The 72,089-nt window shown below is 38.0% G+C and overlaps 1 protein-coding gene and 1 pseudogene across 1 annotated transcript; both read right to left on the reverse strand.

The window, feature by feature from the left end:
• Nucleotides 1–8,931: 8,931 nt before the first annotated feature.
• Nucleotides 8,932–28,272, reverse strand: LOC110737915 (organic cation/carnitine transporter 1-like). The gene is made up of 5 exons (XM_021918262.1): nucleotides 27,444–28,272; nucleotides 11,461–12,019; nucleotides 10,467–10,473; nucleotides 9,742–10,012; nucleotides 8,932–9,340 (listed from the first exon to the last, which is right to left on the reverse strand). The coding sequence occupies exons 1-5, from the start codon at nucleotides 27,880–27,882 to the stop codon at nucleotides 8,985–8,987; spliced, it is 1,632 nt and encodes a 543-aa protein (XP_021773954.1). The 5' UTR covers nucleotides 27,883–28,272; the 3' UTR covers nucleotides 8,932–8,984.
• Nucleotides 28,273–55,958: 27,686 nt separating this feature from the next.
• Nucleotides 55,959–57,520, reverse strand: LOC110737627 (annotated as a pseudogene).
• Between the last annotated feature and the right edge of the window lie 14,569 nt (nucleotides 57,521–72,089).

Genomic DNA, 72,089 nt, shown 5'->3' on the forward strand with positions numbered 1-72,089 from the left:
TGGCTATCACAATTACCAACGGGTCATCATGGGGGTACACCACCCCCGACAATCTTCGGTTGTGAACAGAATGCTCGGCACCGGAGTCTTTGCCTTATAGCTTGTCCTTTTTCCGGGGAAAGTCCAGATCATGCCGAGGATCTTTTTCGGTTATTTTCTCTTTGCGGCGATCTGAGAGATATTTTTTCAAATAGCCCTTTCGGACCATGTCCTCGGTGTGATGTCCAGAAGATTCATGGAACTCACACCATCGGTCCTTGCCTTTTCGCTGATGCCACGGTGGGAGTAGCCTTGGCTTCTTGAACCTCTCCTCCTCTTTAGTTATGCTAAAGATTTTAGCACGTGGAAGAGCGAGAGGAGTGTAAGAATCATATCTACCCATATAGGGGGTCTTTTCTTTCTTCGACTCAAGTGCCGAGGACGGTTCTAAGGCTTTTGCCTTCCTTTTCCTCGGACCCTGGCCTTCGGACAGTTGTCCTTTTGCCTTCCCAGCATCGGATTGGGATTGGACTTTGTCTTGTTCCATTCTTCGACCCGAATGTATTTATTCGAGGCATCTAGAGCTTCCACCAAGGTCTGCGGTGGATGCATGACAATGAAGTCCAGGAACTTGCCAGCTTGCAGGCCATTCCACAATGGGAAAACGACTAGCCCTTGGTCCAGACTTGTGATTCTGGACGACTCGTTGCTGAAGCGAGTCAGATAGTCTCGGAGGCTCTCGTCCTCCCCTTGCTGCAGACCCATTAGTTCTGCAGTTTTTTTCTCTCGGCGGTTTGCCGTAGAAAACTTGCTCTTGAATTTGTTGAAAAGGTCTTTCCAACCGGTTATTGAGCCCTATTTTACCCCCTTGGTGATCCACGCTTGTGCAACACCTTTGAGAGTGGTTAGGAAGTATTTACACAAAGTAGCCACGGACTTGGGGTTAAGGTACATGTGCCCCTCGTAAGAGGCAATGTGGTCCTTCAGGTCCGAAGTACCGTCATAAGTGATGTGCGCCGGGGTTTTCACCGTTGGCACATAATCTTCCAATATCCAGCTTTAGAAGGGCGAGCTGGTAGGAACCATTACGGCCTTCCCTTTATATCTAGGCGTTGGGACCTCGCTCCTCCCTCTCAGAGAGGTTGAAGTGGTTTTCGTCCTCGGCTAAGACAGTTCGGGGTATGGCTTGGTCCCCTCTGGGTAGGTGAGGCGACTACGCACGCTCATCTCCCTTGAGCCTCAACGTTCGTGAATGTTCAGGCGAGCAGGCTCTTGCCTTGCGGAGGTGGAATTGCTGCTTTTGTAGCTCTTGGAGTCCCGGGTTTTGGAATTGTCAAAGAACTGGGGGTTCCTTTTCCTTTCCCGCTCGGTCCTCCAAGTGTCCACCTCATACTTGTCCCTGAGCTCCTTGAAGGAAGGAGCCCGTCCACTATCCTCTTGGCCAATCGTCCTTCTAAGGTTTCTTGGCGGAAGAGGTGAGTGATCACGGTATAGTGGAAAGTTGCCTGCTTGGGCCTTCATGAAATCCATGAAGACCATGACGGCTCTCGCTACTTCCTCTGTAGAAAGCCCCATTTGGGGAGTTGTTCTCGGTTGAGACTGAAAATGTAAGCTTCATGGAGGAGGACTCTTTGCATTTGATTGATTCGGCCGAGATGAACTTGTCGGCTAGCGAGTATGATGGGATGGTGACTTCTCCGATGCTACCCTTTCCGAGGAAGAGGGAGTTTTTGAAGAAGAAGAAGAAGGTTCCGGTGATGGTGGAATCGGTGGATTCATTCTCACAGTAATTAGATCTCTCCTTGAAGAGGAAGGATCGTTTTTCTTAGTGCTCTTGGCACTCTTACAACTCTTAGTCATTTTGCTTTGCTAAGATTGATTGATTTTCGGCTTAATTTAATGTATCGTCCCCACAGACGGCGCCAAATTGTTTCAGTATTGAAACAATAGAACCTTCGGCAGGCCCTTTTCGAGGGAGAAGACTGATCTCGGTCCAAGTGATGACTAGGCTAAGGATTTCCTGCACAGCAAACACACATAAACTAGCCTCGGGGGTTGTGCCGAGGAAGGTCTCTTCAATGCTAAAGTCAGTACAGTGTATTGAGAGAGAAAGCTATGCAAGAGAATTTAATTGCTTGAGGCTTGTCTTCTGTCTCCCCTATGAATGAAGTAATTGAAGGCTTTTATACCTTGCTCATTGGATGAACTGGGCCCCAAATCAAATGGGCTTTCCATGCTGACTGGGTTTGACCGACTTAGCATGCTTTAGAGGGTTGAACCTTGCTTTTTGGGCTTTTGTAATTAAATCATTTGGACCGGCCCAATTGGATGATTGAATTGGACCCAAACAGGAACCTTTGAAATGCTATATGACAACCTTTGATTAAGTCATCCAAAATAATTATGGCCTCCATCATAATTAGAGTTTTCCTCTCCACATCATATCCTTCTTTCCCATCTGATATATATACAGGACGTGGGTAAGCTTTCATTCATGGATTTTCTTGCCATTAATCTATTCTCTAGTAAGATTATCTACTAGAAAATAATTAAGGTTGTTTTGTGGTAGCACATGACTCTCACGTGAGGTGGTAAAGCCGGAAAGCAGGGTCAACGCATGGAATTTGTTCTAAGGTGCAATCTTGCACAAAATAAAAAAAAAAAAAGAAAAAAAAAAAAGAAAAAAAAAACCATAGAACTTCTCTTGTTAATCTTAGTTTATAGAGTAGTCCTCATGCTATTAGTTAGTTGTTAATCTCCTTGCTCATTTCAAATTCATGGAGTAGTTACATAGCTAGGAGTAGGGTGCAGACTCAACCAATTCATGAACTGCTTAAATTTGGGTCATGTTCAACTTGGGTTGATGATTGATTGTCCATGAGTTTTTTAATTGCATGTGTATTTTGGTGGCTGCTTTTATGCTCGCACTAGTAGAAAATTTGAAATAGGCACCCCCCCTTTAGCACCGGTTCTTGAAAACCGGTGCCAAAAGAAATGGGCGGGATTGGAAAATTCAGAGTTGGCACCGGTTCCAACCAAAACCGGTGCCAAATCATTTAATTAGCACCAGTTCAAACCGGTGCCAACTTTAAAAAAAAAAAAAAACCAAAAAATAAAAACAAAAGAATGCAATAGAGTTGGTACTGGTTTGCCTTAAACTGGTGCCAACTATTGTAATTAGCACTGGTTTAAACCGGTGCCATTTTTTTTTTAAAAAAAAAAACCCCGGTTTATAACGTCTTTCTTCTTCTTCGCTCCTTCGATTTTCAATTCATTCCCACGTTTTTCCCTCTTCTCTTTGCTTCCACCCCTAAGCTAGCTTCACTTACTCCATTGAAGTGGTGTTCGAGCTTTCTCACTTCCATTGAAGTAGTTGCCGCCGCATGCACCACCTTTTCTTCACTTCATATCCATCTCTCCTCCATTGAAGCAGCTTTGAGGTAAGTAACGTACCTAGGTTTCACTTACTCCATTGAATTCCTTACCATTCTTGGGTTTTTTGAGGATTTTCTTTTCAGTTTAATAATTATAAGTTTCTTGTAATCTAGGGTTTGTCAATTAAACGCGCACGGCTCCCCCTCCACATACTTGTATATGGTTATGAAATGTAAGTCCTTAGTGTTAAATGTATGGAGAAAATTATACTGACTATGTCTAGAAGCTGATGGTGATGTTTTTGTTATTTTTCTACTAGTTGGGGTTGCTGCTTGGCTGCTGTTTTGATGCTGATTTCCTGTGCTGGGTGGTTTTGTTAGTTGTTGTAGCTGTCAGGTGATTGGCCTGTTCCCACTTGCTCGCCTGTTCTGCAGGCAACTGTTGCTACCAGCTGCATTGTTTTTGTGATGCTGTGATATTGTGATGCTGTGTTGCTGTGATATGTCAAGGAAACTATAAGCCTGCTTAGATATGTTGTTTGTTGTAGCTTGTAGTTGTTCTTTTTGTGTTTTCCCTTTTGTGGTTGTTGTGGTTTGTTGCCCTAGTCCGTGTAAAGAGTACCCACCCTAGAAGGTGTATTTTTACTTGAGTCCAAGTTAGGTTTTACCCCTTCTTGTTTTATGAACCCGTCCTAGAAGGTGGCCTTTAAACAGTTTGAGGTTGTTTGGGGGTTACAATTTAGCTAATTTTGTAAGTTGTAACTGTTATTCTTTGGTGTTGTTGGATTGATCTTTCGAAAAGATCCTAGCTACTTGTTATTAAATGGGTGAAAATTTGTTCATCTAGACCAAACTTGCCAAATGCCAGTGCGTGGTTGCTTCAATTGCTAGCTTTTGCATAATCTATCCCTATTTTCTCTCATTCCTTAATCATATGCCCCTATTTTTTCTTATTAGCCATTTCTCATACTTACTAACTTATGATTTTTGTTTTATTTTTTCTTTTTGTGTTTTTATAGATTCATATGTGAATTGAAGTTCAAGTTTAGCTTGAAGACTACATATTTAGCTCAAGTGGGAAGTTAGAAAGAATACATCCATTGTATTGGTATGAATTATAAACTTCTCTAAGCTATATATATTTCTTTCTCTTTATTGTTTTAATAAAAAAAATTTCATGCTATTACGACTTGTGTATTATTTAACGACAAATAAATACAACAATATATGAAATGCTTGCATCATCATATGCCTAGATACCCGTTCAAGGCTTTCTCATTAGGAGAAAGTCTTGAATAGTCCTCGGTTGAGACTGTTCTTGAACGTTTACTCTCACTTAGGTGGTGAATGTATGTCTATTTTTTCGATTTTAAGGAACATCTTGGCTTACCATTTCCTCACCATGTTCTGTGGGTACATATGTGGGTAAGTTATTACCTACATCGTGTACTTGGAGAACTGGGGGAAAATGCTGCCGGATTTTCCTTAAAATTGGAAAGTCGACATACATTTACTAGTGAGATTGAACGTTCAAGGATGGGTTAGGTTGGAGTGATAAGGACCCTTTGGAAGCATATATGCATTTTTGTATCTATATGAATGTTATATGCATGGTGTGTGTTTGAATTTGATTTACATATATAATAGATGTAGCAATTATACATTATTCGTAATATGTTGCCATGTTTAGAGACAATTTACTTAATGGAGAAGGATTGTGGCTAGATGTATGGTAGACGTGATACAATTGGAATTCTTTGATGGGGTTCAAGAGTTTTGCGAGTGGGCTTCATCTTATCAGCGCAAAATGGGTGTCAATTGGCACTATTGTCCTTGTGTTAATTGTAATAATGTGAAGGTGGTCAATAGTGTTGATATCATTAGAGATCATGTAGTTTGTCGTGGGTTTAGGCTTAAATACTTATGTGTGGATTTGGCACGATGAAGAAGGAGAGTACTGTGGAGATGTTGATGGGAATGATGTGCATGATGATAGAAGCAATGACATTCGTGTGGACAAGGAATACAGGAATGATGAACATATTATTGATCATGGTGATGAGGATGGAATTGAGGATGATCTAGTGAATGAGGTCGAGGATGAAGGGGTGGATGAGATGATGCGTGGTGTCGAAGGTAACGTGTTTGAGTCATTATCGGAGGCTTCTAAAAAGCCTTTGTATCCTGGGTGCAAGAAATACCCCAAACTATCAGCCGTGCTAACACTTTTTAACCTTAAGTCGAAGCATGGGTGGACGGACAGTAGTTTTACTTCTTTGTTGACCGCGTTAAGTAAATGTTGCCCTACGGGAATGAAATTCCTAAGTCTTACTATTACGCAAAGAAATATTATGAGTAAGTATGATTTCACTTGACAAGAAGTGTAGGAAATAGGCATCATAGTAGTCAAATAGGCCTTACTTAGGCCATTTTGGTTGAAAATGCGTCCTGAAACCCTTAAATTGCTAATTTCTCGTAATTACAAGCCTTTCCCACCCATAAGTTAGTGATCATGACATGTTATGAGTACGTATGAGTTCACTTGACAAGAAATGTAGGAAATAGGCATCATAGTGGTCAAATAGGCCTTACTTAGGCCATTTTGGTTGAAAATGCGTCCTGAAACCCTTAAATTGCTATTTTCTCGTAATTTCAAGCCTTAACCACCTATAAATAAGTGATAATGACATCTTATGAGTAAGTATGAGTAAACTCGACAAGAAATGTAGGAAATAGGCATCATAGTAGTCAAATAGGCCTTACTTGGGCCATTTTGGTTGAAAATGCGTCCTGAAACCCTTAAATTGCTATTTTCTCGTAATTTCAAGCCTTAACCACCTATAAATTAGCGATAATGACATGTTATGAGTAACTATGAGTTCACTTGACAAGAAGTGTAGGAAATAGGCATCATAATAGTCAAATAGGCCTTACTTGGGCCATTTTGGTTGAAAATGCGTCATGAAACCCTTAAATTGCTATTTTCTCGTAATTTCAAGCCTCAAACACCTATAAATAAGTGATAATGACATCTTATGAGTATGTATGAGTTCACTTGACAAGAAATGTAGGAAATAGGCATCATAGTAGTCAAATAGGCCTTACTTGGGCCATTTTGGTTGAAAATGCATCCTAAAACCTTTAAATTGCTCTTTCTTGTAATTTCAAGCCTTATCCACCTATAAATAAGTGATAATGACATGTTATGAGTAATTATGAGTTCACTTGACAAGAAATGTAGGAAATAGGCATCATAGTGGTCAAATAGGCCTTACTTAGGCCATTTTGGTTGAAAATGCGTCCTGAAAATTGTTATTTTCTCGTAATTTCAAGCCTTAACCACCTATAAATAAGTTGTAATGACATGTTATGAGTAAGTATGAGTTCACTTGACAAGAAGTGTAGGAAATAGGCATCATAGTAGTCAAATAGGTCACACTTGGGCCATTTTGGTTGAAAATGCGTCCTGAAACTCTTAAATTGCTATTTTCTCGTAATTTTAAGCCTTAACCACCTATAAATAAGTGATAATGACATGTTATGAGTAAGTATGAGTTCATTTGACAAGAAATGTAGGAAATAGGCATCATAGTAGTCAAATAGGCCTTACTTGGGCCATTTTGGTTGAAAATGCGTCCTGAAACCCTTAAATTGCTATTTTCTCGTAATTTCAAGCCTTAACCACCTATAAATAAATGATAATGCCATGTTATGAGTAAGTATGAGTTCACTTGACAAGAAGTGTAGGAAATAGGCATCATAGTAGTCAAATAGGTCACACTTGGGCCATTTTGGTTGAAAATGCGTCCTGAAACTCTTAAATTGCTATTTTCTCGTAATTTTAAGCCTTAACCACCTATAAATAAGTGATAATGACATGTTATGAGTAAGTATGAGTTCATTTGACAAGAAATGTAGGAAATAGGCATCATAGTAGTCAAATAGGCCTTACTTGGGCCATTTTGGTTGAAAATGCGTCCTGAAACCCTTAAATTGCTATTTTCTCGTAATTTCAAGCCTTAACCACCTATAAATAAATGATAATGCCATGTTATGAGTAAGTATGAGTTCACTTGACAAGATGTGTAGGAAATAGGCATCATAGTAGTCAAATAGGCCTTACTTGTAAATGTATTTTTACATGCACATATAACCTATGTAATTCACTCCTAACTTACGTTTTGTTTATTCCAAGTTTTGCAAGGGACAAACGGGACGTCCGAAACTTAATGAAGTTCGAGACTTATTGGCGTCCTTCATCACATTTAATTTGTAAATATTATTTCTGTTTGAACTTGTGTACTACGCACATTACTGATTAATGTTGTTTGTAATTATGACACTTTTTCCTAATTAGTATTATATTTTGGGATTGTTATCAATATTTATGTATTTTTATTTTTTCAATTATTATTATTAATATTATAATAATAATAATAATAATTATTATTAATATTATAATAATATAATTATTATTATTAATATTATAATAATAATAATAATTATTATTATTATTAATATTATAATAATAATAATTATTATTAATTATTGTTATCATAATATCCTAATGGTAGAATTAATGCAGGATGTACATGATCTCATTATTATTATATTTATTAGTATTAATATTATTATATATTATTGCCGGAAAAAAAAAAAACAAAAGCAGTTAAAGGCACCGGTTCACCGATGCCAATAGTATTGAAAATAAAAAAAAAATTTCGCGCCATAGTAGTTGACACCGGTTAACTGGTGCCAAGTAAAGCATTTAGCACCGGTTAACCGGTGCTTAATCATGTAGTTAGCACCGGTTAACCGGTGCTAAATGCCTTAGTTGGCACCGGTTTTGAACCGGTGCCAAATATTCATGGATTTGACATCCCTCAAATCCCCAACGGTTCAAAACCGGTGCAAAAAGGGGGTTTGAACCGTTGCCTTTTTACCTATTTCGTCTAGTGTTGTGTATTTGCCCCAATACTTGTATTGAGAGATGGAGTTTGGTTGTGAGCCTTTTCTTGTGCTATTAAATTAAATTTCTAACTTGGTAATAATGGTTTCGTTATTTCAATGATGTGGTTGCATTAGTTGTGGGAATATGCAGGTGATCCCAAGTACTTGTGCTCAATGCTTTCTCAAAAGATCGAAAGACAATTGAGTTAGAAACTCACTTCTTATTGTTGAAACTTTGTTGGCCTACCTAGTTCATTGAGTTTTGTTTAGAAATTTTTAGTGTTGTGGCTTTGAGAGAAGGCAATATCGAGTTCCTGTTTAATCACCTATAGTATGTTCGTGTTTCACCCAATTTGTTGATTAATTGGCTTGGTAGGTGTCGAATCCCACCTCCCCTCTTTCCCTTCGTAATCTCTTTAGTCAAATAGTTAATATATAAACTCTTCATTCAACTGGCCTAGCTTATTACAATTAGCACTTATCGGTGATTCCCTTTAGTCCTTGTGGAAGACTGACCCTTACTTATGATAAGGTTAGTGGTTAATTAGGTAGTTTGACTCAAGGATGTTTGCCCAACGACAAAATATCCCTTCCGTAAGCAAGATCATAATATACTTTGATACATATCTCTCGCACACTATCAAAAGGCATTAATTACTACAACACCACATTAGGTTTATCTCATGGTGAACTTATTTCATGACTACCTAACTTCTCTTCCTTTTCTTGTTGCTCCAAAGTGTCAAAAAGTGGAGTATTTTTAGTTTCTGGAAGCCACAAGCTCACTAATCCACTTAGAATAGATAATCCTCCGATCACCATAAATGAAAATGTAGTGCTTAATCGCCCAAGAACCACCAACAAAGGCGCCACCGCATCCCCTAGAACCAACGCTTGACGCATCAATGAAACAGCAAAGTTCCTCACATTTGTTGGAAATAGCTCAATGCAGTACACAAATGTAATATCGAAAGCAACCGATGCAGCCATGAATCCAAATCCTTCAATCCCTAGTTGTATCCAATTCCCTATAGTGCCTCCATTGCCTGCCAAAATTACAAAAACATTTAGTGATTTTGACCATACATCAATATACGCGTCTCCATATATTATAAGACTACCTCTTAGAAATTTGTTATCAAATTGGCACGTATGTCAATCAAAAATTTTCTTGCATGTTTTATGAAAAATATAAACCAATGAAAAAAAAAATTTATATTACATGTGTATGCAGTACTTTTCAATTCAAGGTATATTTAAGTAAATTGTTACTCCGTAGCAAGTTAACATGCATATCAGTATAGTTTCATTTAGAAATATATATTTTATTGTTGTTAAAAGTAAGATTTAATTTCAGTAGAATCTCTACATAACAAAAACTTATTAAACAATTATTGAGAGAATTGATGTACTAATTATCTATAAAAGAAAAATATACAAGTATATATATTATGTTGAACATGATATAATAAAATCATACCATTGGTGAAGATGATGCAAAGTAAACATGAACTCCCTGCAAGAATACACGAAAGTGAAAGCAGCAGGCGGCGATTCATGAAAACAAGAAGGAAGCTCCCTATAAAGACAGCAGGAATTTCCAACAATGCATTTATGGCAACACTCAAATACTTGGAAAAATTCAAGTTTTCGACGTTCAATTGAACTGCATAATACACATATCCAACCCCGAATCCTACTATCATTGCCTTCATGAAGGTTCAATGGGCACTCAAGAGGGGGGGGGGGGTGAATTGAGTGTTAAGTAATCGTTAGCGATTTTTGCTTCTTTTCGGATTATGTGTAAGGAACCAGTTGTGCTGGTTCCCTTATGCAGCGGAATAAAACAAAGCAATAAAGAACACAACAAATTTAACGAGGTTCAGCCAACTCAGGCCTACGTCCTCCTATCCTAAGTCCTTTATTAATCTACTCCGAAAAACAAAGACAAAGAACACTCTACTGTTTCCCTACTCCGGGAACCAGTCTACCCCACACTCTACTCCGAGTGTGCTCTCGACTTACACTCGTAAGCCCAATGTGTTTGAACTCACAAACACTCACCCAGCCTTTAACCCCTTTGTTAAAGACTCAATACAAGAATCAAGAACTCTCCTTTGATCTCACTTCTACGAAGCTAATTAAGAGAAAATGTTTTTGTACTAGAATGCTCTTGTATATGACTTGATGAATGGGATTAGTGCTTAAGTATATGCTCTCAAATAATTGCTCTTTTTAATCTCTGGAGAGGCACGCGAAATATGTGAAATAAGATGAGTTTATATAAGCTTAGATTCCTAAAACCTAGTTTCCTTAAATCACACAATCTTAGAGAATAAGATATATTGTAATTTTAGGAAAGTATTTATCTTATTTGATTTAATCACAAAGATAGAATCAATTAAGATAAATACTCCTAGTTTTTAGGTAACCAAGAATATTTCATCTTATTTCCAGCTGCACAAAATATTTTCAAAATAATCTTTTCGAAAAAATCTTTTTGTAAAATCTTTTTCCAAAACGGCAGCTCGAATATTTCGTACAGTGAACCTGGTTCCCCGACCTGGTTCCCTGAATTGAAACATGTTATGAAACCTGTTCCAACTTTGTACCAGATTTCATATCATACTTCAATATACTTTTAAGCACTTATATAACCCAAACATGCAAGCATACTACGGAGCATATTACATGAAAACCTAGATAACATATTAAAGCATAAATCGTCTTTTCTTCATGTAATCTTCAAGACTTGAATCTTCCTTGAATACTTCTATTATGAGCAAACAATCTTTCTTCGAAATATCTTCGAAAGGCTTCTATGCTCCAAGTCTTGGAATCAACTCAACTACTGCACATGTAACATGGTTAATGCACAATAAAGAGTATGTGACTGCTTTTCCGCATAGCAGTCAAGGAAACGGTTCATACTGGTTCCCCACCAGTACATAGCACATTTATCATCTAACTGTTTCCTGTATATAGATAAGTTAGTTCAATAGATAACTCATATAATCAATAACTTATCTAGGAAAACAGTGTTCTATTTTAGTTGGTTCCCCCAACTGTATTGAACACTTTCAAAGACCTGTTTCCCTTAGCTGTTTGTCATCATTCAAAACTATCCATCAAAACCTAAGGGACTCAACACTTCAACATCCTTATCCTTGCCCATTTACACTCCCACAGGCTTATATTTTTGCTAGGATCATTTTTCGAAAAACACGGGTCTGTTAGTTGAATGTTTGTAGGAAGAGTTCTCCCATTTCGAGTAGCTAACTTTGTCAAAATTGAGTGAGCTTCCGTTTTCCTTCCTCGTATTAGAAGCCAACGAGGTGATTCTAAAATAAAAGGGAGTACGACAATGGAGTATACGAAGACAACGATCGAAAGAACCCGATAGAGAGATCTCCAACAAGATTTTGTGTAGAATGCTATAAGAGGAAGGGAGAGGAACCCTAAAGTGAAGAAGAGAAAACCATATTGACCTACTTGACCACGCCATTTTCGACCAACAACTTCGGTTGCAAGGACTAAACAACATATTCCAATCCCGGACCGAGTTAAGCCATTGATGAAACGAAGAACGGCGTAAGTCCATATGTTTGGTGAGAAAGAGGTAAGGAGTGCAGTAATGGCGGTTAGCAAGCATGCTAGTATTAAGGTCTTCTTTCTTCCTAGGAATGAATCAGCTAAATGTCCGTATATTGCTGAACCTGCATTAGAAATTAATAAATGTAGCATTAGATGAATCATGGTGCCACCAATATAACAAAAATAAGAGAGTAGACAACAAAATTAAGAATTTTTACGTAAATAAACACATGAACATCTTGTATACTACAATGTGATATCAAATGCCTTAGTTCTATATATATATAAAGAGCCAAAGTAAATATATTTTTTTATGTTTAATTTGAAACAAGCCAAAGTTGATAATATCATATATTAAAAAAAATAATAAAATACATTGATATAGAAACTAAAATTCCAGACGAATTTAACATGATTTCACATTGATTACTGATTACTATGACTATTTTAAGTATATATATAATATATTTACCTAAAAGTAAGTATTAGATTTCATTTGTATTGAATTGTCTAAGACAATCAATAAAGAATGGAAGGGGTGTGTGCTTAAATGAAATAATACATGGGTCTTTTAATACAAAATATTATTATTATTATCTTTGATTTGTTTAAAATTTATTTTTTCCCTTGTCACTTAAAAAAAATCATATTTGTCTTTGTTGTATTAAACCACTAATAACACCATGATATAAGAAATTAATCATTTTACAAGAAATATTATAAGAAATCAATCATTTTTGCAAGAAATTTGTGTGATTTAACATGGTGAATGCGTTTAAGTTTAGAGGGAGAGAGTATGGGTTAGAGTGTCTTAATAAGGGGGGTTTCTCGAAGAAAATAAAATTTTTAAAAAAACACACATACACACAAGAATTAAGTGTGAAAAAAAAGTAATTGTTTAACGTACAAAAAGCTACTCCGTATGAACAAGAATAATGTACAAGTAGTACAACTAACAAAAAGGATCTATAGTGGATTAGTGGTTGTTTAGGTCCAATTCGATTTACCTAATTGGGCCGGCCCAAATGATTTAATTACAAAAGCCCAACGCAATGTTCAACTCTCCAAAAGCATGCTAAGTTAACAAGCCCAGTCAGCATGAAAAGCCCATCTGACTTCAAGGGCCCAATTCTCCTCTATTGAACACAGGTATAGAAACCATCAATTGTCTCCTCTTACATTCATTCACAATCACCCTCAAGCAATTAATTCTCTTGCATAGCATTTACTCTCAATTCACTGAACTGACTTTAGCATCGGAGGGGCCTTCCTCGTCAACCACCCCCGAGGCTAGTTTACGTGTGTTTGCTGTGCAGGAAACCCTCGGCCCAATCGTCACTTGGACCGAGACCAGTCTTTTTCCTTGAAAAGGGCCTGCTAAAAGTCCTATTGTTTTCACCCGAAACAATTTGGCGCCGTCTGTGGGGAGATACAAAAATCAAGCCAAAAATCAATCACTCTTAGCAAAAACATGACTAAGTGTGGCAAGAGCACCAAGAGTGCTAAGAAGAATGGTCCCGCCTCTTCAAAGAGGGACAGAGACCTGATTACGGTGAGGGAACATCGACCGATTTCACCATCACCGGAACCAGCTTCTTCTTCTTCAAAAGCTCCCCATTCTCTGGAAAGGGAAGCTTCGAGGGACTCTCCATCCCACCATACTCGCCAACCGTCAAGTTCGTCTAGGCGGAGTAGGTCCAATGCGAAGAGTCCTCCACCGCAAAGTCTGCACTCTTGGTCCCAGCCTAAGGAAACCCTCCTATCGGAGCCCTCTACGGAGGAAGTGGCAAGGGCCGTAGTGGTCTGTATGGAGTTCCTCAAAGCCCAAGAAGGACAACTCCCATTAACGCCCCACGAGTCTTCATCTCTTCGGCCGAGATATCTAAGAAGGAGAATCAGTCAAGTGGAGGAAGAACAAGTTCCATCCTACAAGGAGCTCGGGGAAAAGTGGCAAGAGGACACTTGGAGGACCGAGCAGGAAAGGAAAAAGAATCCTTATTTCTTTCACCGTTTCTAGACCCAGGACTCCATGAGCTTCCGGAGCAGCAATACCACCTCTACGTGGAAAGAGCCTGCTCGCCAAAGTGTCCATGAGCACTTAGGCTTGAGGGAGGTAGACGTGCGTAGCCGTCTCACCTTCCCAGATGGAACCAGGCCGTACCCCGAATTGTCTCGGCCAGGGACGAAAACCACTTCCACCTCTCTAAGAGGGAGAAGCGAGGTCCTTTCAGCCAAACAAAAAGGGAAGGTCGTAATGGTCCCTACAAATTCGCCCTTCCAAAGTTGGATATTGGAAGAGCATGTGCCGACGGTGAAAATAGCGACGCACATAACTTATGACGGTACTTCGGACCCAAAGGATCAGATTGCCTCTTACGAGGGGCACATGTATCTTAACCCCAGGTCCGAGGCTACCTGGTGTAAGTATTTTCCAACTACTCTCAAAGGTGTCGCACAATCGTGGATCCCCAAGGGAGTGAAAGAAGGCTCTATAACCGGTTGGAAAGACCTTTCCAACAAATTCAAGAGCAAGTTTTCTATGGCAAATCGCCGAGAGAAGACAACTGCAGGGCTGATGAGCTTGCAGCAAGCGGAGGATGAAAGCCTCCGAGACTATCTGACTCGCTTCAGCAACGAGTCATCCAAAATTACAAGTCTGGATCAGAACCTTGCTGTATTTGTACTACGAAATGGCTTGCAAGCTGGAAAGTTCCTTACCTTCATGGTCATGCATCCCCCGCAGAGCCTTGGAGGAAGCTTTGGACACCTCGGATAAGTTCATTTGAGCTGAAGAATGGAACAAGACAAAATCCCAGTCCCAATCCGGGGCTGGAAAAGCTAAAGGACTATTGTCCTAAGGCCAGTCATTGAGGAAAGGGAAGGCAAAGGCCTCAGAACTGCCCTCGGCTACTGAGCCAAAGAAAGAAAAGATCGCCCCTTACACGGGGAGATACAATTCTTACACTCCACTTACTCTTCCTCGTGCTAAAATCTATAGCACAACTAAAGACAAGGGGAGATTCAAGAAGCCTAGGCCACTTCCACCGTGGCATCAGCACAAAGGCAAAGATTGATGGTGCGAGTTCCACGAGTCCTCTAGACATCGCATCGAGGATTGACTACCAGATCGAAGATCTGGTTCAAAAGGGCTATCTGAAAAAATCCCTCGCGGATCGCCGCGAGGAGAAAAAAGCCAAGAAAGATTCTCGGCAAGATCTGGACTTTCTGCGGAAGAAAGACAAGCAACAGGACAAGGACAACCTTAACATTCTTGCCATTTCCGGAGGAACTTCTCGGAGTGCACTGAAACACCACTTGAGGGGTTTAACCCATCAAGTAAATCATGCTGAGTTCCGAGTTCCTCAGTCTCTGGTGTCGAATATCCTATTCATAGCCAAAGATTGCGGGGGGTGGTGTACCCTTATGATGACCCATTAGTGATCGTAATGGGCATTGCAAACCGCAACGTCTGGCGATCCCTCGTCGACGACGGTAACGGGGCGAATATCCTCTTTCGGGGAGCATTTGACTAGCTGAGATTGGAAGCCAGGCACCTAACTCTGGTACCCTACCATATATCCGGATTCAACAGCTCTCCATCATATCCCGACGGGAAGATCCTTCTTCTTGTCACCATCGGCAAAGGCCAAGCAGCACGGAGCACCATGGTCGAATTTTTGGTCGTGGATGTCCCGTCTTTGTACAACGTGATCATGGGGAGACCCCTCATTCACGACATTCAAGGAGTCATCTCAACGTACCACCAAATAATGATATACGTTTCGGACGAGGGACACTCCAAAAAAATAAAGGGCAGCCCGAAGGAGGCCCGAAGATGCAACCACCTCAAACCATCCAAGGGTCGCCGCGACGACCGGGATGATGAGGAGGAAAAAGAGCGGGACCATTGCACAAAGAAGCCTAAAGGCTTAAGTGCTTCGGACCAAGGAACCCCAGCAAAAGAAAAATCTTCGAGGGAGAAAAAGGTTGATTCCTCATCTGAGCCGAAGGACTCAGAGTATCAACCAAAGTCGAGGAAGCCTGCTGATATTGACAGCAGGCTTGAGCGAGAAGAGTCCAGCGCCCAAGCCATGGAGCTGGACAATCAAACTAAATTAATAGAGTTGACCGAAGGGAATTCTGAAAGATATGTCACCATTGGACTAGGACTTGATCCAAATGTTCGTGCTAAACTAATCTAACTCCTTCGGGACAACAAAGATGTGTTCGCGTTCTCGGCGGCAAAAATGCCCGGGATTGATCCGAACTTCATCTCTCATAAGCTTAATGTCGACCCGGCATGTCGGCCAATTAAGCAAAAGAAGCGGAATTATTTCGCCCAAAAGAACCAGGACATCGCAGCTGAAGTCAAAAAACTTCTGGATGCACGCAGGCTTTATTGAGCTTTGTTAATATCTAGAATGGTTGGCCAATGTGGTGATGGTTCAGAAGGCAAATGACACTTGGAGAATGTGCGTTGACTTCACAGATATGAATAGGGCTTGTCCGAAGGACTTCTATCCCTTGCCGAGGATCGATCAATTAGTCGACTCGATGAGTTGGCATGCTCTGCTCAGTTTTATGGACGCATTCTCGGGGTACCATCAGATCTTCATGCACCCCGACGACCGCGCAAAAACGGCCTTCGTTACAAGAGCCGGGGTGTACTATAAAATGATGCCCTTCGGATTGAAAAATGCGGGGGCAACTTATCAAAGGCTGGTTAATCAGGTTTTCGCCAAGCAAATGGGTTGTAACATAGAAGCTTATGTTGACGATTCGATCGTTAAAAGCAAAGAAGACACAAACCATGTCATGGACCTGGCCGAAATCTTCGCCACCCTTTGAAAGCATAAAATGAAGCTGAATTCGAAGAAGTGTGTCTTCGGCGTGAAGTCAGGCAAGTTCCTCGGCTTCATGGTCAGCAAAAGGGGGATTGATGCTAATCCTACCAAAGTTCAAGCAGATTTGGATCTATTCGAGCCGAAAACAAAGAGGGACGTTCAGCGTCTCACTGGAAGAATGGCTGCCCTTTCCAGGTTCATCTCTAGAGCCTCGGACAAGGGGTTTCCCTTCTTCAAAGAGCTTAAACTTCCAAAATCAAAAGGGCTCATCTGGGAAGACGAGCAAAAAGAGGCCTTTAAGCACCTCCGCGAGCACCTGGCTCACCTCCCAACACTGGCAAGACTAGTTAAAGGAGAAACCTTGTACTTATATGTGGTGGTCAGTCCAGCCACTATAAGCGCGGTGTTGCTAAGGGAAGAAGAAAACATTCAGCAACCGATCTATTTTGTTAGCCACACTCTGACAGATGCCGAGACACGGTACCCTCTACTTGAAAAAGTTGCGTACGCATTAGTGGTAGCCGCTCGGAATTTGAGGCCCTACTTTGATTCCCATAAAATAGTGGTGTTAACTGATCAGCCGTTGGAAAAAGTCCTCGGCAAGGTAGAAAAGTCTGGTAGACTAGGGAAGTGGGCTTTCGAGCTCACCAAGTTCAGTATCAATATCAGCCGAGGGCAGCTATTAAGGCGCAAGCCTTAGCAGATTTCCTAGTCGAGTGTTCTTATCAGGAGACACTTGACGAGGAAAAGAAAATTTGGACCGTTTTCACAGAAGGATCCTCCACCGTGAATGACTCGGGGGTAGGGGTCGTCATAGTCTCTCTCGAAGGCAAATCCTTTGAATATGCACTAAAATTCTCATTCAAGGCTTGAAACAACGAAGCTGAGTATGAAGCAACAATTGCTGGTTTAGAGCTGTGCATAGCATTGGAGGCCGAGCATGTCCGTTTAAAGACGGACTCTCAGCTTGTCGCAAATCAGATTCGAGGTGAATATGAGGCCAAAGATCCCTCAATGATTGCTTACCTCGCAAAGATCAAAACTTTCATTGTGAAGCTTAGAACTTTTGTAGTCGAGCTGATCCAAAGGGGTTAGAATGCACAAGCCGACGCACTCTCCAAACTTGCAAGTTCAATTATCACTGAGCTGAACCGATCTGTATATGTGGAAGTGCGCCGAGAAAGAAGTGTGGACCGAGAACATGAGGTTTGCTGTGTGGCACACGAGTTGAGCTGGATGGACCCCATCCTAGCTTACAAAATTCGGGGAGTACTCCCCGAGGACGAAAACTTAGCCTCTAAGATAAAATGAATCTGCTCAAGATTCATCGTCCTTAGAGGAGAGCTTCTGAAAAAGTCCTTTCAGCCCCACTATTGAAATGCGTGGGTCCGACATATGCTGATTATGTCCTTCGGGAAATTCATCTTGGTATCTGCGGAAACCACATAGGGGGAAGAGCCTTAGCCCACAAAGCGCTAAGGGCTGGATATTTTTGGCCAACCTTAATCATAGATGCGAAGGAGCTGGTCAGAAAATGTGACAAATGTCAAAAGTTCGCACCAGTCATCCATTGGCCATCGCAAGATCTTCAGCCAATCCTAAATCCCCTCCCATTTGCTCAATGGGGATTGGATATTTTGGGACCATTTCCTAATGCTCCATATCAAAAAAGATGGCTGATAGTTGGAATAGACTATTTCAGCAAATGGATCGAGGCCGAAGCAGCTTCGAACATTACAGAGTAAATAGTCAGGAAATTCATTTGGAAAAACATCATCACTCGCTTCGGAAATCCGAAAGTTTTTGTCTTTGATCATGGAAGGAAATTTGATAATTTGTTGCTGAAGAGGTACACATATCAGTTCGGCATTAAACTGGCATATTCTGCGGTGCGTCATCTGTAAAGTAACAGTCAAGCCGAAGCTGCAAATAAACAGATCCTTAACGCTCTCAAGAAGAGAATTGAAGATCAAAAGTCCAAGTGGATAGAGGAACTTCCAGGAATCCTCTGGTCACTTCGGACAACCAAAAAAGAGGCAACAGGTCATTCACCTTTCGAGCAGGTGTATGGATCCGAAGCTGTCCTTCTAGTGGAAATACGCTCAGAAAGTCTACGAGTGAATCTCTTCTCAGCCAAAGAAAATGAACATCTCTTGAAAGAGTCCCTTGACATCTTAGACAGGATCAGAGATTCAACTCGAGATAAAATGGCCGCATACAAGCAGAGAATCAGCAAATTTTACAACCAAAGAGTTTGTGCAAGACTTCTCAAAATTGCGGGGTTGGATCTTGTTCTTCAAAACGCTGCTGCTGTGCAAAAAGGCCGCATTAATGGGAGACTCTCAGCCACTTGGGAGGGACCCTATGAGATATATGATGAGCTTTAGCCAAGCACGTACCGACTTTTGGCAGTTGGATGGTACCGAGCTGAAAAATCACTGGAATGACGATGTACTTAAAAGATATCACGTGTAAAGCCCCTTGGGGGAAGAACCATCTATGTAAGTACACTTTTTACATTAATGAAAGGCCTTTGAGCCACCATTTGTTCAAGTTCAGAAAAGTTTCTATTTATTTTGTCTTCCATGGTTTTTACAAATTCAAGGTTTTTGTCCGGTGCTATTTGAAGTATTGCCTAATGAGGCATTGTACTTTGGCAAGTCGTAAAGCCTACCAAGACGAGGATAAATGATAAAATCCCGAAGTATTGCCTAATGAGGCCCTGTACTTCGGACGAATTAGTTCCTCTGGGCAAAGAGGTCATAGGCGCATCAGAAACATTGCTTAAAAAATAGGAACTGATAAAGCCCCGAAGTATGACCTAATGAGGCCCTATACTTCGGATGAATCAATTTCGGGTGATGGTTGCATTTCCGAAGTATTGCTTATCGTGTTTCGGATAGTCGTTCCCTCGGATGAATCAGTTAAGGCAAGCTGAAGGCAAAACAGAGGCAAAAGCACATGCGGCGATAATCAGTTAAGCACAGGTTAATTCGCAGGATTCTGTAGACAATGGCTCGAGTTCCTATGCCTCAGCATTGTCGGGATCAACGCATAGAGCCTTGGAAGCCTCAGCGCCAGCTGAAGACGAAGCAGGCTGAGTAGTATCTTGTGCTTTCCTTGCAGCCTCTTCTCCTTCCAAAGCCTCGACTTCAGCTTAGCGAGCCAAGAAAGAAACTTCAGATGGGCTGGCCTTATCCATATGTGCATCATCTGGATCCATAGACCAATCCTCAGCTAAATCCCAGTTAATCCAGGGATCAGCATGAAAAGCCAACCGCCGAGCAACTTTGAAGCCATTCTCAAAGCCCTCTTCATACTGCTCTTGGGTGTGAACCCGAACTTCTAGTAGTTGTTGAGCAGCTTCGAGTTCAGCTCGAATTTCGGCAGCTCCTTCTTTCTGGGCCTTCAGCTCATCCATTAGCCGCTAATTCTCGGCCTCCAACTCAAATTGCTTCAACTTGGCCTCGGTTTCAGCTCGAGCAGTCTAACCCTTGAAATCCTCGACCATTAGGTGCCGAGTCTCAACCTCTCTTCGCACTCGCTGCTTAATTCAGGCCTTGAAGTCAGAGAAGCTTTCAGCCCCGTATTCTTAGATTAGAGCATGGCCCTCGTCCAGCCATGGAAAAACAGTCTGCTCCAAGTCCTGACAGAAAATGCAGAAGTTGAGACTCATGGAATTGATCTCAGCCCTAAGGGCTGAGGCATCTTCTTCGGCATCCAATCTCTTTAGCTCAGAGATTCTGGCTTAGCTCTCAGCCTCTTCAGCCTTGTCAGCCTTTGCTTTCAATTCATCGTTCATCACCACCGCCAGAAAGTGGTTATGAACGACCTGCAAAGATAAGGAAAATAAATTAGCCGAAGTACAAAATTTTTCCCAAGCCGAAGCTTAGTACTTAGAAAAATTTTGTAAAAATTCGAAGGGAGAAGCTGAGTAGAAAGAGCGAGGCATAAGGGGAAGAAAAATTTGAAGAGCTGAATTAAAAAGCTTAAATTATGGTGAAGTTACCTACATCAGCAACGTTTGGTTCTCCAAAAAGGGGTCTGACCCTCTGGCGAGTGGCTTAGATGCCCCTGATGCTGCTCCAGCAATCTAAGCTCTGGCCCTTTCCAACTCTGGCATATTTGGAAGATTGCCAAAGTACTCAGTCATCGAGCTTCGCTTAGATTAAAAAAGATTTCGAGCATGCTCAGGAACAGGCACTAAGGGGGCAGAGCCGAACCCCATTTCCGAGGACTGAAAAGTCTTGAAGGACTCAGCAGCCGAGGTAGAAGGTACATCAACATTTTTGGCCTCTTCAGCCTTCTCTTCTACCACGGTCTCCTTCAGACCGTCTTCGCTCAGATCTTGCACTTCGTCCTCAAGATTAACGAACAGTGCATCAACCTCCCTCCGAATCTCATCAGAGAAAGGTTCGGCTACGTGCCGAGGGGCAGAAGGAGGGGTCTTTGTCAAAATTTCCTCCTTGGCACATATCTCAGAAGGAGGAGTCATCTATTTCTGTTCCTTTGGCTTGTCCTCCTCAAGCCGAGGCTTCTTTATTGGAGGAGGGGCAACCTGGAATTGCCTAAGCAGAACAACTCGCCTCTTCCTCTCAGGGGCCGTCATTTCCTCTTCGGAAGAGAGATTTGCTTCAGCTAACTCTTCTCTATTCTCTTCTTCTTTGTCAGACTGCAACAGAAGAAATGGGGGGCAAAGAGTGGCATAAGCATACAAAAAAAAAATAAAAAAATCCAAGCCGAAGCTTAGTACTTAGACAAATTTTGAGAAAATTTCGAAAGAGAAAAGCTAAGTAGAAGGAGCAAGGCTAAAAGAAAAGAAAAAAAGAGAAGAAATCTAGACAAGTCTCGAGGCCTTACCGAAGTCTTTAGCAGACGTTCGTCTTCGGAATCTTCCTCTTCTTCAACCCCTTCTAATACCCTCGGCCCAGCTGTAGAGGTAGAAGGCTCAACACCGCTTCGGGAGATTGCAGCGGCGACAGTTGCAGCTGCGTCTTCTTCGGCAGAGTAAAGGAAAAAAGGGTCGATTTTCTCGAACCAGGGATTCTGTGTCTGGTACTCGAGGGCACTGATAATCTGAAGCCTCCTTGGATTCAGGAAAAGGGCTCGGTCCATTGAATCGGTTATCTTTGGGGTGTTAGTGATCGGATTCCTTTCCTAGATGATCTCGAGCACTTCATAATCAACGCCTGAGTTTTCTTCGCACAGCTTTGAAAAAGTCAAGAAAGAAAATATTAGCTTGGCCGAAAGAGTTAAACGTCAGAAATCAGAAAGTGATGAAGAATAAAAAGTTTCGGCCCCAGCCGAATCCCTTATCGCCTTGGTATCTTCAGCTGAGGCTGACAACAACAAGAATCTTCTCTTGGAAGATATAGTGGCAGCAGGGCAGCCAGGTGGTTGGCACATTTTCCATTCGGCCAGTAGCCCCAGGCATATGACTTCTGCCAAATAGCTTCATCTGCTTGTGGTCAGCATCGGTGAACTCATTAGGACCGATGCTATGCATTTTAGGGTCTCGCTTCCTTAAATATCGAGGACTGCCGAAGTAATTTGAATGGTCTTCGTCTGAAGGCACTCTAATCCAGATCCATTGCCCTCTCCAATCCTTGTCCGAAGTATCATTCGGATAGGTCAAAAGGAACCCCTTTTCGTCCTCGATTTGCCACCAACCAGGGCCATGCCATTTATTAGACTGGGTATTCGGCATCAATTTATGTGTGCAGCAAAAGCAATGCACGCTCGGCTCCAGCCCGTAGAACAAGCAGACCCATAGATAAGTCATTATCCTTCGGATGCTTACGGGGAGTCAGTTGGGCCAGGGAAATATTGTACCCATTCAGCAACTTCAAGACAAAAGCATGGGCAGGGAACCGAAGCCCATATTGCAATTGCCGAGTATACACCTAGATATATCCGGGTGGAGGACGATGAATTCTGTCCTCAGCAGAGGGCATTCGACACCAATACGTACCTGTCCTCCTCCATTATGCCATAGAACACTTCCAGTTATTCGACAAAGCAATACTTGGCGTCATTCTTAACCCACCAAGAATAGGGCGCAGCAGTCATTACGCCCTCATTCTCCTGGACGTCAGTCCACTCCCTTTCCTCAGGAGTTAACAGCCTAGTAGCCGAAGTCACTCTTCGGCCAGAGGTGCTGGCTCCTTCAGAATCTCTTGAGGGTACGCTAGTAAGGGGCACAACCCTCAACGCAGCTCCCCTTGAGATTACAGCAGGCCCAGTCCTAGCATTAGGGTTCTAGCCGCTAAGAAAGGGCATCATTGCCAAAGGGTGATTCCGCCTCGGAATCAACTGAGGTACTTCCTCCTCCTCTTCCTCAACAATTGGTTCGGATTCAATAGGCCTTTTTCCTCGGTTGTCGGCCATTTTTGAGAAAAGGAAGTGCGAGAAATCGAAAAAAAGAGGGGTACTCGAAAAAGTAAAGAAAACCGAAGAAATTTCAAAGAAAATTACCTTTATCAAGTGCGGAATTTGCCGATCTTAAAGTTGGGTGCAACGAATTTCACTTTAAAGCTTCTGGGAATAAGGAAGAATGGAAATCGGGTTCTCAAGGGTATTTGCGAATTTCTGGGAATTCGTGTTTGCGAAATGTGCCGGAAAAAAGTGGTGAGGGTGGTTTATATAGGCTTGCTGGAATCAAGAATTCCAAGAGCTTTAAACCGCCAAGAACCCCACTAATTCCTCTTAAATCTAACCGTTAAACACATTCCCAAAGTAACTACCCATTAAACCTTCTATCTTGCCCAATTATTCTCCCTAATGACAGTTAAAGCATCATTAACTGTCCAGATTCTCTTTTTAAATTACAATCATTTGTTTCCCTCCATGTTGCAAGTCAAAACCCGACCCGTCATCTTTCCGAATCAGGTCTGGGGGGCAAGTTGTTTGGGTCCAATTCGATTTACCTAATTGGTTTGGCCCAAATGATTTAATTACAAAAGCCCAACGCAAGGTCCAACTCTCCAAAAGCATGCTAAGTCAACAAGCTCAGTAGCAAGGCAAGCTCATCTGACTTCAAGGGACCAATTCTCCTCTATTGAGCACAGGTATAAAAAACATTAATTGTCTCCTCTTACATTCATTCACAATCACCCTCAAGCAATTTATTCTCTTGCATAGCATTTACTCTCAATTCACTGAACTGACTTTAGCATCGGAGGGGCCTTACTCCGCAACCACCCCCGAGGCTAGTTTACGTGTGTTTGTTGTGCAGGAAACCCTCGACCCAATCGTCACTTGGACTGAGACCAGTCTTCTCCTTTGAAAAAGGCCTGCTAAAGGTCCTATTATTTTCATCCGAAACGGTGGTAAAAAATTGTTCAATCTATAGCCAATAAAACAAATGTAGAACTACAAAAGTGTCTCCACTTGTAAAGCACGCCATGAGAATTTATTACCGGCCACCCCGAAACATACTAAAAATATGCGTTAAAGGATGACAATGACTTCTTTTATTATTATTATTATTATTGTTATTATTTATTTTTATTTTTTTTACGATAAGATATGGGAGGTCTCCCACCCTATCACAGAAATGGGGGGATGAGGATAGAACCCCTAACCACTTGGGTGGGGGGGGGGGGGGAGGGTGGAGGGAGATGGAGGGACTAACCATCCCTCCATCTCCTATATCTTCGGGTAAGGAGGATATAGTTATATAAGACCCTGACTAATATTCAACTCTAATGCTTTTTTATATCCAATATTTGAGAGTTTGATACTTAAGAGTATACTTAAGAGTAAGACAATGTTCACTACCTTAAAATAATATTTAATATAAAAATTTCAATTCAGTTAGAATAATTTTAGTTAGGTAAAAATTATTTCAGTTTATTAATAATAAGTGTTGTTCAGCATAAATAATTTATGTTCAGTGAAAATAATTTTGGTTTGATAAAAATTAGTAACTTAATTAAAGAAGAAATATTATAAACTAATCAATAAAAATAATTTTAGTTTAGCAATTAATTTCAGTTCGGTAAAATTAATTTCAGTTCAGAAAAAATATTTTAGTTCAGCAAAAAAGTATTTCATTTTAATAAAAATAATTTCAATTCAGCAAAAATAAGATAAAGTGGACATGACCTAATAAGAAGGGTATAAAAAATGATGCTTACCGACCCAAAATACATTTAGTTGTTGTGAGGTTTCGATCTTTTGCCCTCTAGAAGACAAGGACATGATAATAACAAACAACAATTTAAGAGGAAGATCGGATAGATTTATTTAAGATTATATACTTGATGTATCCAAATCTTGGCACTATTCGCATTAGTTACATCAAGAATCAGCAACCTCTGAATAGGGGAATTTAGTTTTCATGCTTTCTATGTGAAAATGAGCTATCATATAATTCTTTTTTTGGTTACCACGTAATATGGGAATGCTTCATGTACGTTCTTTATTATGGACTATAAAATAAACACATGCGGTGACCATTAAAATTTGTTAAAATTCAACAAAAACAATATACCTTACTGTCCCCACCCACCATATGAATCCATGATATTTCAGTGAGGAACCTAGTTATGTCTACTTATATGTATGTTTTGCCCATTAGATTTTCTTAATAATTTAATAAACTTTAAAAGTATTGCTATGCATATTAAGCTCTTATAGATGAATAGATCTTTAGTTAAAATTAAAGGACTGAAAACAACCTAATTTTGCAAATTGCAAGTTTAGATTTGAATCATCCGACAATTACTCAAATTATTCTCCTGTTACATACGTAACTCGCGTTTAATTTCATTGAATTGGTTTTTAAAATTTACTATTACAAGTAATAGGTTTGATTCATCCGACTCAAACTCAAACTATACATTCACAAATTATATATATACTCCGGTATTTAATTTCTTTGGCTACCAAATTTAAATCCTATGTAAAACTCTTAAATATAAATTTAAGAAGTTAGAGGTTAAGTAAAGAAGGGGTGCAACATGAGGGTTATCTAAGAAAAACATTTAAATTACAACCAGGTTGTATAATGTGGAGCATAAGTTGTGTTTATTTCATTTAGAAAACTTTTCTACCTTTGATTTTAATCAGTTGAGTTTTGCCACCTTTTAGTTATTTAGTTATCTTTTTTTATTTTTTTATTTTTTTATTTTTTTATTTTTTTGTAAGTTTTCACTTTCTTTTACTTTACAAAAGTATTTAAGTTAAAAATTCAAGTCACTAAGCATGTATCAATAAATTGAACTTATCCTTCACTTTTATTATTTTCACTTCTTAATTTTTTTTTTAATTATTTTAATATAAAGCTTGTAATTAATAAAGCATAAAATTAAAGCCTATAAAAATATAAATAAAAAATTAATGAGAAAGAGGAACAACTAAAAGTGGGATATGCTTTATTCAAGTGTCCTAATAAGAATAATTATTTAAACTAATAAGCACGAGGAACAACTAGAAGTGGAATATGATGATACAAGTGCCTCTTTACGTACCAACAAATACGAACTAACATTATTAGCTAGCAAATAAAGAGTCCTAATTGACTTGCACTAATTCATATTACTCCAAAAATATAGTACGTACTCTAACTTGTATGAAGCACTAATTCGGAGGGCATTATTCAATTTGGTCTTTGGTCTTTCGATGGAAGGGGTGCGGTGGTTAGGAATGTTACTTTATCTTTTTTGAAAATGAAACTATATGTCTATATCTAATCTAATAAGACGTAACATATTAGTGATTCTAAGAGAATAGAACCCTCTAATCCTCCATGACAAATAAACTTGTGGTTAATAATCTAAAGGGAATAAACAATGGGTGACTTTATCTCATGATATAATAAAGTGTAGACATATAAATATATTTCATTTAGTGAACATAAAATCTTAATATTTACCCTACGTCTAGGATATTTTACATTTGTTTATATCCTTGACTTTTTAGTGACGCGTGTACATCAAAAAAAAAAAAAAATATTAAATTTCTGAATGGTCTGGTTCGGAGGGTGGTATGTGTTTGAAATTAAGAATGAATGAAATCAAATAAAGGTAGTAATAATATGGGGTTAGAATTGAAGTTGATACTTAATAACAAGTATATGATTTTGTTTGGAAATGAATATTTTTCTTTTTAAGAGAGATTTTATATACACAGGGTCTAACATGTGTAACGTGCACCCAAAGGCACTATTTTGCTTATTTTGTTAATCAACAAATGAGTAAAAAAAATAATTTGGGTTCACCCTGCACCTAAATGTATATAAGATTATAAGAATTTCATCGATCTTTTATTTGATATCTTAAGGTATAGTATGACTCATATCCGACCACCTCCCTCCTCGAATTTCTAAACTTTTTTTTTTTATTTTTAAATTATCGGATTTATTAATTTCATTTGTCAACTCAAGATATAAATTTTACCGACTATGAAATAATACGTTGTACTTTTCACTTAAGTTACATGAACCAAACACCCCGGTATCAAACTTAAGGTATAGATTTTACCCATTATAAACTAATAATGCTTCCTCCTTAATTAAAGTAATACCAAATAATAAAAGATTAACAAGTTACTACCGAAACAGGAACGAACAGTTTTACATGTTTAGTGATTGTTTAAAAGAGAGAGGAAAAAAAAAAAAAAAATGGTTTGCACATCAATTTATGATGAACAATATTTGTGTACCAACAATTGTAAGATATAAAGGTTAAAAATTAATTACCTATGAGAGAGCCAAGGAAAAAGCAAGAAGCAGGAAGAGCAGCAAGAAACTTATGGTTGCAAACAAGTCCCCATTCAACTAATATTGTACTATGTCTTCCACCTTCCCACACCCAACTATCTGGTTCAAGCCCACATACTGATATCCCCTTACCACTTTGCAACCCATTACACATATGATTTGGCTTGCATCTCCATCTTTCGGGTTCGGCGTCGCTGAAGATGGTGACCAGAATACTCTGAGCATCAAACATCCATGCCAATGATACCAAAAATGCTTGTATTATTTGCGAGTATCCGAATGAACCCACATAATTTTCAATCACTTCTTCTACTGTAAGCTCTGTTATTGTGTTTGTTACATCATTATTTATTGTGTTTTCGTTAGTTATAGAAGGTTCTACATTCAGGGTGAGAACAGGAGTGTTTTCTTCTGCCATATATGATTATTTTACGTAGTGTTAAGTTTTGTTGTGTGTGACTTTAGTTTGCTTTCTTAAATATTGGTGGTAATAACATCATTAAGCTATAGTACTACAATAAGCAGAATATGATTCGCATGACCAACTTTTGAGGCTTACTTTTTCCATTATGGATCATTTTATATATTTTAAGTTTATACATATCCTCTATTTTTTTTTTAGTTGACAAGTTTCTTATATCATTTTACCATACACAATTTTAAAATTAAATGTCTATAATTATCAATATGAAAAATTTATTAAAAAAATTAAATATTAATAAGATTTACATTGAGATGATTAAAACAAGATTTTTTCGGATTATTGCTTAATACTCCCTCCATTTTTAAATACTTGCCCCACTTTTCATTTCCAGCCCTTTTAAATACTTGCTTCATTTCCTTCATTGGAAAGCATTTACAATATTTAATTTAACTCTCTCAACTACAAGACTCAACATAAATCATATTTTATTAATTTTATATAATCTCTCCTCCAATTCTCTCAACTACTTTTGTTTTTTTACAATTTTTTATTCTTCCACCTACCCCACTACCTCCATATTTCATTACTTTCTCCAAGTTCTCCTAAAACTCTGCACATGAAGAAATGGAGCAAGTATTTAAAAACAGAGGAAATAGTGAATAGTCACTATCTCCATCTTTCCAAAACAGCAATTCTGGTCTCAACGACTTCTATTATTTTGCTTTTTTGAGAATATTTTGCTTCAGGTGAGGAAGATACTCAACATGAAATTTGCTTAGCTTCACTACTCCTTAGCTATTTTATTTGATTTTTCTACTAAGTACCTTTACAAAGTTTAGTGGTTTGGTTTAATTTTAATTAAGTTGGTTTCTACATTTTATACTGTTTGTTAAGAATTTTTTAAAACAATGGTTTTTTTTGTTTTTTGACGAATTAAAAACTATAGTTAGTATGTATTTCTTCCATATTTTATTTCTTGATCCATTTCTATTAAATTCAGCTAAAATATATATGTTTAATTTAGTTGATATAAAATAAAGGAAATTTTGTCTATAACTACTCTAAAGATAGGGTTATTTGTTAACAACTACCCGTTTTTTTCTTTTCTTTTTTTTTTTTTTTAATTTGTTTAGAACTAGCCGCAAGTTATGAAACGTTTGGGTACCACTACCCAATAACGTTTTCCGTCCAATAAAGACGATACTGAGGCCTACATTTTCACTTTTTACCACCTAATTAACTCCCCCAACTACCGAGTGAGAATGGAGGGAAATTAATAAGGGAGGAGAGATGGTAGTTAGGGGGAGTTAATTAGATGGAAAAAGTGAAAAAGTGGGCCCCAATAACATCTTAATTGGATGGAAAACGTTATTGGGTAGTGCTACCCAAACGTTTCATGACTTGCGTTCTAAACAAATAAAAAAAAACAAACGGGTAGTTGTTCACAAATAACCCTATTTTTAGAGTAGTTTTAGACAAAATTTCCTAAAATAAATTTTTATCATTATAAATTAGTATGGCAAGGCACACCGGTGTGGACACATTTGTCATAAGAGTAATATTTATTTATGGGAAATTTCCAATGGTAATCCCCTACTTTTTTAGTTTCTCAACGGTAATCCCCAATTTTTTATATTATGAAAGATAACCCCTAATTTCTAATTAGTCATTAAACATGACATTATTAAACTATCATAAGTCATCTAAGATTCTTAGCACTTGTTATTTTAAAGTTTGGGCGTGTAAGTTTCATTTTTTCCAATATGGGACAAGTTAAATTTTGTTAATTAATTTATTTTGATAAATGTATTTTTATTGTGATATGTGAAACTTTATTTTATTATGTTCCAAAGACAAGTATGAACAGATTAATTACGTATTCGTTGATTTTTTTTTTTTTTTTTTTTGAGAAATTAACTTTTATTTTGATTTGTAGAATGAACGAAACATTGCACCAAAATTGTATGATGTATATTGCCTTGCACGAGTTGAAGAGATTACTTACTCAAATAGAACGAATGCCTCTACATGTAGGGGGTGAACCTGGAAGTGAGTGGATACATAGGTTATTGACTGGACATCCTAATTTGTGTAAAGAGCAACTAAGGGTTGATAAAGATATCTTCATAAACCTTGTTGAATTATTAAGAGGAAAAGAACTAGTTGATTTATTATATGATGATCGATTTATACACGTTGAAGAGCAAGTCGGTATATGTCTATTCATGATGGCTAAAGCTAATTCATATCGTGATGCTGCGGAGAGATCTCAACATTCGATATCAACCTTTTTTATATAATTTAGTGCAGTTTTAACAATTCATTATATTGGCCATTTTTCAAGGTAACAATTTTAATGTATTTAATTAGTGAAAATTTTTATCCTAACATGCTACATTTTTATCGTTCTTATATTAAACAAAAAAAAAAAAAAAAAAAGTTCCTTCTTAGGATTATGTCAAAGCTTTGGATGAAAGCCATGTAGAAGCAATTGTTGATGATGTTGGTGGTAAGCCATATATAGAGGACGTAAAGGAAACAAAACATGGAATGTCATGGCTGCGTGTTGGTTTAACATGATATTTACTTTTCTTAATGTGGGCTTCGAAGGAAGTGCACATGACACGACAGTTTGGACACATTGTTTAGGTGATGTAACCAAGAAATTTTCCCATCCACCTTCAGATACTATTTAAAGTTTAAAATTGTTATTACTTATTACTTAGAAAAATATGCTACCTTTATTTTTAGTGTATACTAATATTTTCTTCTGAATGAAAAGGAAAATACTTTTTAGTTGACTCGACATATCCAAGCCCACATCTTGGCAAAGGCTTGAGGTATCATATGCCAGATTTTGAAGAAAGGGGTCCACCTATTGGAAACTTAGAGCATTATAATTATGGACATTCCTCTTTATGTACAACAATTGAAAGATGTTTCGGCGTATTAAACAAAAAATGGAAGATATTAAAGATGATGCCACCGATGGATGAAGCATTTCAATTGTCTATCATTGTTGCAACATTTACGCTTCACAATTTCATCCTTCTATACGAATTGAATTAGGGATACCAATATTTTAAGAGGTTAAAGAAATGGAGACTAGAGCAGATTATAATATGTATGATAACCAAAGGAAAAAAGCTATGAACCGAATTCGGGATAAATTACCAAAAGATATATGAAAGTCGGTTGGAGGTGTCGTAGAGGATGATACGGAAGAAGAAAGTGATGACAGATGATGATGATGAAGCATACTTTTAGAAGATTAAAATTTTATTTAGTGTTATTGCTACATACACTTTTGATTGTTTTTATTTATTTTTGAAATAATAAAAATGCTAATATTTTCATATTTTTTTGCTTTTATTTTAATATATTATTATGTACTCATATTACCAATATGTTATACAATATGTTTCAAGAATGACAAATAATGTCTAATAAAATCTTATAAGTTTTTTTTTTTTTTTTTTTTGATTCAAAAGAGGTTAGCCAGTAACCAAAGAAAAGAAAGCAACATGGAAAAAAAAAAACAAACACGAAAACTAAAGAACCAAAAAAGCAAAGACGCGAAACTACGGAGGAACTAGGCGTGGGAAAGCCACCCCCCTAGCATCCTCCTCTAAGATACGACCCAACTCTGACAGAACTACTGTAATGATAATCAAATGAGAGTCTAGAGAGACTCCGCGGTTGGCCAACCAATCCACCGCTCTATTCCCTTCTCGATATACGTGAGCCACCTTCACTTGCCATCCCGTTTCCTTTATCAGCTTCTGACAAAATTGAATCATATGGCTGTTCTCTTCCCTTGGTACTTCTTGTTGCCGTAGAGCTTGAACACACACCAAGCTATTGTATTTCCAACTTCGAAAATTGCAGGTTTTTGGCAAGTTCAAGACCCCTGGTGAGTGCCCTGATTTCAGCTCTAAAGGCTGAGCATACCCCAAAGTTAGCTGCAAAAGCCGAGACAAATCGACCTTCTTGATCCCTGATAATTCCTCCTCCCCCAGCAGATCTTTGACATCCTTTGGCTGCTCCATCACAATTTAAAGCATAACAACCATCATCAGGAGCATGCCAGTTGATGTTTTTTTATACTCTTTGCACAGGTTTATGAGGAGAGTTCTCCAAGGCTTCTTTAACTGCCCTACATGCCTCAGTATATCTAATATGCAAGAATGCACTAATGTCCACCGGAATTTCATCACTTCGATTGAAAGTATAACAATTCGCCATCTCCAAATCCACCATGTTGTAACTCCAAAGTATGTAGCCCAACATTCCTCATCATCCCTATTTGTGTGCTTCAAGTTTCGTGTGAGCCACTCCCTGAGGGAGCCTTGAGAAAATTGTATCCATATATATCTTGAGGGATGATTTTTCTCCATATACTCCTAGCATTAGGGCAGTCTCGAAGGATGTGGAGATTGCTTTCCTCACTAGCCCCACAAATAAAGCACTTAGCCTCATCAGTTAACTTCCTCTTGTATCGATTTAAGTTTCCAAGAAGTCTATCATGGCAGGCTAGCCACAAGAAGGCATGAATCCTTTGCTGGACAGGAGCACTCCAAATCGTATCCCAACAGTCATCATCCACAATATCAGTTTCATGCCTCATTATACTAAGAGCAGACTTAATAGAAAATTTACCATGTTTACTGTCCTTCCAGTAAATAAGGTCTCCAACGTTTGGGTCAACTCGAAGTTCATGACTTTGAATGATTTTCAGCATTTCTGAAGGTAGAAAAGGGGAAAAAATATTCCATCTCCACCCTATATTCTCCTCCCACATCTCTGCTACTGTTGCTCCTGCAAGCTCCATAGGTAGTGCTTGAGTAACTATACTACTCAAAGGGACCTCAGAACACCAAAGATGATCCCAGAAGAGCGTTTTTTCTCCATTGCCAACAGCAACTCGTGAGCCATAAAGTCTTATAAGTGTTAATAAGGTCTAATAAGTCTTAATAAGTGTTAATAAGGTGTAATAAGTTCAGATAAGTTTAAATAAGGGTTGATAAGTTCAGATAAGTTCAGTTAAGTTCAGATAAGTAAAAATCAGGTGAATAGAACACACCCTTAATTAGTTACTTTGTGCAATCTATCAAAATATAAAAATAAAAATAAGTAATAAAAAAAGAGGTTCAAGTATAGTAATTTTTAGTATTGCAAACTTTATCATTTAATTTGCAAATTTTAGTTGAAACCTCTAATCCTTTTTCTTTTAACAAGTCTCATCACCATGCATCAGATGCAAGATATGTTTAATTATTATGGGTAACTAACATTTTTGCATACTAAAAGCCTAGGAAAGTTTTACGTAAATAATCCAACCATTTCAACATTCTATTTTAATAATCCTAAAAGGTTAATAATGCATGGAAAATAGCACATAGCATATTTTTTGTGGCCATGGCAATAAAGCACATTGAAAAGTTAGAGAATTCTGGTTTGCGTGGGTACTCTATTCCCGCCTTTCTCGTTTATTTACTCTGCTTCGATCTTCTTCCATGGAAAAGGCTAAAAAGAAGGGGAATAAGGCTTCTAATTCCAAGTCCAAGAAGAAGAAGAAAGCATCTCCTGGATTTAAACGACTCTCAAAGAAGGAAGAAGGCGAAATTGGCTCCGTTGATGTCTCTATTGAAAGATGGCTGGAGGGTGCAATGGAGGATGAGATTCGGGTGAAAGAGGTATCTAAGGAGGAGAAGGAATTTCATAGGGATCAATTTCAGCAATGGCTAGAGGTAATTCACCATAATTCGCCCAATTTGATTCCTAATGGTAGTTCAAAGATTTCGATTGAAAATGGGCTTAGTCTGGATTGTCAAACTGATAATAAGCATGAATCAAATTTTGTTAATCCAACCCCAATTATGATGATTTGTGATAGTCTTAAAGATAATCTTGAAGTTAATTCTGTTAATTGTGATAATAATCAAACCCCGAAACCTAGTTGTCCTATTTTTGGAACTGTTAGTAGTGGGGGTTTCTTGGGGACGAATTGGAGGGATAAAGTTCGGAATTACACTGATGAGAGCTTGAATTTTACTTCTGCTAAGGAATATTCAAATCTCGATAAGGGGGGGACTGGAGGTAAGAACACTTTGAAGTTGACAATGGAAGATGTCAGGCCCAAGATTGAGTACTGGAATTCAGCTATATGGTATGTTATGTTCTATGTGCTAGACCATCTTTGTATGTTTTTTCTGCATTTGCTCGAAGAATATGGGGTAAGTTTGGAATGGAGAATGTCTGTGCTATGAATAATGGTGTATTCATGGTGAGGTTTAAGGAAGTTGAGGGAAGAAGGAAGGCTTTGACAGCAGGACCTGTCATTTTTGACAGGAAACCAATTGTAATGAAGGAATGGTCCCCTGGTTTGAGCCTCAAGGAAGAGAAGGTGGATGCAGTTCCTATTTGGATTAGATTACCTGATCTGAATCTCTAATTTTTGGGTCAATCAACCCTTATGAAAATAGGTGGATTGATTGGGAAGCCGATTAAAATAGATAGGGCTACAGCTCTGAAGGAGCTAATTGATTATGCCAGACATATCTACATTCCTGTTTTAATTTAGCTCACACTTAATAAAATTTGATTTCCTTTTTAACTTAACATTTCCCTTTTATAATGAGCTATCTAGATTAAAATGCATTATACCAAGCTTAGTCTTACAACATAGGATCATTAAAAGCAATTTAATTATATTAGAGGTTAGGGTAATTCTTTAAGCCTTGGAACCTGTTTCTAGGTTGCTGCCACTACTTGGAGATCGCTGCTGTTACCCTACCTATTGCTGGCATACTGCTGTTGCTGCTACCGCTGTTGGTAGCCTTTTGCTGGCGTTGATAACAAGGCAGATAGGCTGCAAACAGGCCATGATGTTGTCATTGCCGTTGTTAAAAAAAAACAAAAAAAAAAAAATAAAAAACACTTTATGAATTGAAAACATGGTTTTGGAGTATGTATGTCCTATTAAATGTTTAGCATCAAGATATATTTTGAATAATTTGTCTTTTTAGTGGTGTAGTGGTGTAGTGGTGTAGGTAAGGGGTAAGGAAGAGGAACAGTGTGCAGGGATGGGGCATGGGGGGAGTAATATACAGGGAACAATATTGATTGCAACTTGAAATTATCTGAAGTGAAAGTTTTTAAAGGTTACAAGAATAATCCATAGTCTATTTTAATAAGAAAAGTGATTTCAAAGACCCTTTAAATTTTTAGAAATAACGTTTTCATCTCAATGATCGATGTCAGTGTAAAAAACAAGATGAGTTACAAAAGTAGCTAAATTACACCTTTATAAGATTGATATTCAAACTAAAATTGTTTCACTATAACTAGTTATGATTTATTTTGAAAATGAAAGTCAATCGACAAAAATAGATGAGTGTGTCAATTAAAGATTGAAGTTAGTAGCCTTAGCAATATGGTAGTATTCTAGTACCAAATAGTCTTCTAAAGAGTAGATCACTATTGTATAGCCTAAGATGTGAACATTTTTTTTATTGCTGCGTTTATTTTAAGTTGTCTACTTATAAAATTGAACTAAATATTATTACTTATAGTTAAAAATCTTCTAGCTGTTGATCTTGTAGCTGTTGATATTTATAGAAAGAGGTCAGAGTGGATGGAATGTAATATGTAATTAGTGATTTTATATATATAGAGCTAATGAGTTACTTTGTTTTCATTGTTTTGATTTCTTTCCTTTTTTAGGGGGGTTGTGCGTGTGTGTTTTGCCATTTGATGGTTCTTGTAGCTATAGCTGCTGTCAGTATGTGACTGGTTGTGATGATGGAATTAATAGGCTGCTTTGATGGTTTGATTATGAATCTGGTAAGTAAAGGGTGGGTAAATTAATTAGGATCAACAAAATAACTCACTTTATATAATAATTAGGAGCAACAATCAAAATCTTGTCGTCTTTCGAGCTACCCACAAGAATGATTTCCTAGATAATTCTAGATACAAGTCATACAACTATCTTATTTCTTTGTTTCAAGAATGTATTAATATACCTGTAAGGCTGCACATCACTACTATTTTTAAAAGGGTGCACTTTCAAGTTCTAAAGGATATCTATTTCTAACATGTAACAATGTACTCTAGACAATAAATTGATCGTATTTCATAGGGTAATCATAGTGTGATAGACTTTGATTTCCCTGTCTTCTTTACTAAGGTTTATCTTAGTTTGTGAAAGTGTCTCAAAGATCATAATGTACAATGTACATAGATTATTTTCCACCGGCCAATTTCTCCACTCTACTTTGCCTCTCATGTCTAGTAAACTTAGTTGGAAGTTTATCTTTTACTACAACTTTAATAAGGTAAGTTATAAGATTAATTGTTTGGCTATACCATTAAACATGTGACAAATAATTTCTATTTTGTCTATTGTTTCATTATGTATTTTATCTCACTATCCCTCCAATCTTTTTTATTGTTCTTTCCATTTTGACTTTTTTTTTGTCTCTGGAGTGGAAGAGCAAATATAATTGGAGGGAGTATTATTTACTCTTTATTTTCCTAATCTATGCATGGTGAATATTTGATGTATTACATTACTAACTAGTGTTCGTCTATTTCCTTCCTTTGGTCTTGGATGAATGTAAAAATTGCTTTATGAATCTTGATATTTGTATGTTTTGCTTGCCATATTAGTCAAACGTTTTTTTCTATATCTTTGCTTAGAATTTCAATTATTTTTCTTAGTTTTTGAAAAATTATTATTCTAACTTTGTTATTTGATCAGTAATACAGGGCGTACAAGTACATGGAAGAAGATATATATTAAAGACAAAAACGAAGAGTTGATCTACTAGCATCTCTTTGAGGGTTACATTCCTTCCCCCATGTACAGAATTAGATATAAACAAATATACATTAAGTGTTATTAGAAATGTACTAGCTTAGATTGTGAATTACAAGTTATTTAGTATTTTTATGAGTATTTTGTAGTAAAATTTTATTGGATATTATTTTTTGGATTTTAATGAGTTGATATGAATTTTGTTATAAAATCAAGTTTCTTCTACATTGATGTTCAGCTTCCTATTAAACTGATTATTGTGTATTGTTGAGTTCACATGTTTAATCATCTTTGCTCATTTAATTATAATTTTATATATAATCGCTTTAATGGTGTTGCCTTAAGATATTTGGCAACACTTTTGTATTATTACTAGCTAATACATCAACTGAAAGGTTGTTGCATAATATGATATAAGGTTACAATTTCAAATTGTCTCCTTAGGTGGCAACAATTTTCATTTGTTGCCTTTATAAAAATGTTGCCTTAAGTATCATTATACCTTGGCTTTTAAAATTGTTGCTTTTGAACTAAAATGTGTTGCCTTATGAATAGACAACGGGGGCATAAACTACGCCTCATATGTGTTGCCTTAGCTATAAGGCAACACTTTTTTCATATTAGGCAATGGTTTTTCAATGTTATCTTTGCTTTATTTTTTTGTAGTGACTCTTGATTGAGGTTACAATTGATGGTGAGTTGGTAGAAGAGATCACTTTTAAAGATGAGAAGGGATGTTTGATTCATCAGGCTGTGAGCTATGAATGGAAACCAGTGACCTACCCAGCTTGTAAAGGTAGGGGGAACACTGCTAGCCAATGCCCTAACCCTAGGCTGGCTAACGCTAAGGCTAAATCTAGGGAAGAACAATATACTCAAGCGCCTAAGAAGGTGTGGAGACCAGTTGTGAAGGCTGGCAAACAGACAGAACTGCAACCTGTTCAGCAACTTGAGCAACATACTGATTTTCCTAGAAATTTTGTCACAGACCTGGGTTCTCAGGGGGGGGGGGGAGATTTTCTCCTTTGGCTGATATAGTGGAACATGTGCAATCCATTCATGAACTAGAAGAAGAGGCTAAGAAGATGAGGAAACAGAAGGCAAAAGGAAAAGAAGAATGTTGGGAGTAAGTGAAGATGGGAAGGGTTTTGTATGGAAGTGTGGGGGTGGTGGTTACACCAAAACCTCTCATGGATAATTTTGGTTTTTTGAATGTGAGGGGCCTGAATAAAGCTACAAAAATTTGTGATGTTCTATGGTTTCTTAGACATCATAATATTAGCTTATTTAGGCTCCTAGAGACTAAGGTGAAGGCTGCTAACTTTGGCTCAGTCTTTGCTAAATTTGGTGATGATTGGTCTGTTACCTCTAATCATTCTCAACATAAGGGTGGTAGGGTGTGTGTTATTTGGAGTCCTGCAGTTTTCTGTATTGGGATTGAGGTTGTAGATAGTCAGTTTATTCATTTAAAAGTGCAACATAAACCTTCTGGAATGCAGTTCTGGTACACAGTGGTGTATGGTTTTAATGAAGGCAGTAGAAGAGATTGGTTATGGGCTCAGCTTGTTAACATAAGTCAGAGTGTGATGGGTGCATGGATTGTAGGTGGAGATTTTAACAATGTGCTCAATTTGAATGACAGAATTGGGTCTGTTGTGACCTTATCTGAGGTTGAGAGCTTTAGACTGTGTATCAAATAGAGCCAATTGAGAGATCTCAGAAGTAGAGGGCAATTTTATACTTGGAATAATAAACAGGAGGGTGCTGTAGGGTTTTGTAGTGACCCGACACTACGCGGAAGGAAACCCCCCAAGACTCGCCCCTTAATTAAAGCAATTAACAAGTATAATAAACATAATTAAGCAAGAGTAAGAACAAGAATTATACCTTTGTTGCGTGCTTCGCTCCCGAAGAGCTCTTACTTCAAATCCCGAAACTACGAGATCTCCGACGGATCGTACCCTCGACCCGACCCGAGCGTCCCAAGTCTTGAAGGTTAGTCAAGACCCGGACAAACAAAACTATGAGTTTTACGAATCGAAGGTTTACTCTAATTACAAGAGTTGCCTTTTTAATTCCACTCAAGGTTGTACATTTCCCAACACCCTTGAAGGGTATTTATAGGGAAATGGGTCCTTGGTTTTCAATCTCCTACCAATGTGGGAGAGTTGAAAAATCAATGATTTATTTAATTTCCAAATTAAATAAATAATCAATTAAATCATATTGCGACAAGTGGCATGATCATGTGCAAAGGAGTAGTGCCCAAGGTTAGGTGGGGGGGACCATTTGCCTTGCACCCCAAGGCCCCTTGATTGGTCCCCACAAGCAAACACAAAACCGGCACATGGGCTGCTAGGCTGGCAGCCAGCTAGCGTGCCAGCCAGCAAGCACTCCCTTGCTGCCCAGCATCTCCATCGCACGCACACACGCACCAGCCCCACGCATCATCGCTGCTGCTGCTTGCTAGCCAGCACGCACTGGCATTCGCACATGCACACGCACAGGGCATTGCCTGGCATGCTGCTGTGCGAGGCTACTGCTGTGAGGATGCGAGGCACACACGCACACACACGCAAGCCCCTGGCATTGTAATGGTGCTGTGCGTGGTGCCATGCCTGCAATGGTGTCTAGGCTGCGTGCTGCGATGGTTCGATAGGCCTAGGCACAAGCACACGCACGCACGCAAGCCCTTGGCATTGCGATGGTGTTGTGCGTCGTGCTAGGCTAGCGATGGTGCCTGGGCACTCGCACACGCCTTGCGTGCTGTGATGCGAGGCAAGCACCTATGCTAGTACTTGGTGCTAGCGATGGTGATGCCATGCTAGGCACGCACGCACGCCAGCACCTAGTGCCAGCGATGGTGCGCCTAGTGCATGATGCTAGGGCTGTGATGGCGCCTAGGCATCATGCCTTGCCTAGCACACACATGGTGCGCCTGGGCTTGCGATGAGCTAGCCTAGCCTAGCTACGGCTATGCTCGTACTTGTCGCTTGTGATTTTGCGACGTTCGGTCTCGATGCCCTAGGCTCGATATCCGACGTCTGTATTCGTAAAACTCTGTCGACTCATTAAATCCTTTCGGAATAATTCGTCGTCTCGGATCGGTGATTTGATTGGGTTCGACCCGAAGGGTTCAGTTAAGATTAAGCTGTAATATCAATTGTACCTTGATACTACAATAAGCAGAATATGATTCGCATGACCAACTTTTGAGGCTTACTTTTTCCATTATGGATCATTTTATATATTTTAAGTTTATACATATCCTCCGGTTTTTTTAGTTGACAAGTTTTTTATATCATGTTACCACACACAATTTTAACATTAAATATCTGTAATTATCAACATGAAAAATTTATTAAAAAATTAAATATTAATGAGATTTACATTGAGATGATTCAAATAAGATTTTTTCGGATTATTATTGCTTAATACTCAATCCATTTTTAAATACTTGCTCCACTTTCTATTTCCAGCCTTTTTAAATACTTGATTCATTTCCTTAATTGGAAAGCTTTTACAATATTTAATTCAACTCTCTCAGCTACTGGACTCAACATAAATTATATTTTATTAATTTCATATAATCTCTCCTCCAATTCTCTCAACTATTTTTTTTTCACAATTTTTTATTCTTCCACCTACCCCACTACCTCCATATTTCATTACTTTCTCCAAGTTCTCCTAAAACTCTGCAAATGAAGAAATGGAGCAAGTATTTAAAAACAGAGGAAATAGTGAATAGTCACTATCTCCATCTTTCCAAAACAGCAATTCTGGTCTCAACGACTTCTATTATTTTGCTTTTTTGAGAATATTTTGCTTCAGGTGAGGAAGATACTCAACATGAAATTTGCTTAGCTTCACTACTCCTTAGCTATTTTATTTGATTTTTCTACTAAGTACATTTACAAAGTTTAGTGGTTTGGTTTAATTTTAATTAAGTTGGTTTCTACATTTTATACTGTTTGTTAAGAATTTTTTAAAACAATGGTTTTTTTTTTTTTGACGAATTAAAAACTATAGTTAGTATGTATTTCTTCCATATTTTATTTCTTGATCCATTTCTATTAAATTCAGCTAAAATATATATGTTTAATTTAGTTGATATAAAATAAAGGAAATTTTGTCTATAACTACTCTAAAGATAGGGTTATTTGTTAACAACTACCCGTTTTTTTCTTTTCTTTTTTTTTTTTTTTAATTTGTTTAAACTAGCCGCAAGTTATGAAACGTTTGGGTACCACTACCCAATAACGTTTTCCGTCCAATAAAGACGATACTGAGGCCTACATTTTCACTTTTTACCACCTAATTAACTCCCCCAACTATCGAGTGAGAATGGAGGGAAATTAATAAGGGAGGAGAGATGGTAGTTAGGGGGAGTTAATTAGATGGAAAAAGTGAAAAAGTGGGCCCCAATAACATCTTAATTGGATGGAAAACGTTATTGGGTAGTGCTACCCAAACGTTTCATGACTTGCGTTCTAAACAAATAAAAAAAACAAACGGGTAGTTGTTCACAAATAACCCTATTTTTAGAGTAGTTTTAGACAAAATTTCCTAAAATAAATTTTTATCATTATAAATTAGTATAGCAAGGCACACCGGTGTGGACACATTTGTCATAAGAGTAATATTTATTTATGGGAAATTTCCAATGGTAATCCCCTACTTTTTTAGTTTCTCAACGGTAATCCCCAATTTTTTATATTATGAAAGATAACCCCTAATTTCTAATTAGTCATTAAACATGACATTATTAAACTATCATAAGTCATCTAAGATTCTTAGCACTTGTTATTTTAAAGTTTGGGCGTGTAAGTTTCATTTTTTCCAATATGGGACAAGTTAAATTTTGTTAATTAATTTATTTTGATAAATGTATTTTTATTGTGATATGTGAAACTTTATTTTATTATGTTCCAAAGACAAGTATGAACAGATTAATTATGTATTCGTTGATTTTTTTTTTTTTTTTTTTGAGAAATTAACTTTTATTTTGATTTGTAGAATGAACGAAACATTGCACCAAAATTGTATGATGTATATTGCCTTGCACGAGTTGAAGAGATTACTTACTCAAATAGAACGAATGCCTCTACATGTAGGGGGTGAACCTGGAAGTGAGTGGATACATAGGTTATTGACTGGACATCCTAATTTGTGTAAAGAGCAACTAAGGGTTGATAAAGATATCTTCATAAACCTTGTTGAATTATTAAGAGGAAAAGAACTAGTTGATTTATTATATGATGATCGATTTATACACGTTGAAGAGCAAGTCGGTATATGTCTATTCATGATGGCTAAAGCTAATTCATATCGTGATGCTGCGGAGAGATCTCAACATTCGATATCAACCATTTTTATATAATTTAGTGCAGTTTTAACAATTCATTATATTGGCCATTTTTCAAGGTAACAATTTTAATGTATTTAATTAGTGAAAATTTTTATCCTAACATGCTACATTTTTATCATTCTTATATTAAACAAAAAAAAAAAAAAAAAAAAGTTCCTTCTTAGGATTATGTCAAAGCTTTGGATGAAAGCCATGTAGAAGCAATTGTTGATGATGTTGGTGGTAAGCCATATATAGAGGACGTAAAGGAAACAAAACATGGAATGTCATGGCTGCGTGTTGGTTTAACATGATATTTACTTTTCTTAATGTGGGCTTCGAAGGAAGTGCACATGACACGACAGTTTGGACACATTGTTTAGGTGATGTAACCAAGAAATTTTCCCATCCACCTTCAGATACTATTTAAAGTTTAAAATTGTTATTACTTATTACTTAGAAAAATATGCTACCTTTATTTTTAGTGTATACTAATATTTTCTTCTGAATGAAAAGGAAAATACTTTTTAGTTGACTCGACATATCCAAGCCCACATCTTGGCAAAGACTTGAGGTATCATATGCCAGATTTTGAAGAAAGGGGTCCACCTATTGGAAACTTAGAGCATTATAATTATGGACATTCATCTTTATGTACAACAATTGAAAGATGTTTCGGCGTATTAAACAAAAAATGGAAGATATTAAAGATGATGCCACCGATGGATGAAGCATTTCAATTGTCTATCATTGTTGCAACATTTACGCTTCACAATTTCATCCTTCTATACGAATTGAATTAGGGATACCAATATTTTAAGAGGTTGAAGAAATGGAGACTAGAGCAGATTATAATATGTATGATAACCAAAGGAAAAAAGCTATGAACCGTATTCGGGATAAATTAACAAAAGATATATGAAAGTCGGTTGGAGGTGTCGTAGAGGATGATACGGAAGAAGAAAGTGATGACAGATGATGATGATGAAGCATACTTTTAGAAGATTAAAATTTTATTTAGTGTTATTGCTACATACACTTTTGATTGTTTTTATTTATTTTTGAAATAATAAAAATGCTAATATTTTCATATTTTTTTGCTTTTATTTTAATATATTATTATGTACTCATATTACCAATATGTTATACAATATGTTTCAAGAATGACAAATAATGTCTAATAAAGTCTTATAAGTTTTTTTTTTTTTTTTTTGATTCAAAAGAGGTTAGCCAGTAACCAAAGAAAAGAAAGCAACATGGAAAAAAAAAAAAAACAAACACGAAAACTAAAGAACCAAAAAAGCAAAGACGCTAAACTACGGAGGAACTAGGCGTGGGAAAGCCACCCCCCTAGCATCCTCCTCTAAGATACGACCCAACTCTGACAGAACTACTGTAATGATAATCAAATGAGAGTCTAGAGAGGCTCCGCGGTTGGCCAACCAATCCACCGCTCTATTCCCTTCTCGATATACGTGAGCCACCTTCACTTGCCATCCCGTTTCTGTTAACAGCTTCTGACAAAATTGAATCATATGGCTGTTCTCTTCCCTTGGTACTTCTTGTTGCCGTAGAGCTTGAACACACACCAAGCTATTGTATTTCCAACTTCGAAAATTGCAGGTTTTTGGCAAGTTCAAGACCCCTGGTGAGTGCCCTGATTTCAGCTCTAAAGGCTGAGCATACCCCAAAGTTAGCTGCAAAAGCCGAGACAAATCGACCTTCTTGATCCCTGATAATTCCTCCTCCCCCAGCAGATCTTGGACATCCTTTGGCTGCTCCATCACAATTTAAAGCATAACAACCATCATCAGGAGCATGCCAGTTGATGTTTTTTTATACTCTTTGCACAGGTTTATGAGGAGAGTTCTCCAAGGCTTCTTTAACTGCCCTACATGCCTCAGTATATCTAATATGCAAGAATGCACTAATGTCCACCGGAATTTCATCACTTCGATTGAAAGTATAACAATTCGCCATCTCCAAATCCACCATGTTGTAACTCCAAAGTATGTAGCCCAACATTCCTCATCATCCCTATTTGTGTGCTTCAAGTTTCGTGTGAGCCACTCCTTGAGGGAGCCTTGAGAAAATTGTATCCATATATATCTTGAGGGATGATTTTTCTCCATATACTCCTAGCATTAGGGCAGTCTCGAAGGATGTGGAGATTGCTTTCCTCACTAGCCCCACAAATAAAGCACTTAGCCTCATCAGTTAACTTCCTCTTGTATCGATTTAAGTTTCCAAGAAGTCTATCATGGCAGGCTAGCCACAAGAAGGCATGAATCCTTTGCTGGACAGGAGCACTCCAAATCGTATCCCAACAGTCATCATCCACAATATCAGTTTCATGCCTCATTATACTAAGAGCAGACTTAATAGAAAATTTACCATGTTTACTGTCCTTCCAGTAAATAAGGTCTCCAACGTTTGGGTCAACTCGAAGTTCATGACTTTGAATGATTTTCAGCATTTCTGAAGGTAGAAAAGGGGCAAAAATATTCCATCTCCACCCTATATTCTCCTCCCACATCTCTGCTACTGTTGCTCCTGCAAGCTCCATAGGTAGTGCTTGAGTAACTATACTACTCAAAGGGACCTCAGAACACCAAAGATGATCCCAGAAGAGCGTTTTTTCTCCATTGCCAACAGCAAATCGTGAGCCATAAAGTCTTATAAGTGTTAATAAGGTCTAATAAGTCTTAATAAGTGTTAATAAGGTGTAATAAGTTCAGATAAGTTTAAATAAGGGTTGATAAGTTCAGATAAGTTCAGTTAAGTTCAGATAAGTAAAAATCAGGTGAATAGAACACACCCTTAATTAGTTACTTTGTGCAATCTATCAAAATATAAAAATAAAAATAAGTAATAAAAAAAGAGGTTCAAGTATAGTAATTTTTAGTATTGCAAACTTTATCATTTAATTTGCAAATTTTAGTTGAAACCTCTAATCCTTTTTCTTTTAACAAGTCTCATCACCATGCATCAGATGCAAGATATGTTTAATTATTATGGGTAACTAACATTTTTGCATACTAAAAGCCTAGGAAAGTTTTACGTAAATAATCCAACCATTTCAACATTCTATTTTAATAATCCTAAAAGGTTAATAATGCATGGAAAATAGCACATAGCATATTTTTTGTGGCCATGGCAATAAAGCACATTGAAAAGTTAGAGAATTCTGGTTTGCGTGGGTACTCTATTCCCGCCTTTCTCGTTTCTTTACTCTGCTTCGATCTTCTTCCATGGAAAAGGCTAAAAAGAAGGGGAAGAAGGCTTCTAATTCCAAGTCCAAGAAGAAGAAGAAAGCATCTCCTGGATTTAAACGACTCTCAAAGAAGGAAGAAGGCGAAATTGGCTCCGTTGATGTCTCTATTGAAAGATGGCTGGAGGGTGCAATGGAGGATGAGATTCGGGTGAAAGAGGTATCTAAGGAGGAGAAGGAATTTCATAGGGATCAATTTCAGCAATGGCTAGAGGTAATTCACCATAATTCGCCCAATTTGATTCCTAATGGTAGTTCAAAGATTTCGATTGAAAATGGGCTTAGTCTGGATTGTCAAACTGATAATAAGCATGAATCAAATTTTGTTAATCCAACCCCAATTATGATGATTTGTGATAGTCTTAAAGATAATCTTGAAGTTAATTCTGTTAATTGTGATAATAATCAAACCCCGAAACCTAGTTGTCCTATTTTTGGAACTGTTAGTAGTGGGGGTTTCTTGGGGACGAATTGGAGGGATAAAGTTCGGAATTACACTGATGAGAGCTTGAATTTTACTTCTGCTAAGGAATATTCAAATCTCGATAAGGGGGGGACTGGAGGTAAGAACACTTTGAAGTTGACAATGGAAGATGTCAGGCCCAAGATTGAGTACTGGAATTCAGCTATATGGTATGTTATGTTCTATGTGCTAGACCATCTTTGTATGTTTTTTCTGCATTTGCTCGAAGAATATGGGGTAAGTTTGGAATGGAGAATGTCTGTGCTATGAATAATGGTGTATTCATGGTGAGGTTTAAGGAAGTTGAGGGAAGAAGGAAGGCTTTGGCAGCAGGACCTGTCATTTTTGACAGGAAACCAATTGTAATGAAGGAATGGTCCCCTGGTTTGAGCCTCAAGGAAGAGAAGGTGGATGCAGTTCCTATTTGGATTAGATTACCTGATCTGAATCTCTAATTTTTGGGTCAATCAACCCTTATGAAAATAGGTGGATTGATTGGGAAGCCGATTAAAATAGATAGGGCTACAACTCAGAAGGAGCTAATTGATTATGCCAGACATATCTACATTCCTGTTTTAATTTAGCTCACACTTAATAAAATTTGATTTCCTTTTTAACTTAACATTTCCCTTTTATAATGAGCTATCTAGATTAAAATGCATTATACCAAGCTTAGTCTTACAACATAGGATCATTAAAAGCAATTTAATTATATTAGAGGTTAGGGTAATTCTTTAAGCCTTGGAACCTGTTTCTAGGTTGCTGCCACTACTTGGAGATCGCTGCTGTTACCCTACCTATTGCTGGCATACTGCTGTTGCTGCTACCGCTGTTGGTAGCCTTTTGCTGGCGTTGATAACAAGGCAGATAGGCTGCAAACAGGCCATGCTGTTGTCATTGCCGTTGTTAAAAAAAAACAAAAAAAAAAAAAATAAAAAACACTTTATGAATTGAAAACATGGTTTTGGAGTATGTATGTCCTATTAAATGTTTAGCATCAAGATATATTTTGAATAATTTGTCTGTTTAGTGGTGTAGTGGTGTAGGTAAGGGGTAAGGAAGAGGAACAGTGTGCAGGGATGGGGCATGGGGGGGAGTAATATACAGGGAACAATATTGATTGCAACTTGAAATTATCTGAACTGAAAGTTTTTAAAGGTTACAAGAATAAGCCATAGTCTATTTTAATAAGAAAAGTGATTTCAAAGACCCTTTAAATTTTTAGAAATAACGTTTTCATCTCAATGATCGATGTCAGTGTAAAAAACAAGATGAGTTACAAAAGTAGCTAAATTACACCTTTATAAGATTGATATTCAAACTAAAATTGTTTCACTATAACTAGTTATGATTTATTTTGAAAATGAAAGTCAATCGACAAAAATAGATGAGTGTGTCAATTAAAGATTGAAGTTAGTAGCCTTAGCAATATGGTAGTATTCTAGTACCAAATAGTCTTCTAAAGAGTAGATCACTATTGTATAGCCTAAGATGTGAACATTTTTTTATTGCTGCGTTTATTTTAAGTTGTCTACTTATAAAATTGAACTAAATATTATTACTTATAGTTAAAAATCTTCTAGCTGTTGATCTTGTAGCTGTTGATATTTATAGAAAGAGGTCAGAGTGGATGGAATGTAATATGTAATTAGTGATTTTATATATATAGAGCTAATGAGTTACTTTGTTTTCATTGTTTTGATTTCTTTCCTTTTTTAGGGGGGTTGTGCGTGTGTGTTTTGCCATTTGATGGTTCTTGTAGCTATAGCTGCTGTCAGTATGTGACTGGATGTGATGATGGAATTAATAGGCTGCTTTGATGGTTTGATTATGAATATGGTAAGTAAAGGGTGGGTAAATTAATTAGGATCAACAAAATAACTCACTTTATATAATAATTAGGAGCAACAATCAAAATCTTGTCGTCTTTCGAGCTACCCACAAGAATGATTTCCTAGATAATTCTAGATACAAGTCATACAACTATCTTACTTCTTTGTATCAAGAATGTATTAATATACATGTAAGGCTGCACATCACTACTATTTTTAAAAGGGTGCACTTTCAAGTTCTAAAGGATATCTATTTCTAACATGTAACAATGTACTCTAGACAATAAATTGATCGTATTTCATAGGGTAATCATAGTGTGATAGACTTTGATTTCCCTGTCTTCTTTACTAAGGTTTATCTTAGTTTGTGAAAGTGTCTCAAAGATCATAATGTACAATGTACATAGATTATTTTCCACCGGCCAATTTCTCCACTCTACTTTGCCTCTCATGTCCAGTAAACTTAGTTGGAAGTTTATCTTTTACTACAACTTTAATAAGGTAAGTTATAAGATTAATTGTTTGGCTATACCATTAAACATGTGACAAATAATTTCTATTTTGTCTATTGTTTCATTATGTATTTTATCTCACTATCCCTCCAATCTTTTTTATTGTTCTTTCCATTTTGACTTTTTTTTTGTCTCTGGAGTGGAAGAGCAAATATAATTGGAGGGAGTATTATTTACTCTTTATTTTCCTAATCTATGCATGGTGAATATTTGATGTATTACATTACTAACTAGTGTTCGTCTATTTCCTTCCTTTGGTCTTGGATGAATGTAAAAATTGCTTTATGAATCTTGATATTTGTATGTTTTGCTTGCCATATTAGTCAAACGTTTTTTTCTATATCTTTGCTTAGAATTTCAATTATTTTTCTTAGTTTTTGAAAAATTATTATTCTAACTTTGTTATTTGATCAGTAATACAGGGCGTACAAGTACATGGAAGAAGATATATATTAAAGACAAAAACGAAGAGTTGATCTACTAGCATCTCTTTGAGGGTTACATTCCTTCCCCCATGTACAGAATTAGATATAAACAAATATACATTAAGTGTTATTAGAAATGTACTAGCTTAGATTGTGAATTACAAGTTATTTAGTATTTTTATGAGTATTTTGTAGTAAAATTTTATTGGATATTATTTTTTGGATTTTAATGAGTTGATATGAATTTTGTTATAAAATCAAGTTTCTTCTACATTGATGTTCAGCTTCCTATTAAACTGATTATTGTGTATTGTTGAGTTCACATGTTTAATCATCTTTGCTCATTTAATTATATTTTTATATATAATCGCTTTAATGGTGTTGCCTTAAGATATTTGGCAACACTTTTGTATTATTACTAGCTAATACATCAACTGAAAGGTTGTTGCATAATATGATATAAGGTTACAATTTCAAATTGTCTCCTTAGGTGGCAACAATTTTCATTTGTTGCCTTTATAAAAATGTTGCCTTAAGTATCATTATACCTTGGCTTTTAAAATTGTTGCTTTTGAACTAAAGTGTGTTGCCTTATGAATAGACAACAGGGGCATAAACTACGCCTCATATGTGTTGCCTTAGCTATAAGGCAACACTTTTTTCATATTAGGCAATGGTTTTTCAATGTTATCTTTGCTTTATTTTGTTGTAGTGACTCTTGATTGAGGTTACAATTGATGGTGAGTTGGTAGAAGAGATCACTTTTAAAGATGAGAAGGGATGTTTGATTCATCAGGCTGTGAGCTATGAATGGAAACCAGTGACCTACCCAGCTTGTAAAGGTAGGGGGAACACTGCTAGCCAATGCCCTAACCCTAGGCTGGCTAACGCTAAGGCTTAATCTAGGGAAGAACAATATACTCAAGCGCCTAAGAAGGTGTGGAGACCAGTTGTGAAGGCTGGCAAACAGACAGAACTGCAACCTGTTCAGCAACCTGAGCAACCTGAACAACATACTGATTTTCCTAGAAATTTTGTCACAGACCTGGGTTCTCAGGGGGGGGGGGAGATTTTCTCCTTTGGCTGATATAGTGGAACATGTGCAATCCATTCACGAACTAGAAGAAGAGGCTAAGAAGATGAGGAAACAGAAGGCAAAAGGAAAAGAAGAATGTTGGGAGTAAGTGAAGATGGGAAGGGTTTTGTATGGAAGTGTGGGGGGTGGTGGTTACACCAAAACCTCTCATGGATAATTTTGGTTTTTTGAATGTGAGGGGCCTGAATAAAGCTACAAAAATTTGTGATGTTCTATGGTTTCTTAGACATCATAATATTAGCTTATTTAGGCTCCTAGAGACTAAGGTGAAGGCTGCTAACTTTGGCTCAGTCTTTGCTAAATTTGGTGATGATTGGTCTGTTACCTCTAATCATTCTCAACATAAGGGTGGTAGGGTGTGTGTTATTTGGAGTCCTGCAGTTTTCTGTATTGGGATTGAGGTTGTAGATAGTCAGTTTATTCATTTAAAAGTGCAACATAAACCTTCTGGAATGCAGTTCTGGTACACAGTGGTGTATGGTTTTAATGAAGGCAGTAGAAGAGATTGGTTATGGGCTCAGCTTGTTAACATAAGTCAGAGTGTGAAGGGTGCATGGATTGTAGGTGGAGATTTTAACAATGTGCTCAATTTGAATGACAGAATTGGGTCTGTTGTGACCTTATCTGAGGTTGAGAGCTTTAGACTGTGTATCAAATAGAGCCAATTGAGAGATCTCAGAAGTAGAGGGCAATTTTATACTTGGAATAATAAACAGGAGGGTGCTGTAGGGTTTTGTAGTGACCCGACACTACGCGGAAGGAAACCCCCCAAGACTCGCCCCTTAATTAAAGCAATTAACAAGTATAATAAACATAATTAAGCAAGAGTAAGAACAAGAATTATACCTTTGTTGCGTGCTTCGCTCCCGAAGAGCTCTTACTTCAAATCCCGAAACTACGAGATCTCCGACGGATCGTACCCTCGACCCGACCCGAGCGTCCCAAGTCTTGAAGGTTAGTCAAGACCCGGACAAACAAAACTATGAGTTTTACGAATCGAAGGTTTACTCTAATTACAAGAGTTGCCTTTTTAATTCCACTCAAGGTTGTACATTTCCCAACACCCTTGAAGGGTATTTATAGGGAAATGGGTCCTTGGTTTTCAATCTCCTACCAATGTGGGAGAGTTGAAAAATCAATGATTTATTTAATTTCCAAATTAAATAAATAATCAATTAAATCATATTGCGACAAGTGGCATGATCATGTGCAAAGGAGTAGTGCCCAAGGTTAGGTGGGGGGGACCATTTGCCTTGCACCCCAAGGCCCCTTGATTGGTCCCCACAAGCAAACACAAAACCGGCACATGGGCTGCTAGGCTGGCAGCCAGCTAGCGTGCCAGCCAGCAAGCACTCCCTTGCTGCCCAGCATCTCCATCGCACGCACACACGCACCAGCCCCACGCATCATCGCTGCTGCTGCTTGCTAGCCAGCACGCACTGGCATTCGCACATGCACACGCACAGGGCATTGCCTGGCATGCTGCTGTGCGAGGCTACTGCTGTGAGGATGCGAGGCACACACGCACACACACGCAAGCCCCTGGCATTGTAATGGTGCTGTGCGTGGTGCCATGCCTGCAATGGTGTCTAGGCTGCGTGCTGCGATGGTTCGATAGGCCTAGGCACAAGCACACGCACGCACGCAAGCCCTTGGCATTGCGATGGTGTTGTGCGTCGTGCGAGGCTAGCGATGGTGCCTGGGCACTCGCACACGCCTTGCGTGCTGTGATGCGAGGCAAGCACCTATGCTAGTACTTGGTGCTAGCGATGGTGATGCCATGCTAGGCACGCACGCACGCCAGCACCTAGTGCCAGCGATGGTGCGCCTAGTGCATGATGCTAGGGCTGTGATGGCGCCTAGGCATCATGCCTTGCCTAGCACACACATGGTGCGCCTGGGCTTGCGATGAGTTAGCCTAGCCTAGCTACGGCTATGCTCGTACTTGTCGCTTGTGATTTTGCGACGTTCGGTCTCGATGCCCTAGGCTCGATATCCGACGTCTGTATTCGTAAAACTCTGTCGACTCATTAAATCCTTTCGGAATAATTCGTCGTCTCGGATCGGTGATTTGATTGGGTTCGACCCGAAGGGTTCAGTTAAGATTAAGCTGTAATATCAATTGTACCTTGATATTACTGATCGAAAGCGGCCTCCACCTAGGCATTCCGATCACTTGATCTTACTGAAGAATTAACTCTGTAATAATTCTGAACCCTCTATCGGAAGGATACACTTGTTGGAAGGACACCATTCCTTTCAGGTGCTTCTAGAGTCAATTCTAAGATTGACAGAGCTCTTGGTAATGATGACTGGATTAGCAGTTTCCAGAAATGTAGAATTGATTTCCTCCCTAAGGGATTGATGGACCATTGTCCATGTATGATAAATTTTCTTGATAATGCTGGTAGTGGCAGGAAACCCTTTAAATTCTTCAATGTTTGGGCTGAGTATGCTGGTTTCAGTAAACTTGTGGAAGATTCATGGGTGCAAACTAGACAAGGGACTACTATGTTTAAGGTAACTCAAAAACTCAAATCAGTGAAGATGGAGTTGAAGAACCTGAACTATCAGTTATCCTCAACTGTGGAAGATGATGACACAAAGGCTGCTTTGTTTCTTTCTGAGTTACAAGTCAAACTTAATGCTGACCCTCAAAATGATTCCTTGACTGCTCAAGAAATTGAAGCTAGAAAACAGTTCAACCTTGCTCATTCTAGGAAATTAAAATTTCTTAAGCAAAAGGCTAAGGCTATATGGTTAAAGGAGGGAGATATTAACACAGCTTTCTTTCATGCTTGCATCAGGAGGAGAAGGCTTCAGAATAGCATTCATAGCATTCAGAAGGATACTGGTGAAATTGTTCAGGATCCTATTGCCATTGCTGATGCTTTTGTTGATTTTTATAAGGGCATGCTAGGCTCTTATTCTGCTCCTGAAGGGAAGATTCATATGAGTGTAATTGCTGAGGGTCCTGTGCTGGATGCAGAACAGAAAGTTCAATTATGTAGGGCCTATTGCAGGGAAGATGTGAGGAAAGCACTTTGGAGCATTGATGATGATAAATCCCCAGGGCCTAATGGGTTTTCCAGTAAATTCTTCAAAGTTGCTTAGCATATTGTGGGTGATGAGGTGTGTACTGCTGTTCTTGACTTCTTTGCTACTGGTAAGCTGCTGAAACAGGTGAATGCTACTCTTATTACTCTGGTTCCTAAGGTGGAGAATGCTTCAAATGTTGGTCAATTTAGGCCAATTACTTGTTGCAATGTCCTATACAAGATTATTTCTAAGATGCAGTGTGAGAGATTAAAGAGGTGTTGTCTGGCTTAATTGATGAGGTGCAAGGGGCTTTCATAAGTGGAAGATCAATTCTGGATAGTGTATTGGTGTGCCAGGATATGCTAAGGGATTATAACAATAAGAGGACGGCTCCTAGGTGTACTATGAAGATAGACCTTAGGAAAGCCTATGATTCAGTACACTGGGTATTTATTCAGAGTATGCTTGAAGGTCTTGGCTTCCCTGTGAGATTCATTCAGTGGGTTATGTTCTGTGTGAGTACTCCTTCTTTCTCTATAATGCTTAATGGAGGTATGCATGGTTTCTTTCAAGGTAAGAGGGGAATAAGGCAAGGGAACCCCATCTCTCCTCTTCTGTTTGTGGTGGTGATGGAGTGCCTCACTAGACTGCTAAAGAAGATAGGTAAGCTGAGCAGTTTTAAGTTTCACTCAAGATGCAAAAGCATTGGTTTAAATCACCTGGTATTTGCTGATAACCTAATGTTGTTCTGCCATGGTGATAAAAAATCAGTTGAGTTACTGATTAGAGGTCTCAAAACCTTTGAGAAGTGTAGAGGTTTGAAGGCTAATGCTGATAAATCAGCTACGTATTTTGGTAATGTTCCTGAGGCTGTCCAGAATCAGATTCTTGGTTCTTTTGGTTTTGTTGTGGGTCGGACTCCCTTTAGATATTTGGGAATTCCTTTCAATGCAAGATAATTAAAAAAATGTTGTTTTGATGGGCTAATTAAAATTCTCACCAGAATTTCATGTTGGTCAAGTAGGCACCTATCATATTCAGCTAGAGCAATCCTTGTTAACTTTGTCTTGCTGAGTATGCATACTTATTGGGCTCAGTGCTTACTTTTTCTTGCTGGTGTGATGGCTAAAATTACACAGCTGTGTAGGGCTTACCTTTGGGGTGGGCATGCTGTACTGAAGAAGACTCCTCCTCTAGCCTGAGACTGGATTTGTAAGCCAAAGAAGAATGGGGGTTTAGGAATCAGGAACTGCATAACTTGGAATAAGGCTGCTATGGGTAAATATGTCTGGAAGATTGCCATGAAGGAGGATTCCCTTTGGGTGCGTTGGGTACATGCTGTCTATATAGAAGATCAGGATTGGTGGAGCTATACACCAAAGAGATCAGGAGGGTGGGCTTGGAAAAGACTGTGTGCAGTAAAGGAGGAATTGAAGGCTGGTTTTGAACTGAACAGTTGGCTGGGTAGCAAATATAAGATCTCTGAGGTTTACAAGTAGCTTCAGGGGGAAATGGCATCAGTTGATTGGTGTGGATGGATTTGGAACCCCTTTAATGTTCCTAAGCACACTTTTATTGCTTAGCTTGCTGTGTTGAACAGGTTGAGAACCACAAGGACTCTAACCAGTATTGGGGTGTGTAATGACCCTGTTTGCTTATTGTGTGGGGAGGAGGTGGAGGACAGGGATCACTTGTTCTTTGGTTGTTCCTATAGCGGGACCTGTCTCAAGACCATAAGCAGTTGATTAGGAATTCAAGAGCAGCTCTTCTCAATTGATAATACTTGGAAAAGGTGGAAAAGTCAGGTGAAGGATCCTATTCAGAGGAAGTGTGCCTTAGCTTCTCTGGTTGCTGTCATCTATCATGTGTGGCTAGCCAGAAATTTTGCTTTTTGGAATAAAGCCATTGTGCATCCTCGGTTCATTTGTAAAGCTATCCAATTTGAGATAGTTAATAGAGCTAGGAGTTTTGTTAATAGTTCTTGGAAGAGAGTTCATTGTAAATGGCTTCATCAACTTAGTTGTGGGTTGATAAGCTAGTATAGGTGGGCTGTTTAGCCTATTTTTTTGTCTTGGTGTTTGTTTGGCTTGTTTTGGCTCTTTGTAGTTTGGGGGAGGGCTTGCCCTCTTTTCTTTGGTAATAAAAGCTACTTACTTACCAAAAAAAAAAAAAAAAAAAAAAAAAAAAAAAAAGAAAAGAAAACAACTAATAATGCTAATCTGTTACCATTTTAGTTTTCTATGATTCCGTACTATTATTCCAGTTTTGGAATGTTGATAACTCTAAAAGATAGACATCCTATGGTGATTGATGAGAGTTAAAAATAAATAAATAAAAACAACTGATTATAGAGTACTCGTAAATAAATATATAAGCAAATGCTTTTCTAATTGTTAAGTTTTGGAAGACAAAAGGTAGGTCGAGTTACTTTTTGCAAATACATTATTGTTCTGATGTTCTCTAATTATTGAGTCATCATTAGACTATTAGGCAAGTGGTGCATAATCTTATTAATCTATCCACAAAGTACCAGTACGAGTCTCTTCTATTTTTATACTTCACATTTTTTATTTTGAAATAAATATTTTTTTGAATGGTTCTTTTGAATAATTAAATAAACTAGGCAATCAAAATTGAATTTATTTCATAATATTATAATGGGAAATTTCCCATGGTAATCCCCTACTTTTTTAGTTTCTCAACGGCAATCCCCAATTTTTCATATTATAAAAAATAACCCCTAATTTCTAATCAATCAATAAACATGACATGCTATTATTTTGACGTTTATACAGATTTAGCTTAGTATGCTAGCTAACCTAGGTTAGAATCATTTAACAGAAAATCCCCATTTAACATGGATTTAACCCTTTTTAACTTAGTAATGTCATGTTTAATGGCTAATTAGAAATTAGGGGTTATTTTTGATAATATAAGAAAATTGGGGATTACCGTTGAGAGACTAAAAAATTAAGTAGGGGATTACCATTGGAATTTTCCTTTATTTATTTGTATAAACATAAGAGTATGTAACCCTATTTTATATGATGAGTAACCATACTTTGTCCATTAAAGTAACTCAAATTCCTTATATACAAGTATTATCAAGAAATTAAAAGTAACTAATTTCACTTGTTTATTTGAGTAATAACTCCTATTCAAAAATATATATTTCGTACATGATTAAAGATGCAAACTAGTACATTGAAATGATATTGAAAACATTAAAAACTACTATACCTTGATACTTGTATATAGTATAACTCATTTAGGTTTATCTCATGAACTTGCTATTTCATATCTACCTAACTTTTCTTTCTCTTCTTGTTGCTCCAAAGTTTTAAAAAGTGGAGTAATTTTTGTTTCTAGAAGCTCACTAACCCACTTAAAATAGATAATCCCCCAATCACTATAAATGAAAACATAGAGCTTAATCTCCCAAGAACCACCACCAAAGGCGCCACCACACCCCCTAGAACCAACGATTGAAGCATCAATGAAACGGCAAGTTCCTCACATTTGTCAAAAATAGCTCAACGTTGTACACAAACGTCATGTCAAAAGCAAGAGAAGCTGCCATCAGTCCAAAACTTTCAATTTTGAGTTGTATCCAATTCCCTATAGTGCCTCCATTACCTACCAAAATTACAAAACACTTGATGACTTGATCATATAACACGATATATGTGTCTCTGTATGTACATCAAAATACTACCTTTGTTTCAAATTAGTTATCATATTCCCATGTATGTCAAGTTCAATTATTAATGTGACACGTTCTATGAAAAAATCAACTTATGATACAATACAAAAATATTAAGTTTACTTATTCAAGAAGTAATTTTCAAGGTATACATATTCCATAATAGTTTAGTTAGCAACAAGTTAACATATATTTCAGTATAGTTTCATTTTGACAAATTTTTTTAGTGTAGTTAAAAGGTTTCCTTAGACCATAGCATCTCCACTTAAAACAAGTACTTAAGCAATTTAGGAAAGTAATGTGCTAATAATCTATAAGAAAGATATATTTAGCAGATTACATTAAATTAAGTCCTACCATTGGTGAAAATGATGCAAAGGAAGCCATGAGCCCCCAGCAAGAAAACACGAAAGAGAAAGCAGAAGGCAGCGATTAACAAAACTAAAAAGAAAGCACCCTACAAAGACAACAGGAATTCCAATAACGCATTGATAACAACACTCATATACTTGGAAAAATACAAGTTTTCGACGTTCAATTGAAAATACACAAATGCAACCCCGAAACCTGTCATCATTGCCTTCAAAATCCTTACTCGTGCCCATTTACACTGCCATAAGCTCAAATTTTTGCTACGATCATTTTTTGGAAAACTTTTGGTCTGTTAGTTGAATGTTTGCAGGAAGAGTTCTCCCATTTCGAGTAGCTAGCTTCATCAAAATTGAGTGAGCTTCCGTTTTCCTCCCTCGTATTAGAAGCCATCGAGGTGATTCAAAAACAAAAGGGAGTATAATAATGCAATATAAAACGACGGCACAAGATAAAACTCGATAGAGATATCTTTAAGAAGCTTTTGTGCAAAATGCTATAAGAGGAAGGGAAAGAAACCCTAAAGTGCAGATGAAAAAACCGTATTGACCTACTTGACCTCGCCATTTCTGACCTACAACTTCGGTTGCAAGGACTAAACAACATATTCCAATCCCAAACCGAGTTAAGCCATTGAAGAAACAAAGGACGGCGTAAGTCCGAAGGAGGTAATGAGTTCAACAATGGTTGTTAGCATGCATGCTAGTATAAAGATCTTCTTTCTTCCTAGAAATGAGTCGGCTAAACGTCCATATATTAAAATTGTGAATAACAAAATCAAGGTTATTTATTTTATTCATGTCATTTAGGCTTATAATGCCTTTCCAATATGAATACATGGGTACGTCTAGAGCTATTAAAAATTGACCTGATCTGAGAACCCGACCTGAACCAGCAATGATCTGAACTTGACCTGTACCCGAACAATGGGGTGAAACTAGTGACCTACCCGACCTGATGTTCACCGACAACTGATTTGATCCAATAATTTATGACCTGAACCCGAACCTACACTACCCGACTTAATAGTAACCGTCAACCGATATAATCCAACCCGACAACAATTCGAACCCGAACTAGTACCCGACCCAATTAGAACTTGAAAATGGTTATAACCCAACACAACCTGTTATTGACCCTAGTCATAGAAGGTTTAATAAATTTTGGAAATTTTGTCTAAAACCACCCACAATAAAAAATGTTGCCTAGGACAACCCAAATTAAAAATTTTGTTGTCAAACACCACCTAACTCATCTTTTCGGCATTGACTCCAAAACTTCGGCGTTGACTACGACCCGGCCATCAAAAACAACGGGCAGACATTTACACCACCTCCCAACCGCCACCAGAACCATCGCATAGCCACCGGAAACATTGCCCAGACACTCATCACCACACAACCACCATCCTTCCCCACCGAAACCACCCAAACCACTAAGGAAAAAAACCCACCCACAACCAAAACCACCCTTCCCCACCGAAACCACCCAAAATCATCCTGGAAAAAAAACCCACCCTCTTCGAAACCACCCAAACCCAGCCAAAGAAGGGGGGAGGGGGTCATCAAATGGCACGTGCAAGTCACATAGGTCAAGTCAAAGCCGGAGTTTTGGAGTCAATGCCGGAAAGATGAGTCAGGTGGTGTTTGAAAACAAAAATTTTAATTTGGGTGGCCTTAGGCAACAGTTTTTTTTTATTGTGGGTGCACTACACGAAACCAACAAATTGGCAACGGTTCAAACCCCCCCAAAGGCAACGGTTTTGAACCGTTGAGTATTTGAGGGTTGCCAAATCCCAAAAAAATTGGCAACGGTTCAAAACCGTTGCCAACTCAAGCAATTGGCAACGGTTAACCGTTGCCATTCAACATGCTGCATTTTTTTTTTTTTGTTTTTAAAAGTAATTGGCAACGGTTAACCGTTGCCAATTGCTTGAATTAGCAACGGTTAACCGTTGCCAAAGCCAATGGCGCGCTTTTTTTTTTTTTTAATTTTAAAACAATGGCAACGGTTAATCGTTGCCAATTACCTGTATTGTTTTTTTTTTTTTTTTTGGCTGCACTAATAATATTGACCTGGTTTTTGTTTTTTTTTTTTTTGGCTGCACTAATATTGACCTGGTTTTTTTTTTTTTTTTTTTTTTTTTTTTTTTGTGGCTGCAATATTATAATAATAATAATTATTATTATTATATTAATAATAATAATTATTATTATTATATTAATAATAATAATAATAATAATAATTATTATGATTATATATGATAACAGTAACAATAATTAGTAACATTAATAACAAAACATAAATAATTAATAATAACAATACCAAGAGATGATAGAATAAATTAGAAAAATGTTTCATGTATAGTACATAATTAATAAGCTAAGGCTAGGATTGATGAAGAGATGATATAGTACAAAAATGTATGACGATATTTACAAATTAAATGTGATGTAGGTCGCCAACATCTCCCGAATTACATGGAGTTCCTCGCTCGTGTACGGAAGTCCCGTATGCCCCTTGCAAAACTTATAATACACAAAACATGAGTTAGTAGAAGTGAAATAATAATAATTGGGGTTAGTTATAGGTGACTAATGCTTGAGATTACAAGAAAAGAGCAAGTAAGAGGTTTTGGGACGCAATTTCAACCAAAATGGCTCAAGTAAGGCCATTTTGGCTACTATGATGCCTATTTTCTATATTTGTTGTCTATTGAACTCATAACTAGTTAAAACATGTCATAATCACTTAGTTATAGGTGGCTAATGCTTGAGATTACAAGAAAAGAGCAAGTAAGAGGTTTTGGGACGCAATTTCAACCAAAATGGCTCAAGTAAGGCCATTTTGGCTACTATGATGCCTATTTTCTATATTTGTTGTCTATTGAACTCATAACTAATTAAAACATGTCATTATCACTTAGTTATAGGTGGCTAATGCTTGAGATTACAAGAAAAGAGCAAGTAAGAGGTTTTGGGACGCAATTTCAACCAAAATGGCTCAAGTAAGGCCATTTTGGCTACTATGATGCCTATTTTCTATATTTGTTGTCTATTGAACTCATAACTACTTAAAACATGTCATTATCACTTAGTTATAGGTGACTAATTCTTGAGATTACAAGAAAAGAGCAAGTAAGAGGTTGTGGGACGCAATTTCAACCAAAATGGCTCAAGTAAGGCCATTTTGGCTACTATGATGCCTATTTTCTATATTTGTTGTCTATTGAACTCATAACTACTTAAAACATTTCATTATCACTTAGTTATAGGTGACTAATGCTTGCGATTACAAGAAAAGAGCAAGTAAGAGGTTTTGGGACGCAATTTCAACCAAAATGGCTCAAGTAAGGCCATTTTGGCTACTATGATGCCTATTTTATATATTTGTTGTCTATTGAACTCATAACTACTTAAAACATGTCATTATCACTTAGTTATAGGTGGCTAATGCTTGATATTACAAGAAAAGAGCAAGTAAGAGGTTTTGGGACGCAATTTCAACCAAAATGGCTCAAGTAAGGCCATTTTGGCTACTATGATGCCTATTTTATATATTTGTTGTCTATTGAACTCATAACTACTTAAAACATGTCATTATCACTTAGTTATAGGTGGCTAATGCTTGATATTACAAGAAAAGAGCAAGTAAGAGGTTTTGGGACGCAATTTCAACCAAAATGGCTCAAGTAAGGCCATTTTGGCTACTATGATGCCTATTTTCTATATTTGTTGTCTATTGAACTCATAACTACTTACAACATGTCATTATCACTTAGTTATAGGTGACTAATGCTTGAGATTACAAGAAAAGAGCAAGTAGTAGGTTTTGGGACGCAATTTCAACCAAAATGGCTCAAGTAAGGCCATTTTGGCTACTATGATGCCTATTTTTTATATTTTTTGTCTATTGAACTCATAACTACTTAAAACATGTCATTATCACTTAGTTATAGGTGACTAATGCTTGATATTACAAGAAAAGAGCAAGTAGGAGGTTTTGGGACGCAATTTCAACCAAAATGGCATACCTCTTCAAGCTGACGTGTGTCTGTACAATGACTCATCACTATGTCATACATGAATCTCATCACGTATAGGCCACAGTCAACTCCGTTTTCCTGTTGTGCGCACTAGCATGAGGAACAAAGCACATGAATCAAAATGCATAGCAAATAAGAAACGTCTTAAGCATTGTACATTAAGAAAATCACAACATCATGGGTGAATTACCTTGGGTGCTTTCCATGTAGGACCTCGAGGAGATTGAGGATTTATCTTCTTCATGGTACTACAAAAAAACAAAGTAATAAGTTCAAATTTGACTAGTATAATCAATACATATGAGTTAAGATACCAAAATGAATAACAAGAAGTGAAACAAACTAGATGCTTACTTTTTGCAGTATGGACCTCACGAGGCGCTTTCTTACTTGAGGTAACCGAGCAGAATCAAAGTAGAAGATTGTGTTACTGGAAACACAAATCACAAGTAGGGTCCAATGATAACTACACACGAGACAAACAAATCAATGGTTAGCCTGTTTCAACAAATAAACCGGGAAAACAAATGAACTTGACTAGCATAATCAGACGTACTCCTCATAGTATGGGACGAATATAAACTTGTCTCTTGCACTCACTGATTGCCTGATACCCCGTTCAGCATAGTACAACACGTCAGCGGAGTTGCCTAAGATTCTAGCAGTGGACATCTGCTCAGGGCACAACCACCGAACTTGACAAGGAGATTCAAGCTCCCATATTTGCTCCTGGAGTGCTCTGCATGCATGATATATAACACAATGTTAAGCGAAAACAAGCCGACAAACACCACTAAACTAAATAGCATAAATTGAGTACCAGTTGAATTACCTCATGGATATTTGAATGAGGGAAATTTTCACCACTTAGAAATTCCTTCACATCTTCTTTGAATAGCCATGTCGTTGCATCATCATCGTAGTGGAATATTTCCTTAGGAAGTTGGATTTGGATGGGGCTGTCATTAGGCAACACGCAAACACGGTTGTGCAAATAAGCTAACTCCTGAGATAGCGATTGAAGCACCGTGTCTTCAACTAATGGAGTAGCTTGCGTAGCTGAACCTCGTGAAGGGCTCTTCGCCGACGCCTTTCCACTCACCGAGCCATGTTCACTTCTGTTCTTTGGCCCCTCCACCCTCTTCTTTGGCGTTTGGCTTTTCCTCGATGGCTAATAAGTATGATCACACAAATGGTTAGAAAAGATTTCCATCCAACTCTTGGGAAGAAAGGATTAAAGCGTGAAATCTAAATCTTAATTACCTGGTTCATCAACCGTATCCAAGCAGATGGCCATTGCACAAAACTACCTTTTGCTGCCCAGAGTGTAGTGAACTCATCCTCCTCCACGGGCACAGGTATTAAGAGGTCCTCGGACCCGGGAACCACAGAATGGATCCCGACAGAATAATGCTCAGGCAGAAGAGGTCGAAGATGGACCGTACCTTGTTTGGCCGGTTGTGCACTACCATAGGCAACAACATGCAAAGGTCCATCATATGATTCGCCCGGGTGAAGAAGTTCACAACGGGTCTCTTCCTGCACCAATTACGAAGATACTTCATTTACATATTCAAAACTAAGTATGTTAGGTGTAATATAAGAGTTAAATCAAGCATTGAACTAAAATCACGAAAAATGGGCAAGTTAGGACTCATTTAGGCCATTTCGAGCCGTAAATTCTCTAAATGAACCTAAAACTTGTGAAATTGCTTTTTTAAGGTTGTTTCAAGCCATAAATATTCATAACTAAGTATCTTAGGTGTAATATAAGAGTTAAATGAAGCATTGAGCTAAAATCACGGAAAATGGGCAAGTTAGGACTCATTTAGGCCATTTCGAGCCGTAAATTCTCTAAATGAACCTAAAACTTGTGAAATTGCTTTTTTTAGGTTGTTTCAAGCCATAAATATTCATAACTAAGTATCTTAGGTGTAATATAAGAGTTAAATGAAGCATTGAGCTAAAATCACGGAAAATGGGCAAGTTAGAACTCATTTAGGCCATTTCGAGCCGTAAATTCTCTAAATGAACCTAAAACTTGTGAAATTGCTTTTTTTAGGTTGTTTCAAGCCATAAATATTCATAACTAAGTATCTTAGGTGTAATATAAGAGTTAAATGAAGCATTGAGCTAAAATCACGGAAAATGGGCAAGTTAGAACTCATTTAGGCCATTTCGAGCCGTAAATTCTCTAAATGAACCTAAAACATGTGAAATTGCTTTTTTTAGGTTGTTTCAAGCCATAAATATTCATAAATAAGTATCTTAGGTGTAATATAAGAGTTAAATGAAGCATTGAGCTAAAATCACGGAAAATGGGCAAGTTAGAACTCATTTAGGCCATTTCGAGCCGTAAATTCTCTAAATGAACCTAAAACATGTGAAATTGCTTTTTTTAGGTTGTTTCAAGCCATAAATATTCATAACTAAGTATCTTAGGTGTAATATAAGAGTTAAATGAAGCATTGAGCTAAAATCACGGAAAATGGGCAAGTTAGAACTCATGTAGGCCATTTCGAGCCGTAAATACTGTAAATGAACCTCGAACTTGTGAATTTGCTTTTTTTAGGTCGTTTCAAGCCATACATATGCATCACTAAGTATCTTAGGTGCTAGTTAAAAAAAAGAAAAAAAAAAACCAAAATGAGTGCAAAAAAAAAAAAAAAAAAAGAACCTGCCCAGCCAGGCAGGCAGGGACCTGCCCTGCCAGGCACCTGCCCAGCCAGGCAGGCAGGGACCTGCCCAGCCAGGCAGGCAGGGACCTGCCCAGCCAGGCAGGCAGCCCAGCCAGCCAGGCAGGCACTGCCCAGCCAGGCAGGCAGGGACCTGCCCTGCCAGGCACCTGCCCAGCCAGGCAGGCAGCCCAGCCAGGCAGGCACTACCCAGCCAGGCACCTGCCCAGCCAGGCAGGCAGCCCAGCCAGGCAGGCACTGCCCAGCCAGGCAGGCAGGGACCTGCCCAGCTAGGCACCTGCCCAGCCAGGCAGATCTGCTGCACTACAGGCTGCTGATCTGGTGCACTGCTGGTGTGCTGATCTGCTGACTGCGCAGGCTGCTGATCTTGCTGCACTGCTGGTCTGCTGATCTGCTGACTGCGCAGGCTGCTGATCTTGCTGCCTTGTTGCTTGCTGTTGCTGGTTTCTGTTGTCGGATCTGCTGACTTTTGTTGCTGGCAGCAACACCAAAACCAACAACACAATAGCACACCAACTCACACAACATCATAGGTACAACACAGATCAAGGATCGGGAAAATGTGAGCATGGGTCTTTCGTGATTTGCTAATAGGAGTGTAGCAATCCCGAGGAGAACTTTGCAAATTGATTGAAACGAACAACAACATCAACATCAACACGACCAACAACGACAACACAAACACAACACAATCCAAACAAGTAAGTAAAAAATCACCTGTAGAATAGGAAAGTGATGAGGTGTCGGAGTATCAAGCCCCCTTGAGTTCGCATGTGAAGGAGTACCAATCTGCAATAGTGTATTGATAGTGAAGCATTAATTAGAACCGTACCCACGTAACTCAACATATCAAAACTTATACAGTTGAATTCTAATCACGTACCTCCTCGCTTGCATTTACCTCCTGTTCTCCTTCTCTTCGTGGGTGGCTACTTGAGTCGGCCGGTGTTGTCGAGGAAAAGGGCAAGGTCGGCAAATTCATTTGCTTCGCCCATGTATTGAACTCTTCGCGCATCTCATTGCGCACTTGTTCTTTAATTGATGCCACTGTGGCATCGAAGTTCTGTGGCGAGTTCACACTTGCTCGGGATCTTGCAGATTTGGTATATTCGGGACCCATTACCTTCTCCCATCCTAGCAAGCTCCCCCCAGCACCTAATACCCGTCTCGGATGGTAGGGCTTTCCCATAGCCAAGGTGAAGGGGTCCTTCTCTACCGTCGGGACGAGCTTGCCTTCAACAAGCTCTCCAGTGTACTCAAGCTGTAGCAAAAACAAAATGGCAACATGAAGTAAGTGTTTATATTAAGTGATATACATGCAAATGAATAAGTTAGTTCACTAGTTCATAGTTGCTTACTAGCTTATCTGTCATTTCTTTGGTTTCCGGAGCCTTGATGGACCATTTTCCGGTTTTCTTGTCCCGCGAATGCATAGAGCAAAAGAAATCCCCAGCACGACTCACCAAAGTACTGGTCGTGGAGTCAGACGGCGTTGTGGAGGACCCTAGAAGCGCAGTGGGGTATACTCCTTCACTCACCCACGTATCCCTCCATTCATCATACGTCATTGCTCCCATATGATGGTGGTATTGCTTTTGCAATGCATTCCTGGAATTCTGCTCCCTCATTTCCTACATAAAATGATATATATGTTAGTTTCATTACTAATAAAAAAGACGATAAATTACAACACAATTTTCATCAGAGTTCTTTAAACTTACAATGTCTTCTTTTTTACATTTTTGAAGAACGAAAGCGTCCCAATCATCCTTCGATATGCTAGGCCATATTTGCCATGGGAGTTTCTCTTCATCGATGACATCATCATCACTGTCACCTCCTTTCTTGTTCTTTGGTTTCCTCACAAGTTTCTTTGTGATAAACCGACGAACTAAGTTACACTTGAAGCTTCTGAATCTTGCCGCAAGTAAGGATTCAAACACCCTACGCTTGGAGTACTCATTTGGAATGTTAAATAGACTCTGCAAGCACAAATAACAAACATTGTTAGTTTGCCCATAACATAACAATAAATTGAAATTGTTTATAAATAATGTGGAATCCATAAACTTTACCCTAGTATCATTCCAAAACGTGTCAATCAAGCCTGTAGGCACGTCGCTCATACGAAGCGTAATGGGGATTTTGCGCGCACATATCCCAACTTGACCAGCATACTGACGACGCCATTTACCCGAGGGTTGCCCTACTCTGTCATACTCCAAGACCATAGGACCGACAGGTTTCTTGAAAGCTGTCGTCGTACCCCTATGCTTTTTCTTCGCTGGTGCCTGCACCCCCGCTCCACTTTGATCCTCACGAAACGGCTCCATAATGGCATTATCGATTGGAGGCGCTTGCTCAGCTGCAATTTCAAAGTCATCTATCATTCTCTCCAATACATCTTGCGCCTGATCTTCTGGCTCACCCAAATCAGTTTCCTTATTCACATCATACGGCTGGTCCCCATCATTAGATGAATCATCTGAGTTAGATTCAGCATCCTCAACTCGAACACGGAATCGATCGTCCGCCATTAGATGTTAAAACCTGTCATTACAAACATAACACGTTATTAGCTGCTGAATTGTAAGGTGAACTTATAATCATATATAAATTGCTGAATTATAATACATATAAACATAGAAAATGGTGATGCAAGTTACTTTATTCATTTAAAAGAATATAGGAAAAATGGCCAAGTAATTCAACAATTTCATGCATTTTCACGTAAAATGTGATTTTTTAGTTCTTTCTACGCCTGCAATTCAAACTAGCTAGAAAATATACAGTACCTCAATCTAATATTCCTTCATCGTGGTCTGATCTCATGTAATTGGCTTGGTCGTCTTTCTCATTTGGCACAGCAGGTCTAGGAACAGTGAAAGGTGTCGAGTCATCAAAGGCATCATATTCTTCCTCATCCTCGACATCTCCAACGCCAAGGATTCTTCTTTTGCCGGCTAGCACAATAGACCATTTTGAGTCGGCAGGGTCAGACACGTAAAACACCTGCTTAGCTTGAGATGCAAGGATGAATGGTTCCGCACTATCATTCAGGTTGCCAAGATCCACAAGAGTAAAGTCATCAAATTTGACGTTACGCTTGATATTATCAACCCACTTACACCGGAAAAGAGCAATCGTGAAGTCACAATAATCAAGCTCCCATATTTCTTGAATTCGACCGTAGTATGACAACTCTACATCAACGGGTGATTTATCCTTAGCACTTGCAAACTCCCTTGACGATGCCACAACCGTTACACCACTGTTTTGGGTCGAGGATGATTTCAAATCTTGACGCTCAGTCCAAAATGTGTACCCATTTACGTCATATCCATCAAATGAGCGAACATCATCCCTAGGACCATAAGCAAGCCACATTACTGTATCTGTGACATTCTCGTACTTTCCACCCATCACTCGATCACGAAACCAACTCACAAACTTCTTGTTGTGCAACTGCATCAGTGCCCTTTCACCTTTCGACGGAAACTCATCACGCAAACTAGCCATGTGCTCGTCTAAATATGGGTGAACATCTGCAACATGGTGCAACACATAAAGGTGTGCTTGTAAGAACTGCTCTCGATCAGGTGACATTCGTTTCGACCCGATTGTGCCATGACCATCAAGTCTACCTTCATGTCGAGAAGTAGGAATACCAATAGGTTCAGCAACGGCTATATGATCGCGCCTGAGCAACCTTCTTGTCCTCAAATACACCTATTTGAAAGAATGATCAAGGCGTGTGCTTGGCGTATCATCAATACAAATGGGACATGCCTTTTTCCCTTTATTCTTATACCCAGACAAGTTGCCATATGCAGGAAAATCATTAACGGTCCACATAAGAGCTGCACGCAATGTGAACTTCTCATTCTTATGAGCATCAAACACGGAAACCCCTTCGTCCCACATCTTTCTCAAATCATCAACCAATGGCGCAAGATACACATCAATGTCGTTTCCAGGTTGCCTTGGCCCCGATATCAAGAGTGAAAGCATTACATATTTCCGTTTCATGCACAACCAAGGAGGCAAATTGTAGATCACTAAAAGTACCGGCCATGTGCTGTGCTAGGTACTAAGAGTGCCAAATGGATTCATCCCGTCCGTGCACAAACCAAGCCTTAAATTTCTGACTTCATCACCAAATTCCCTAAACTTCATATCAAGGTTCTTCCATTGCGGGGAGTCGGCTGGGTGCTTCAGCATTCTGTTTTTCTTTCTTCCCTCTGCATGCCACCTCAAGTTTTTAGCGTCTTTTGGTAAAGAGAACAGACGCTTAAACCTAGGAATTATGAGAAGATACCACAACACCTTAGCAGGAGGTCCCTTCGTACCAGCATTGCAACTCTTGCGCTTGTAGCACGACTTCTTGCATCTTGGACACTCCTCCAAGTTTTCATATTCATTTCAGTAAAGAATACAATCATTAGGACATGCATGTATCTTCTTATACTCCAAACCAAATGGACACATGAGCTTCTTAGCGTAATAGTAAGACTTAGGAATTTCGTTCCCATCTGGCAAAATCTCACTTAACACGCTCAACAAGGAAGTAAAACTATTGTCCGTCCACCCATGCTTCGACTTAATGTTAAAAAGAGTTAGCACGGCTGATAGTTTGGAGTATTTTTTGCACCCCGGATACAAAGGCTTTTTAGAAGCCTCCGATAATGACTCAAACACGTCACCTTCAAAACCACGCATCATCTCATCCACACCTTCATCCTCAACCTCATCCACATGATCATCCTCAAATCCCTCCTCAACACCATCATCATCAATATGTTCATCATTCTTGTATTCCTCGTCCACACGGATATCATTGCTTCTATCATCATGCACATCATACCCAATAACATCCCCACTGTACTCTCCTTCTTCACCATGCAAAATCCACACATGATATTTAACCCTAAACCCACGACAAACTACATGATCTCTAATGATATCAACACTATTGACCACCTTCACATTATTACAATCAACACAAGGACAATAGAGGCACTCGAAACCCATTCTGCGCTGATAAGATGAAGCCGTCTCGCAGAACTCTTGAACCCCATTAAAGAATTCCAATGTATCACGTCTACCATACATCCATCCACGATCCCGCTCCATTAAGTAAATTGTCTCTAAACATGGCAACATATTACGAATAATGTATAATTGCTACATCTATTATATATACAAATCAAATTCAAACACACAACATGCATATAACATTCATATAGATACAAAAATGCATATATGCTTCCAAAGGGTCCTTATCACTCCAACCTAACCCATCCTTGAACGTTTACTCTCACTAGTGAATGTATATCAGATTTCCAATTTTAAGGAAAATCCGGCAGCATTTCCCCCCAGTTCTCCAAGTACACGACGTAGGTAATTACTTACCCACATATGTACCCAGAAAACATGGTGATCGAGGAAATGCTAAGCCAAGATGTTCCTTAAAATCGAAAAAACTGACATACATTCACCACCTAAGTGAGAGTAAACGTTCAAGAACAGTCCCAACCGGGGACTATTCAAGACTTTCTCCTAATGAGAAAGCCTTGAACGGGTATCTAGGCATATGATGATACATGCAATCAATTAAAAACACGTCACTTTAATCACACATCATGATAGAAGATGCACCAAAGTTATATCACACACCATCTCCACAAAATTGTGCAACCAAGAACTTATTTAAAGCACATAAAGTTATATATATATATATATATATATATATATATATATATATATATATATATATATATATATATATATATATATATATTCCTGAGTACCTATAAAGGCTCAACACTCTCAAATAGAAGGTCAATGCCAAGGTCTATGCTTCGCCCAAAAATTCCTGATAATCTTTTTCAGTGTAACCTATATAGAACACAAATAGAAAACCAGATTAAGGGAAAAGATAAGAATGATATTAGTGAGCAATGCAAGAACAAGGACAGACAGAGTAAGATACCATACCAGGATGTTTTCCGCCCACTCTCCAAACTGATGATCTTACCCTAGAAGCCCTTGACACCCATTTCTTAGCCTGAAACACGCATATATATAGTGAGAAGCAACTCATAAAGAAAAGTATATTCAAACCATAAACCCTCAACCCTAAACCCTTAACCCTAAACCCTAAACCCGCCTAAACCCTTAACCCTAAACCATAAACCCTAAACCCTTAACCCTAAACCCTAAACCCTAAACTCTCAACCCTAAACCCTAAACCCTAAACCCTAAACCCTAAACTCTAAACCCTAAACCATAAACCCTAAACCCTAAACCCTAAACCCTAAACTCTCAACTTTGTTCTCTTAAATAAAAAGGACTAAATTATCCTATAAACAAAATAAAATTCTCAACTTTATTAGTGATGATAAATAAAGTTCTCATAACAATTTAGAAATATAGGTAAATGTAGCTTGTACTAAATACAATAACAACTGTTTTCTATCCATGTCTTTGGCTGAAATTCAGCAATGAAAGCAGCAACAAGGTTGAGGGCAGTTGGTGCATTGCTAAAATTTCATTCAATTCATTCGAAGCCAGTTTGACAGACACAATATCATCACAAACATCTGTCAAATTATAGTAATAAGATACAAGGGTATATCATCTTTTCAATACCAAGGAACTTCTAACTATAAATAACTCTATTCAAGTTCCAACATCACAGACCCAATTCATGCTAACACAAAAGACCAATTCTTGACAAACCCTAGTAATATTAACTAATTTAAAGACCAATTCTTCAAAAACCATAACAATGGAGGAGCGCTATTACGACTTACCTAGCAATGAGGAGCGCTATAACAATGGAGGAGCTGCTACATACTTCAATAATGGAGGAGCTGCTATATATGGAGGGAGGCAGAAGAGAAGACCTGAGTGCGTGCGTGAGGAGGCAGAAGAACAAACCCAGACCCACTGCGTGCGTGAGGAGGCAAAAGCTTCAATGGACCCTTCAATGGAAGCTTCAATGGAGGAATGGTTTGGGGAGAGAAGAGCTTCAATGAAGGCGCGCGTTTTTAGAGGTTTCAGCAAAAACAGAGCTGAGAGAAGAAGAAGAACGAGGGAGTATACAGTAGTATTCAAAAACCCGATTTTTTTTTTTTTAAATTGGCAACGGTTAACCGTTGCCAAATCTACCCCTTTAATTTATTTTTATTTTTTTAAATTTAATCAATTAACCAAAATTTTTTTTTTTTAAAAAAATGGCGCTCCATTAATTTGGCAACGGTTTTCATGAACCGTTGCCATAGGGGGGTTGCTTATTTCTTTTTTTCTACTAGTGGTGGTTTTAGACAAAAAGGTGGATTTAATGAGTGGTTTTTGACAAAATTTTCTAAAATTTTATTTACCTTTTGTTCAGCTTATGTACCGGTACAATTCTGTAAACCCTCAATCCTTGACAACATATTTTTACAATTTGTTCGGCTTATATACCTTTTGTTCTCTATTATTACTTTGTATATAGGAATAATAAAACCTTGATAGTGTTTGATCAAATTATGGAAGGCGTAATTATACAGGTTCAATTAGACCACATCGATATTTATTCGAATTGAACTTGAACCAAAATCAAGAATGATCCAACTTTAAGATTATCTGACCAAATAATTATCTGACCCAACCATAACCCGAACCCGAATATACCATCTATTAACCTGCCCAAACTCGACTCAACACAACCTGAACTTGAAATTTAACCCGTCTGAATTTGACTTGAATCGAACCCGACCTACACCTGAAAGGGTGAACGACCGGGAATAACCTGAACCGAAATTAACCCGACCCGAACCTTAACCTGATCCGAGGATAAATTGACCTGACATAACCTGATCTTGATTTGACCTGAGACCTGATTTGACCCGACCTGAACCCGACTTGAATACCTGAAATTGTAACTTGAGGTATGTCTTATAAAATAGTGATTATAGCTATCTTAGGGCCACATAAATTTAAGGAGACAAGATAGATAAATTAGGTTAAATGGAACATAATTTTCTTAAATCCATAATTGAATAGCAATTTAAAAAAATTTATCAAATGTGTATTATGCATACATCATCAATCCCTTTATTCCTTTTGGTATGTTATGGTTTTACTTCGCTATGGCGAACTTATAAAATTTTAGTAATAAAAACTAATTATCATAAACATCAAATTATATCATGTACGAACTTGTTAGATTCATTTTGAAATGTATATTTAGATCACTAATTTTCTGTGATATTTATTAACATATAAATATAATTTTGTATATTTACGATTAAATATGTACATTGAAACCGTAAGTGATAGTCAAAATATAACAAATATATATACATAATTTTTTTTTTTTTTTTTTTTGTCTTTTTACAAATAATATTTTGTAGTCTCTTCATCCCCTGATAAAAAATCATATTTTCCATTGTACAATTGTTTAAGAAAATTACTCCCTCCATTGTGGTCCAAGAAAATGTTTTATAAAGTAGAAAAAAACAAAAGCTTAACTAACCAAAAACTATGAACAAAGATATAAAAAAAATGTAGTACGACTAAAAAAAGGAACAAAA

This window comes from Chenopodium quinoa, unplaced genomic scaffold, assembly GCF_001683475.1.
Source record: "Chenopodium quinoa cultivar QQ74 unplaced genomic scaffold, ASM168347v1, whole genome shotgun sequence".
Lineage (NCBI taxonomy): Eukaryota > Viridiplantae > Streptophyta > Magnoliopsida > Caryophyllales > Amaranthaceae > Chenopodium > Chenopodium quinoa.

What these genes read in the sequence shown, in the direction of transcription:
- LOC110737915 (XM_021918262.1), bottom strand. Translation starts at nt 27,882, where the DNA reads ATGGCAGAAGAAAACACTCCTGTTCTCACCCTGAATGTAGAACCTTCT. An exon ending in TTTCCTTGGCTCTCTCATAG is followed by an intron (nt 12,020 to 27,443) that starts GTAATTAATTTT and finishes TTTCTAATGCAG; the next exon opens with GTTCAGCAATATACGGACAT. An exon ending in TCAACATAATATATATACTT is followed by an intron (nt 9,341 to 9,741) that starts GTATATTTTTCT and finishes CAGGCAATGGAG; the next exon opens with GCACTATAGGGAATTGGATA.